Genomic DNA, 72,089 nt, shown 5'->3' on the forward strand with positions numbered 1-72,089 from the left:
ATGAACCCAGGCCCAATCCATTAGAAGCTGCGCTGAAAATGGCAACTCCTCTACGAAAACAGAGAAATACTCACATATACAAAAACCAGCCATTTTTAACACAAAACACAGTCCAACACTGCAGAGCTGGTTGATAGCTCAAAATATCAGGCCAGCACAAACAGGAAATAGAAGAAAACTTAATGAGGCGGACAATTTTAAACGTGGGGGTCAGTAAATGGAGCAGACTGCTTCTTTCCGGCTTAATAAAAAAAGTCATCAGTCACACTGACTCTGGTAACTCAGTAACTAACTCTTAAGTCTCTGCTACTTCTGCACTCTGAGCGAAATGCTGCTAAACTGTTGGCGGTTACAGTACACACCATCACTGAGCACACATGAACAAATAATACCCACAATTCATTGTTCTGAGAGAAGCTCAGACAAACATGCATCGACTGTACAGACAGATTAGGCACGGCAAACATCCAATATGTCACTGCAGGCCAGGGGCAATCAGGTCACAGTCTGGGGGAAAAGGTCATAAGTCCTACCTGAGCAGGTGAGTGCTTGCCGCCGAATGCAGATGTTTCCCCTGCAGGAAAAACACATCAATATGTAAACAATCGGTCTGATATGGATCAGTGTAAATTAGCCAGCTATTAGTAATCAGTTATCTGCTGCAAGCTACTGGTGGAAAAAACAAGTAAGCACCCAATATAGCAATGCATAATAGCACAGTATGGCAGATACTTTAAAGTGTTAGCGAACAAGAACCACATAAAGCAATGACTATGACAGCAGCGTATGAGCCCAGCTCTTAAATAAAAAAAATCATACATTAAAATATGAATCGTCCATGTCCATCTTACCATCAGTGAGTAATGGCAACAGCATTTTCCGTTCCCAGACTGTGCAGCACATCTTGACTGGCTGTGATTTTCATTCAACGTTCTCCCATTCGTGCCTCCAGCAGGTCAGACACCGAGTCAGACATGTCACGTATGGCTTCAGTCGGGCAGAGGCGGTTCTTCAAACGCAGCACGACAACGCTCTGCCATGTTGCTCGCTCCTCCTCTGTGAATGGGAAAAACATATATTAACCTTATTGATCAGGGATTTGAAAAAAATGAAGCAATACTCAAGTACAGAATTTGTGTCTGATAACATTCAATATGAAAAATGACTGAAAGAGTCTGTATGTCACACACGTTACTTAGGTAATAAAGTTTTGGCCACAGTGGCGCTAAATTTAATGGTCTAATTCAGACCAGAATTTACCAACAACATATATTGATAAAAACCACAGTCTGATTTCCCACCACTGCACCGTGAGAAGGAAGCAGCTGTTCATACACACAGACCAGGGTAGGCCTGCGAATGTGTCGCCATCTAGAGGAAAGCACACAGTCTTTCACTTCAGTAATATGTACTGTTAATATACTGTAGTTTTGTACTGGATATACAGCTCCAGTGTTAGCTTGTGTTTACTGCTTTCATGAAGCATGTAAAAGCCATTACAGCTTAATGATTTATCACTTAAACAAATGTCTATATGGGACACAAACAAAGAGTAATAGGTCTGTTGGTATTAAAGGCCATGAGATGTGGATGGGGGGCAGGAGACAGTAACTGGACATGTATTTGGGAGTATACAAACAGTACATATTATATACACTGCTCACAAAAATTAAAGGAACACTTTTTTTATTGGGCCTGGCATGAAATCAGTTAAACCTGTCTGATAATTTTCTGGTTGGTTAAGCAGCTGAGGGCATCGTTAATCACTTTCAGCTGTATTGGTGTTCATGGAATTAACAACAGGTGCACCACAGTGGCAACAATCAGAAAACCCTCAAAACAGGACTGGTTTTACATGTGGAGATTTCAAGTTTCTCTCTCTTGATCTTTTTTGGCTGATTTTTCACTCGTGCTGGTTTTGGCTTGAGTAATTACCTCTACTGGCAGTATGAGGCGATTCCTTAACCCTACAGAAGTTGCACAGGTTGTCCAACTTCTCCAGGATGGCACATCCACACGTGCTGCAGCAAGAAGGTTTAATGTGTCTCCCAGCACAATCTCCAGAACATGGAGGAGATTTCAGGAGACTGGTGGTTATTCTCGGAGAGCTGGACAGGGCCGTAGAAGGTCCTCAAGCCATCAGCAAGACCGATACCTGCTCCTTTGTGCAAGGCGGAACAGGCTGAGCACTGCTCGTGCCCTACAGAATGACCTCCAGAGGGCCACTGGTGTGAATGTCTCTACACAAACAATCAGGAACAGACTTCATGAAGGTGGCCTGAGGGCCCGACATCCTGTAGTGGGCCCTGTGCTCACCAGAATTGGCAAGTCCGCCACTGGCGCCCTGTACTTTTCACAGACGAGAGCAGGTTCACCCTGAGCACCTGTGATAGACGTGAAAGAGTCTGGAGAAGACAAGGAGAACGTTATGCTGCCTGCAACGTCGTTCAACATGACAGGTTTGGTGGTGGGTCAGTGATAGTCTGGGGGGGCATATCCATGGAGGGACGCACAGACCTCTACTGCCTAGGAAATGGTTCTCTGACTGCCATAAGGTATCGAGATGAAATCCTTCAACCCATTGTCAGACCCTACGCTGGTGCAGTAGGTCCTGGTTTCCTCCTAATGTACGACAATGCACGGCCTCATGTGGCAAGAGTATGCAGGCAGTACCTGGAGGATGAAGGAATTGAAACAATTGAATGGCCTTCACGATCCCCTGACTTAAACCCAATAGAACATGTGTGGGACATTATGTTTCGGTCCATTAGGCGCCGCCAAGTTGCTCCTCAGACTGTAGAACAGCTCAGGGATGCCCTCACACAGATCTGGGAGGAAATGCCACAAGACACCATCCGTCGTCTCATTAGGAGCATGCCGCGATGTTGTCAAGCATGCATACAAGCTCGTGGGGGCCACACAAGATACTGAAAAGCATTTTGAGTTGCAGAAATTAAGTTTTTGAAAAAATAGACTAGCCTGCCACATCTTTCTTTAAAGTGCTCCTTTAATTTTTGTGAGCAGTGTATATACACATACTGGCACACGCTTTATTTTCATGTAGACATACAGTGAAGTGGTATTTTTATGAGGTCAAGAGAACAACACTGTAAGGGCCATACCACTGTCAGTCCAGTGTCACAGAAACCATGTTCATACTCGACTATAACTGTTAAATCTCATAGTGGGTGTGAGAGGAAACTGTTTCGTTCAAGAAAAACCCAAACATTTTGAACATATTGCGGGTAACTGTAGCGTTTACAGCCGTGTACACCGTCTCAGTCGCGGCAACGCAATGTTTACAAACTTTAACCTGTAACACCGACTATGTTTAAACTTTTATCCGTAAATTTACATATGCGTGGTTTAAACCAAACACAGCGGTTCCATTACAAACATTACACCTGCAACCACCACACCTTTAATTAAACCGTTTGGCGCGTATTAGACGCCATATTTACCTGGGCAGAAGCATTGCTGCTGCGTATGCTAAAATGTTTGCTGCCCCCGTTATCGTTTACATTTAACGCAAGAAACAAATGCAGCCACTTTACCGTGTTTACCTAACAGATACAAGAGATGCGAAGAAGATAAAGAACTATAAAGCGAAATATTTATCAAAAGAAAGCCTATTGTTTTTGTTTCGTCTTCCGCTTGCCGCCACTGCCGCCAATTGGTGTAAATGTTTTGTAAATGTTTTTAGCGAGCAGCACTTCCGAGTTGCAATGCATTGTGGGACAGTAGTCCTTCAACGGCACGCTCAAAAATTGATTTATTTTTAATACTGACATGTTTAAGTTTATTTCATTCTGTCACCTTTTAATGTGGGCGCACACACAACAAACTCAAACCCTTCTTTAAAAATAATTTAAATAACTTTGGGATTTGGACCCTCCCACGTGGTGCTGACGGTACGTACGCGCGCGTGACCAGCAGGTAACAATAGCGCGACGTCGCACGCACTTTTCGCAGGTAGTTTAGATTCACCAAATTAAAGCCCAGAATTTCTACCTGCTCCAGGGTCAATGGTAGTGAAGCTGACCCCGAACTAAGTGGACTATTATGTGGACAGGCCACCAAAAGAGGGTGGCCTGTCCAGTTGATGTCAGTGTGTAATTTTATTCCAGTATCTAAAGAGTTAAAGTATAACTTTTGAATTAGGAGTGGTACTAGTGGTACTTAGGTGCTACTGAGCAAAACTGCATCCCATACAAGTCCTGAAGTATCTGCAGTTTAAACAGTCCACTGTCCTGCGACGCCATCCTGTGGCACAATGTCCCAAGTGCTACAGGAACAGCAAGGAGAGGGGTGGAGACAGAAAATAAATCCAAGGGAAGAAAATTCAAACGCTCTTCCTGGAAATAGTAGAGAACCCGCCACAACTTCACCACATGACATTTCTGAAAGAAAATGCGACACTCCTTTCTCCAACAGCAGCGAGCCCGCATTTCATTCAGTTGGGCGCTGATCACCCCCCCATGATCGGCAAAACACCACAATAACACGCTGTATATCACACCCACGGACACGATCCATCGCCTTTTCTGTGCGTTCTGTGCGCAACCGAGATCAACGGAAGGCGATTGCGACATCACCAACTCCGGACCTACCTTCCCGTAAACTATTCCTTCCTTTACCGTAAAAAAACATGACATCACCGACACCAGTTTCACTATGAATTTGGGGAGAATGGGCGAAAACAGGCGCCAGCAGCACACTGAAATGAAAGTGCTGCAGTGTGCAAACTTATCGGCCCTATTCGTGTAAAGTTAGAGATGTGGAGCAGGTTTCACTGTATTAGAAAATTATATAACACCATCACCATCCCCTTATGAAAAAAAATCGCCCCAGTGTTATAGACATATGTTTTCATATACATGCATGTGTTTGTATCATGCACAATCCTGAGTTTACAGGACTTACATTTGTCTCCTACAAATTGTCTTGTGGTGGCTCGTATTTTTTTTTTTATTTATTTGTTTTTTTTTTCTGTAAGGCTGATCGCGTCCTTTAAGATTGATCACAGGATGAGGACACTGTAGTTCAGGTTGTTTTCAATGGAGTCTCATTGGTTCCCCTGTTACAATTAGGTAATACAGGCTGTACAGCCTCACATGTCAGCGTGTATGGCTGGATAGAGTCAAACTGTGCATCATGCTTACCTTTTATGAGCAATCCCCAAATCTGCTGGGGAGGTGCCGCGCTCACTGTCGCTGTTAAAACTGTGTAATAGTGGAAAATCTGCAAAGCAGTCCATCTCCTTTCCCGGCCACGGATGACGCAGCCCCCTAAAAGCCCTCTCCCAAAAAAAAAAACAAAAAAAAAAAAAAAACATGAAACCCCATTCAACATCCATAACGCGTTTAGGTGCAAACGTCGACACGGGGAGCACTGTATACGCAGATAGATCACAGCCCGGGCTGAGAAAATGTGGATGTGTTCGCCCATAGGGCAAGACATGACGGATAGACTCATCACTGATCTGGCATCTCTGCACAGTCATATCGCCTTTCTGAACGATTGCACAGCTCTTTTTTTCCTCTTCTGAAGACCATCTGGTAAAAAATCGCCAGCTTCCGTAGCCTCAAAGGCAGCAAGGGTTGCAATGGGCACGGATCCCTTAATCATCCAAAAACACAACTGATATCTATTGCACAGAGAGGAAGGGTCCACCGCGATCCGAGCAGGCAGTCCTTAAAGAAATTGCGCAGTTTTTATTCCATTGAAACGGAGACTCTTTCCCTTCTGTCCCCGTTGAAAGGCTCTTTCCCTTCCTCCTCCTCCCTCCCTCCTCTCCCTTTCTCTCTCCTTCTCTCTCTTCCCTCATGCAGGTTTATTTTCGGTGGAAGAGTCTTGGACATTAACTGCCCCGCCTCCATAGTCACTGGCAAACACACTGTACAACTTGCCCAAATTCCATTATTAACTACTATTCAATGGAGAACAACTGGACCCCAGGTTTTCCCCCTATAACTGTTTGATTTGACAGTCAGGCTCTCGGTTGGAAGTAGTAACTGCACTAAAGGGGCCAAGAGCCACTTGAGGAATCAAAAGTTGTTATGAGATGTCTGGTAATCTTGTCTTTTCCCAAGAACTTAAAACTAGGGCAGGGGCTTACAGGGAAATCAAATTAAAGCACAAGGCAAAGCCATCAAGGCCAGTAGCTCTGAAACAGAGATTCATCTGGCTGACAGGGGAGCTCGAGGTGCTGTCAGAGGGATCCCCACCTACAGACTGGTTTAACTTAAATACTGTCTTCTTTAGGAGTCAATAAAATGGGATTTGACATTTCCATTTGTGTGTTTTCTAAAGTGACAGATAACATCCAGACCCTTTACATGATAAATGCCGGATTCCCTCATCGCAGACATATTCAATAAACATCCACCACATTTCTTCAAAACGTAGGAATTTTTTTTTTTTTTTTGAAGAGGCTGTTTCTGAGTGGATAAGCAGATGGAAGAAGCTGGCTTCCAATGCCCTCAAGAAATGAATATTTCTGCGGACTGGGAGCTTTTGAAAACCTTGGCTCTTAACTGAGACATTTTCTGTTTGAACACAGTCACCACCTCCTAGAAAAATGATAAACACTGCAAATTTGTATGATTACAGCACTTTTTTTTTTTCAGGCAACTACAAAACTTTGGATGCTGTATTTCAGGCCTGGAATACACCAATCCAACAGGAGGGTTGATTAATATCGCATAACAAATACATCTAAAATGCGTCCACACCACATTTACATTCTAGTTCAATTCAGCTGAAGCTTTAATCCACAAAAAACACCTCCCCAGTCTGATATTTTTGTAACAACCAGGCCTGAGAATAAACCAATTTGAATTTGAATTCAACATGTTGTTGTGAGTGCCCCCCCCCCCCCCCCCCCTCTCCCACCCAACCAGAGACCACCAGAGATACACACACACAGACCTGGGTCTGATAAAGAGGCTCTTAAACCCTGAGGAAGTCTGTGTTCGGTCTTTCAGGGGGACAATCCTTAAGTCTGAATACAACCTTGAACTCAGCCCCCCTCTCTCTGGTTCCCCTCTCTCATTACTGGACCATTCTTCCTCCCGGCTCACTTTCTCCAGGGTCGTTCTCTTGTTTTTCTCTCCCTCCCTTTCAGGACTTTGGGCTGAGTCTTTCCAGTGGGGAAGTCCGGGCCTTCTCCCTCACAACGCTGACCGACTCCAAACGTCTTGTCTGTGAAGCTTCATTAGAATTCATTTGTTTGAATAGCTTCATTTCTCCTTCAGTCGCTGCCTCCCTCTGTCCTCTTTTTCAGCTTGGGGAAATACATATTAGCATAAAAATAACCTTTACCTCACCTTGATTAACTGCATTGTTTGCATGCACATGTGCCTGCATGTGTGTGTTCCTACTGTGTGAAAACGTGTGTATCAGAGTGAGGCAAACCAAGTATAAATCTGATTTTGACAAAATGAAAAAACATTGTTTGTTTTTTTTAAAAAGTAAAAGTACCAGTTACAGACTGTTACAGTGCACAAAACCAGGAAGTGAAATATTATGAGCTTCGTAAAAATAAAGGAAATGCGTCTGAAAATTTAGTGCGCTCCAAAACCTAAGCGCTAATTTTTGATGACGTTATTTAGCATGTTTTGCATGTATTTTATTTTTTTATAGCCCTGGGCTGCCCACACACAGGTGCTTTGTCAATTGTGTTATGTTAACAGAAAATAGATGACAATGGATAACAGCACATCAGATTACCAAGGAATGTAATGAGCACAACAGACACTTACATGACCAGACAGTCACTTGATCCAGATGTTACGAAGAAAGTTTTGACAGTAGGAAACTATTTCCAGTCTATGTTTGAGCAGATTAAAAGAGGGTCAACATGGAAAGACTGATGCAGGTCTGTGGAGAGGAGTGAATAATCGGACAGCGGAAAACAGAGACAAAAAAGAACGAGAAGAGAAAAAAAAAATGAGCAGAACTGTTGTCAGACCAACTTCAAAGTGTCAAAGAGTGACTCAGACCATTTACTGCCAAACCCCAGGTGTGCAAACCAGCTTTACAATACATTTGAGAGGTAACACAATGCTGACATTGTGCAGTCTGTTGTGGCCTTTACAACGTGAGCATTACAAATAAGGGTAAAATCAAATTTTGTAAACTTCATATAGAGTAATAAACAGCTAAAACCATGTGTGAGTGTGTGTGCTGAGGCCTTTAGTTGTCCAGGCTCATGAGAAGAGCAGTCCCTCTCTTGATCCAGTGGTCTGGGGTCACAGCTCCGGATTTGAGCTCAACACCGACCACAAAAGATGCTCGGCCTGCCCCGCCCGAACGCACTGGGAAGTAGTAACAGGGACACAGGTACATACCTACACACAAACAAGAGACAGAGGGACAGAGCTGAGACAGTGAAACCACAGTGACCTCGCAAACTGCAAACAAAGAGATGGAGAAAAGCAGGAGCCAAAAATGAGTCATTTCAAATAAAATGAAGCAAAACAAGAGAAGATGGTCAGACAAAAACTCTAAACAACTCACTCTTGCTCATCTTCTTGCGGTTCTCCACAGGTTTGAAGTGGATGGTAGGGATGGGACAGACCATCTGCATGGGTTCAGCCTCCACCAGACAAGAGTTCTTCTTGTCCCAACCAGCCCCCTCCAGGTACAGACCCCAGACGTATACTCCATCCTAGAGTTGTGGGAGAGGCAGGAGGTAAAAGAGGATAAGCGGAGAAACAAGTAAGAGGAGGGAAGAGGTGAGAGACATAAACACTTGTTTGAAGGTGACATTTTGCATACAGCTTTGAAAAAGTGTTGATGACAAACAGCCAATTAGGTAATGCAACTGAGAGAGGAAAGAAGAGGGAGGGGTGAAAACAAGGGAAAGGGAGGGCTGCAGGAGAAAAGAAGCAGGGAGGAGAGAGGAAAGAGGCAAAGAGGAAGAGAGGGTAAAGGGAAGGAAAGGGAAGAGGAAAATCAGTGGCACAGAATGGGAAGCAGTAGGTCACGAGGCAGAGTGTAAGTGAAGACAAGGGGCAAAAACTGCCAAATGGAAAGATGGTAGGGAGGAGAGAAAGGACATCAGAAGAAAGAGGGTGGGATGAAGAAGTACAGCAGAGAAGAGAGGAAGGAGAGGAAAGATAAGGACAGAAGGAAAGAGAGTCAGAGAGCAGAAAAAAAGAGGGAAGGAACACAAAAGACAGGAAAAGCTGGAAGTGTGCATTGGTTTCGGAGTAGCACAGGGAGGTAAGATTGAGAAAAGGGGAGGGGGGGGAAGAGGAAGCACAGAGGAGCTGATACAGAGAAGAAGGAAATAATATGATGTGAGTGAGAAGTTAAGAGTAACAATGACAGAAATTCTGTGGGAGCAACAAGACAAATTTTACCCCACTGTCACAATTTGAATTGTAAAGCTGCTCTGTAAAAAAAAAAAAAGAAATGTGAGAGCAGACATGTGGAATAAGGAAAGGGAGGCATAAAGTGGTGTGCTGCTTTAAATGAAAAAAAACATTTTTCAAGGAAAAAAACAGTTTGTGTAGAGGTGAAAAATGTGATGGAAAGCAGCGAGGACAGCTGAAAGCTGAAAGTCTAAGAAAAAGGGGTCTGATGGCACATTTATGGAAATCTTTATGGAAATAGAGACGTGTGTACAGCGAGTCACCTTGGGTGGGTGAAGGAGGTTGCTGTCATCTACAGTGGATACTATAAACTCCCAGGACAGAGTGTCCACTGATATCTGTAAGAACAGTTTCACACAATGTTAACTGTTGTATGGACAAGATATTACTACTATCACTGGTCCAAAAGTCAAACAAGGACATTTCCATTCATTTGCAGCAGAGCCATATTATTTCACATTTTTTTTTCAGGTATGAAAAAAAACACACACGTGTGTTAGATAAACTGCCTGTTTCTTAATGTACAACATGAAGTGTGATGGTTGTTTGGACTCAAAAGAAACAAGGAGAAGAGTGTTCAGCCGGCTGCGTTTGTCAAACCAGCACAGGGAATATCTGAAAACAACTGTCTGCATCAGCAGGTGTTGTTTTTAATTGTGTATTATATTATATGTCCTGTGAAGATCGAACAGGACATTCATTAAATGACAAACATTAAAAACTGAAAACATGTTGTAGTTTAGATTTTGTTCATTTTTCATCTTCATCTTCTGAAGCCCTTTTAAAAAAAACCCACTGGATAAGGTCAGAAATATGCGGCCATCAATCACAAGAAAGACAACACATGCAGCGTATCGCAGTGTGGTGTTTCACTGCATAACTGTCTTTCTGCTTATGTGAATGCGGTTGTGTGAAATCTCACATTATGCTGTCGAGCGGAAGACTGCAGAACAGCAGTAAGGAAACCATTGGGAAAGGTGAAGCCGGAGAGCCAGAACAAGTGGGGGGGCTGGGCCGTCTCTGCCCAGTGTGCAAACTGATCGACTCGCTGGCAAAGATCCCTGGTCCACGCTGCCAGGGGCTTCAGTGAGGGGTATGCCTAGTGGACAGAGAGAGTGAAAGTGAGAGAGAGACAGCGAGAGAGACATGGTAAATCTACAGTCATTTCATGCTTCCAGCTGTTGGCAGCTACTCATAATGGGAAAAAGTTCAGTACAATGCAGTAGCACTGAGCACTGATGGCCTCCAAGTCTTACCGACACACATAAACGGATGCAGAAATGGCATGGAAGGACTGTGTAAAATTTCACGAGTAAGCTGTGAACATAGTAATGTTAACATTTTAATATGAAACTGTTACTTCCTTAGGTTGACTTCATATGTAGGATCAAACATGATTCGAAGAGAGCGGCAGAAGATTCGCAGGAATCTACGGATACTCTACCATAACACATTTTCTGTCAGTCAGCTAACTGATCCACAAACATCCTTGTCAAAAACAGCAGTAAACACTGACACATTAATCTAAACAGCCCAAAACAGAAGACCTTTATTTTGCTTTGCATTATGTTACATGCCCTGTCGGCCCATCTTTCCGTCTCCCTCAGGTATTGCTTTCCTTTAAGACTTGAAGGAAACAACTGCACATTCTTTCGTTCCTCACCAGTGATCAAGCTGCCATAAATGTGCCAGCAGGTCCACACTGGTCTTCTGTCACAGAGGGACCTAACTTTTGCAGGGGAAGGTTTTCAGTTTATCATTACCATTTGATTATTTGTGCCTTGTTTCCATCCCATCTGAATTACTGGTTATCACACTCTAGCCTTTTAAAAAAAATCTTCAAAGTGCAAAATGATGCTGTTATAGACTAATTCAAAGAAAACAAATGTGTGTGTGTGTGGGGGGGGACATATTAGTGTTATATTACTTTTATTGAAATACAATTTAATTTTTCATTTATTTTGTCTGACTAATACACACGTCTCTTCCAAATTTCTTAAATACACAAACGCTACATAGCCGCTAAACCCTCACGCAGACCGCAGAGCCTTGTGAAGAAACCAAATACAAAATGGCCGGAGACAGAGAGGCAGGCAGGCCAAAATTAAAGCCATGAGTCTGTGAGCTCAGAACTAATGACAGGCTGCCATGCCAAGGAGGGGCGGAGAAGAGAGGGATGCAGGGATGGAGGGATAAATAAGGAGGACAGAGAATCTATGAGGGGCTGTTATTGCTGCTTGGACCAGACGAGGCATGAAGAGATAGAGAGAAAGAAGAGAGAAGAATGGAGGGAACACTAGATGGGAGATGTACAAGGGGCGAGAATGATGAGAATGAGGAACCAAAGTACACAAAAAGAGAAACAGAGCAAGACATAGTGAATGAGAAAAGACAGAAAGATGGATGAGAGCCAGAAATAGAAAGAAAAAAGAGAAAGACAGAGTTGTCTAGTTTACAAGTGGTCAGTAGAAGAGAGAAGCTCAGCTGGAGGCAGCAGCCCTAATAGCTGTCCAATACTCCTATAAAAGGAATTAGATACACACACAAACACACACACACACAAATGCACATACAGTTCATCCAGCAGGAATAAGCCATTGGCCACAGCACAATGAGCTCAGGGTCTTTTTAGGAAAGTGGAGCAGGAAGGTTTACTTTGCTTATTACACTATGATTAGTCCACAGACGCAGGCTTTGTTCAGCCACCGAGGGCCAAGGTATGCTCCACCTGATGAACAGCTACTCACAAATACACACACAAACACATGAACACATGAACAGGAATACAAGCTTTCATGCACTGCCCATAGTGAGGACAGCATTATGTATGCACTTGAAGGTAAACACAAAATGCCCTGAATGACTCCTGCTCAGTGGACAGACACACACACACACACACACACACTTGAACAGTAGCCAGAATCTTTTCTGACCCAAGCTGACAGCACCCTGTGTTCTCTCCCCACTGTAAAGAGAGGTCCAGTGATAATGAAGCCAGAATGGAGCATTCGGACAGAATTACAGCTGGAACGATGCCAGAGCCCCATCACTGTGTGTGTGTGTGTGTGTGTGTGTGTGTGTGTGTGTGTGTGTGTGTGTGTGTGTGTGTGTGTGTGTGTGTGTGTGTGTGTGTGTGTCTGTGTGTCTGTGGTTGGACAGAGGAGAACAATAAGTGTGTGTCTGTGCAGCCAGGCAGAGTGATGGATAAATACACCTTTAATAACAGACCAGTGAGTCAGTACAGAGAGGGGCCTGCAGCTGTCAGACTGGCTGAAGAGAGCAGAAAAGATTAGTGCTGATCAGATCACAATCATCAAGATCAATACACAAGTCTCCTGAATGAAAGTATGAATTTTCTGTTAAATGGCAGCACACCATAGAAATCTGTCATAGTTCATTCTATGTTGTAGAGATAAAGGCTTAGATGCAAATGAAGTCAGAATAAGTAATGGAAAAATAAACATAGCTGTACTGAAACATTATCTGTGACCCTCACAAAGAAATGCTCGGTCAATACTTGATTATACTGTACAGTTCAGCCAAACCAATAAAGGCCACATTTGTTTCACTGTTCATTGTTTACCTTGGATGTTGTCATGCTTTACTGCATCTTTCAAAGCATTCTTTTTTAAATTTTTAATCCTGGCTCAGCGTCTTCTGTTATGGAAGTGCACTCAATTTTCCACAGAGGGGGCAGTCTCAGTATCACTGATCCCAGCAGAACTCCTTCATCCTAGTCTATGTCTTCCAATTTTAGCAAGTGATACAAAAGGAAAGTAGCAGGTGTGGTCTCACCTCTCATACTGCATCACATGTACAGTATGTGTATGTGCATCATTTATACATTATAAGACGTGAGAAGTTGAGAACACATCAACCAGCAGAGGAAAGACAGTCAGAGAATAACTGCATGCAATAAAGTATATTTGTGTTCATTTATTGTCTGTAGCCTCAAAAGAACTTGTGTTGGAGAAGAACTGAAGAAGATTGCATGGCTTATTATGGATGATATGTGTGTGTGTGTGTATCACCTTCTCCCACAGTGGTGGTACACGGGCGTCATGAATGCAGTGAAAGGTCTCCTCCAAGCTGGGTGACATCACCACTAAGCCTTTGATCCCTTTCTCCAGCTCCACCAGGGACGAACTAACACACAGACATACACAGTTGCAGCAACAAATCAGTTATTTTTATCCACTCTATTGTAGATGTTTTGTAGTCACTTCGTCCTAGTCTGGATCTACTGGAATAACTCTGCACTCAGACATAGAAATACAAACAAGCGGGCTGGGTAACTGGGCAATTGTTCTCTGCAGCATGTTCATTTTATGTGGGATCCAACTCAAGAACTATCATTTTGCCTGAGTCAAGGCTGCCAGGACATTTGTAAGCTAAACTTTTCTCCACTCCCTGCTGCTGCGCCGCTTGTTGTTGATTTGCATCCCGGATGCTAGTGCCCCCTTGCGTAGCAGGTTTCTCTTCAAAATAACTGAACTGAACACTCAAAGTAAGAAAGAAAGAAGAGAGTGCTTGTGTAACCCTAAACCTGACTAAGTGTGTAACTGCTAATTATTCACTGATGATAAATTACAAATAATATTCTGATTCATATTTTTGAAATAAAGGAAGGGTTTCAGATTAACAACCACACCCAACTGATCTGCCGCCACTCTACAAAATGTTTGCCTACTACAATGTGTGTTCCTCCCTCTATTCTACATTATTCCCCATTTAATCACGTTGTATACATTTATCTTTGAAAACCATTCATCAGTAATCGATTAATTACAGCCCTCATCCCTAAATAGTTGCATCATTTCTACTTTATGGCATATGAGGCACGCATCCCTATCCCATTTCAAACTGCATTTATACACTGAGAGGTACAGTACATACAATATATATGAGATTCTGACTAACAAACTCAGAAACACACACACACACACACTGTTCATACATGATGGTGTCCAGCAGAGAGTTGTATCTTTGGATCTCTTGCAGCAGGACGACATTAAGAGGCGAAGGGTTGTCCTGGAGGAAGGACCTGGTGCCCTCGTAGTCAATCAACGCTGGAATCTTCGCACGAACGTCTGCCAGCAGCTCTAATACCTAGAAGCACGGATGAAATGTTGTGCATAAGCAGATGTGATAGGTTAACTGACAGAGGCTATTCACAGATGTATTTGCAGTGAAGAAACTGCAGAGACATTCAGATTATGGAGCTGCATAAAATTAGAGGACTTACAATAGCTCAGGCTGAGGCTCTAGAGAGCGATTCTTTCCAAAACACACACATACTCTAACATAAGCCAACAACCACAAGAAACTCTAAAAAAGGAGCTAGATAATGAGATTATATCACCATTTGTTCACCATTTATCATTTGATATTGTCATCATCACGACACTATCAAACCACTATGTACTACCAACACATTAAAGCACATTGTTAAACAACAGCCAGCTTGTTTAACTTGCATTTCTGGCTTAACCTCAGTGGTTAAAAGCTCAAAGACATATCTAAATCTGAATGCAAAACATTCCCCTCACAGGAGATAAGAAATATTTTAAAATGGCACCTGAGTGGCACCAGCATGTGGTAGTCCTGTCTAATACAATATGAAGTTTGTGGTATATAAATAAATGTTCTTTGTCTTGAATTAACAAAGCACTTGTATTATATATCTAAGACAAAGAGTCAGGATGAAATTCTGGAAACAACAAAAAGATTCAGTTCTAAAGTTTTCAGAGGTTCCCTTTGAGACCTTTTCTAAAACCTGAGACCTCAGTGTTCTCCATAAAGGAACACAGATTCCTAGATCTGTATCTTATTACACTCATGACTGTCTGCCAGTGCAGACAGAATTGCCGGGAAAAATCTGTCAAATATGGACACTGGCTTCATGACGAGAACCTTTTAAGGCTCCAACTATTAATTGTTTTGACTAGCTATTGCTTTCATATCTCTGGGTGTAACACGCCATTGTTGCCAGTGCTAGAAATAAAATAAGTTTGGGTTTCCATAAATATTTTTTTATTGATTTTCCAGAAAATCCACTTTATCATAACATTTATTTTGTGACATTTTATTCATAACCTCCAGCTCTAACATGGAACTTTGGCCAGAGAGAATATTCATCCATGTACTAGGCCAAACACTCCTCTGCCATGTAGCAGCTGAACCTGACCTGATGGATATATAAGGACTCTTAATATCTGATGTGGTGAACATGATGGAAACAACCACAAAAGCCACAAAACTAATGGATGAAAAAAGAACCAGTGTCAGGAACACTATAGGTGATAAAACAAGCCACCTTGTAACTGTAGAGCAATCAGGGTAATGTTGCATATTAAACCTGGCTGTTATTAACATTTGTCTGCACTCCACTTTAATGTAAGGCAGTAGTATTTACTGTTGCTGATTTAACTGAGGGCGTTCTAATTGCATACAACAAATGTCTTAGGGAGTTAAATGCTTGCAAAATAGGTGAGATTTTCAATAATCTCATAATCAGATGTATCTGAATGCAGTATTTGCATGTATATGTATTTCATTGTAGTAGAAGTGCTGATATTCAACAGTTGTGCTCATATGCTCCCAACAGTGCACTGAGTGTGACCTCAAATTGAATGCCACAGAGAGTAAGGATAATTAACTTTAAAGAGGACCGAAAGTTAAAATTCTACTTAAATGGAGATGCTTAAATTAATCTCTGTAATACTCTACAACAGAGATGATACTTACTGTAGCCAATATAATGCTCAACTCTCGAAGATATAAAAATGATGATCTCACCTTAAGTATGTTATACTCAACCAGTCATCTCTGCCCTCCCCTTATCTCACCTTCATTCCCCCCTCACCTTATCTTCTCTGCTCGGCCTAGTCCCTCCAGTAGTGGGGCTGGTGACCTGGGGCTGCAGGGACAGCAGGGTGTCAAACAGCGTTCTGGTCTCAGCGATCTGACTAGCAATATCGGCATTAGGGTGCTGACCGAACACCTCGGGGTGCTCTGTGGATGGCAGCATGTTGATATATTCCTTGTATGAGGACTGGGGACCATCCTGGGGGATGTAGTAGGAGGTTAAGGGGGACAACCTGACACAGAAAGGGGGTTAACAGAGAACAAAGTCAGTCATATAAAATGTTTTTTTATAAACAATGGCACAGCAAAGGAAAAAAAGGTCATTTGAATGTTCTGGACTTTATTTGCATATGTAAATTTCACAACGTGAATCGATGACAGTGTGCATGGGCACATTTTGAATTAACTTCTGAACTGTGCTTTCTCCCATCTGTATACTTATTAATATAAACAGCTAGTGATGTAGCATCAAACCTGTGGTGCATTTTATTTGTTTCAGTACCATCAATACACTGTTTTAATGGAAACACCTTCAAGAGTTTGGGAACACAGTATTAGAGCTAGTATTCTATCAATTTTATTTCCTGCCCATGCAATGACCCATGACCCAGTTTCCCTGTAGAGATTATTTTCATCTCCTCCAGTGTAATTCAGTGCAATAATTCAAGTGCAGCAATACAAAACCCTTCAGAATATAAATGACTAAAACGTACCCAAGTTTTAATGTATTGAAGATATCTAAATAAATGTTCCAGCGGGGGCAGCTGCAGGAAGTGGTATCAGTGTTTCCCATTAATTATCCAGACTGTGGCGGCTTGCCACAGTCTACTTTGTCCAACCACAGTTTCATAATGAACCAAAAATATTTTTCCACTTCTCAGTGTTTCCCATACATTGATTTATTTGTGTTGGCCTGCCACAATATCAACACTGACCACCACATATTTATTTTCGTTTCTTTTTTTTTTTTTAACTATTTCAATTAAGTAACATCTTATTTCATTGTAGAGCAGTGCACAGTGCATTGACTCACTCAGACCTTCTTTATCTCTCCCCCCAACAAACACACTGACGACAGTTCCATCTGTCACAGTCAGCCTGGCCATTGGGAGCACCGGGAGAAATCCCGGCGCACTGGTAGACCAGGTCGTCAAAGCGTTCAAGTTCCACAATCTGTCTATATTTCACAGGTTGTAATAAACTGATTGTCCACTTGGTAGTGCTGGCACTCTGCAGCTTGCGAGGAGATTTAACAGGGAGTTGAGGTGGCCTCTGCCACCTCTACTGAGGAAGATGCTTTTACAGTGGGACTGCATCCATTTGAAGACTAAATTATCAAAATCTTTTAGCATGTGAGCATCTGCAATACGTATGTTTGTTTACTGAAAAGTGGTGTGTTTTCTCATGCAATAACATGGCAAAATAAATATGTGTGTACTGCTGTGTCTTACTTGAAGAAGGGCTGGTTGATAGCAGCATCACAGAAGTAGTCATTGATGTATGTGGTTAGAAGACGTCTGTCCCAGTCATCTGTGACATGACCTCCATAGTTGACCCCAGCAATGAGGTACTTCAGTGCATCCCAGGGAATCTCCTCATACTCATCCAGGTACAGACTCAGCAGACTCTCACTCACCTAGGGGTGCATCAAAAAGACGATTTCAGCAGACTGACTTTGAAATGCAAGACAACACACTGAGGGCAAGTCAAATGGTTCTTCTGCAGACAGTAGACTGAAATAGCAAGGACAGAATGGAGAGACATACATTTTTACACCAGAAGTACTGTTCGGTCTCATGCATTTGAACTAGATTGTCATTATCCATTAGCCTAATCAGCCTTTACTCTGACAGGGCATTAAAATGGCCTTTCTGCTTCGCTTAAGCCTGTATTTGTGGTTTAGTGCAAATTACTGACAAGGAAACATCGGCCCTGCACAAATTCCACTCAGCTACCATCATAATAATATATATAATCACAACCACATCATGACCATCTCCACTGTATCATACATCTTCAAGAGACTGAGCGATAGACTGATCTTTCTGTTTTGTTCTTTCCAATACTGTCACTGTTTCCCTGAGTACCAGATGAGGCACTGACCTCAAAGTCTGAATCGTTGAAGCCATAAACAATGTTCCAGCCCAGCTGCAGGAACTTCTTCCTTTCCAGCAGGATGCTGTGAAAAAAGCAGAGAGAGAAGAGCAGCTTCCTGTAGAATACGAGTCTTGAGCAGCGGTTGAATTGAGCCTCCGTCACCAGCTGGTACAGACGCTTCATGTTAGCTTTCACACCCTGAGGACAGAGAACTCTGTTAATACTAGCAAGGGTGTTACCAAGTGTATTTTGTATATGTGCTGTATAAAAAATAACCCAAGTCTGGAAATCTGGAAAATATGTGAGGCCATGCACCTTTGGTGGTTCAGTTGTCATCTTTATGCCAGCCTGCAGGATGGTAATGGGAAATTCGGGGTGTGGCGAAGAGCTGAGCCAGAGTCTGAAGTTTGAGTGGGGCTTCTGCACTTGTACCTGCTCCACCAGCTTGTCCAGCTCAGGCATCCATGACAGAGAGAGGTGGCAGTTGGCAAGGAATACCCAGTGGCCTGGGCAGAGAAAAAGAGGGCTTGATAGAAGCTGATATAACTTGTTTAGATTTTTATATGTCATGTTTAGCTGTATTTGTGTGTTCAGGTAATTTTGTTACACTTTGTCAAGCACAATCGACTTTTAAAAACTAAAAATACGGTTGTTGGACAAAAGACAACACTACTGAGAAACAGAGTAAATTTGAGACAGAAGAGCAGGAAGAAGAACAGAGCAGGAAGAAGAACAGAGCAGTCGGCGTTGTACCATTTTTGACGCCCTCTTCGATCATGCTCTTGGCAATGGGAGCCTGTCCCTGACCCAGAGAGAGAGCATGGAAGTGCTCCCTCATACCAGAGGCCTCAGCCAGCTGCAGCAAGGCTCCTGTGGGGTCCACCCCAGGAGACAGAACAAAGATCAGAGGAGTCCAGCTGGTGGATTCCTCTACAACCTGGGAAGAGGAGGAGAGAGAAAGTGAGAATGAATGAGCCAACACGGTGTAACTCACTAGACACCTAAACTAACACTCTGATTGACTTTCTAAGTTGTAAAATGAGCTACAATTGAATTGAATGTCATAAATGAGATTTATGAAGGACAAAATTTATTCATTCGAACTGAAAGCCTCAAAACGGTTCAATGGACAAGAGCTGACACTCACAGTCTTCATGTCAAGAACAGGAGGCTCCACAAAGAGAGGGCCAAGGTTGTTAACAATGAAGGAGGTGACACAGAAGGAGACACGGTCCTGACGCAGAGAGCGCACTACCAACATCTTCTGGAGCTCATTACACTTACTCTCCCAATCACCTAGAAAAAACAGAGAGGAAGGGATGAGAGAGAGAATTCAGGGGTGAAGGAAAGCAGTGAAATGGGTTATGAACAAAGTATGCAATGAGGGGAAAAGCAGAAAGAAAGACAGAGCAGGGGCCCTGAGCAGAGGCTTTGGTAAAAATTTCCAGTTCCTACTGAGTCGAACTTTGTCAAATCATATTTCTAATGATGAAACCTGTCAATGAACGGCAGCATGGACAAGTTGTGTGTCTAACGCACCAACACACCCACTCTCTCAGTCGAATAGGCTTCAACTTCATTGTTCCTCACGGGAAGAATTTTATTGAGCAATAAATCACCAAAGAAGAAGAAAAATCTCCCCCAGCATACACAGACCTGGTAATGTGGCATTCTCTGGTTCAGAACTGGTGAACCAAAGGTTCCAGTCTCGGGGGTACTGTTCAAAAGAAGCCATGATGCCGTGGAAGTTGGACAGCTTATCCAGCTCTGTGATGTTGTCCCAGCTGGAGTCTGCCAGCCAACTGGTACAGGGGTTGTCCATCTGATCCTCCTTACCAAGTACCTAAAAGCACACCCAGCCGTTTATCAGTAGTTAAACTACCTTGCCATCAAACATGTTGTGAATGAAGAGGCTATTTTTGAGGGGAAGCATAACTCCTACATGGTTCAACATTTAAATACACAGTGGAATGTCTTTTAGGAGATTACGTGTGTTTGATCATGTTAAATCAGGTAAGACAAAGACAAAATGTTTGTGTGTGCTTTGTGTTTTCTTACGAGTCCTCTGCGGAGGAAGAAATTGTACTCGTCCATGTTGAGTTTGCCAGCCACCTCCAGGATTTTGACACACATGTGGAAGCTGAAGAGTAACTTATGGACCTCAAACAGGCCACGACATGCGTATCTGCAGAGGACAACACACTGCTTTAGCTAGAGTGACCACTTTAGACACAAATCAATCCTTCTTTTGATGGGCCCTTGCTTACCTGTATACTGAATATGTGTGGTAGTCGTTAAGGTGGGCGATCCTTTCCTCCAGCTTGTTGCTGCGTTTGCTCTTTTCTATGCTCAGGTTGAAGAGATTAATGTAGGCGTCCAGTGAGAACTGGTACATGGGGTCAATGCGGCCCATGTCATTTAAGATGAAGAAGAGAATGGAGGCTCGCTGGGCACATGGACGGTAGGCCTGTTAAGAGACGGAACTTAAAGCTATATAGACATACTCTGTGCACAAACTGACATCCAAATGCACAGAAAGAACTTATTATAGTTTTAAGCATATAAAGATTAGATTGTCATCCCTTTATCCTTACACCTGACCTCTCTAGCGGAGTCGATCTTGATCTCGGTCTGTTCGCTGATCTCCAACTGCTCTGAAACCTCATTGGCTGTCACTTTGGAAGTCTGCAGGGTGTTCACCAGCTGCACATCGTCCAGCAGCGAGCCAGTCGCCTCATTCAGCAGCCTGGTAGAGTAGACACACATGCAAATACAACATTAAAAAAACTGACTATAAAGTTGGTAGGTGGGACTTAATTGTAAAGTATTTATTGCTAAGGTAAGTAAGCGACCAACAGTAGTTGATATGGTAAAGCTACCTGGTTGCTAATTTCTACAAGTAGTAGACTATTTAGTTACTTAGACTAGTAAAATAATTTTCTATGCTTTTGGGACTTTAAGAAACCTGGACTTAAAGTCCTTTAATCACATGTTCTGGGTCTTGCAGCTATCACTACTGATACTCAAAATGCACTTACAACAGATGCTACCACTATTACTGTTACAGCTGGTATTAATACTACTAATAACACTGATAATAGTTTGAATATTTCAAACTGCATTTTGGCCACTTTGTAAAGACATATGTATAAAAAAGCCACAGTGTCCAAAACAGTCAGCTAAACAACCTGAGGATCTCATCCTCCAGTTCCTGCAAGCTTCTTTTGCCAGAAGCAATGCTGATCACCAAAGAGTCCTTCTGTTCTTCTAGCTCTGGACGCTCCTTTCGCACCACAATTCCAAGTAGTTGGGCTTCCAGTCCCTGAATGCACACATAAAAAATCACACATAAAAAATCCCATACATAGGAATTTTAAAGCAGAATCACATACTTTCAATCTATATGTACACACAAATGAGGACACACACAGGTAGAGAAGTACACAATAGTGAATTACAGCCAAAACATACAAAAGACACATATTCATTCACAGATATACATGCACACACTCTCAGACCTGCTCCTTGACAGCGAAGTTGACTATGGTGGACTTTGTAGAAATCTCTGGTGTGTAGTGGGGGTTGGACAGTTTGGTGGTGATGTAGAAGCGAAACTCTGGACTGTACTCAATCTCCTTATCCCCCAGCTTCAACAGCAGCCTCCCACCTGGTAAACGCACATATTAAATGCATGTCCACGGATTCAAGCATCCCCTCATATTTAGCTGAAGATTTTCTTCAGAAAACTTTAACAGATGGTATTTTAATTGGTCAGTGTCTGCCTGTGTGTGCCTGACCTATCCGTGTCAGGGACTTGTTGAGAATTGGATTGAGGGATGGGTCTAACTCCTCCTGGACATTCTGCAGCAAAACAGGATTCCCAAACTGGATGGCATTCTCCAGCACCCGCAGGTAGTCTGGCATTTGAAAGTCTATTACTTTCAGACCCTGCACGCGTGGACATGCATACAAGCAGGAGGACAGAGAGAGCAATTAATTATATATACATTTTAGAGAGAGGCAGATAGAGAAAGGCTTTACCAGATAACAGCTCAAGACAATCTGGCATCAGTTTCTCTTCTTTTTCAACTATTTTTCTACTGAGGTGTAAATCTGGAATACACCGAATACACACATTTCCAGTTTCATCTATTATCAGTGGCAATTAATGGGAAACAAAATAATGTAAAATACAGAGTAATATTTGCTATAAATACACTGAATAATATCTAGTTTGACTGCATTCCTTGTCTGTGTTTCCTATGTAGACACTTAGATGTCCATGATTGTTCCAGAAAATGGACTCTCCACAGTAAAAGACCAAATAAGATTGAAAAAGGAAAAAATCAGAATAATGACTTACTCTTTTCATCTCCATATTCTTGATCCACTTCAGAGCTTGGCCTTGAGGGTCCACCATCAGTGGCCATCTTGAGAGAAGGGAAAGATGTAAAAGAAGTCAACTTGGATATACAGTATGAAATACATGTTTCATTCAGTGAACACAAACAAATCCAAACGGGACAAATTTAACTTAGTATTCTTACTGGATTACAGTTGAAGTTATTTGAAGTTATTAAACTATTTAATAACACATTGGGTCTAGATATACTGACCGGTTTCCGCGGGTGACGATAACCCCATTCTCAGTGGAGAATGCGTCAGAGGGGAGGCCCTGAATGTTCCAGTCCCTCACTGCTGTAGGTTTGGACAGAAAAACTGCAAAACTGAACCCTGGTGTGCATGGGATCTCTAAGTCCCGCACCTGAACAGAGGGAAAACAGCAAGAGGGAAAGAAAGACAAAATGGGGTAAAACATGGGGTTTGTTGGAAACACAACCATAAATTGTTTCAGTTTAACATTTATTTTCAGACTACTTCTCGTTCATGACTAGCTAGTAACAGTAGAGGGAGCACAAGTACATGGTAAGCTTTGTTTTTATGTGGTGTGTTTGTGTTTGTGTCTCACCTCCTTCATCCAGATGGAAAGCAGCTCATCTCTATAGTTGGAAAGGAAGGGTCCCATGTAAGACAGAAAAGATGCTGCGAGCAAACAGTCTCCTACAAGGTATCCCATGTTCTCTTCAAGACCCTGAGGCATACACACACACACACACAGATTGTATAGGTACAAGTCTGTGAGCTATATACTGTTTTTCCTTAAATTTCCCATAGCAAACTGGTCAAAGGACCAGTTTTCAGGCCTGAGTAAACGAAGGATTATTGTGTGTGTGTGTGTGTGTGTGTGTGTGTGTGTGTGTGTGTGTGTGTGTGTGTGTGTGTGTGTGTGTGTGTGTGTGTGTGTGTGTGTGTGTGTGTGTGTGTGTGTGTGTGTGTGTGTGTGTGTGTGTGTGTGCGTGTGCGTGGCCTACAGCAACTCTCTCCTCCCAGCGGATCCTCTCTCCAGCTAGTCCAGTCACCAGTTTGTCAGCTCGATCCAGTTTCACCTCCATCTCTTCTGATTTCTTCCTCAAACTCTCCTTCATGGCCAGCTTCTCACCATGCTGCTTTTTCAGCTCATCTAGCTTCTCTGCTACCTGCTCACACACACACACACACACAATTATATTGGTCTTGTCATTTGTAAAAATATAAACTTGACTTCTAAGCATCTATCAGGCTGGTTGCTAGATGTACTGAGCTCCGTACCTCTCGTAGTTTGTTCTGGGCCTCAGCCAGTGCAGCCTGTTTCTCTGCTAGCTGGGCCATGGCAGCGTTAAGTTGGGCCCGCTTTGGCTCCACCACCCTGTAGATACGACCATAAACCTGGAGGAACATTGTGCACACCCATGGATTTAGTTTGCTTCCCATTTCCCTGTTCACAAATTCATTTAACAGTTGCATTGTTTTGTGATTGCTCCTTTGCTGTGTTTGTTTTGGAAAACACTTTCCGCTGTGGCTATGCAGCAGTGAAGCTAATGCATAAAGTTCTGTGGATCTGTGAGAGTGTGTACACTGTGTCAGAGCCAGCACCAGAGTCTGCATGCATTAAATAACTAGCTACATAAAAATAATTAACTACTTTTGGGTTCATCATGTTAACTTATACCCACAAACATCCGTTTGATTGAGTGTGTGTGTGAGATTGTGTCACCCTCTTACCTCCATTGCTCTGACCCACATGCAGAGGGACTTGGCAGCAAGTGACACTTTGCCGATGATGTCTGGCTGGAAGTCCACCTGTCTGCAATACTGACCGATCTTCTTCAACACACGGTCCGATATATTGTCCTTGTCAAAGTTAACTAATGTTTTGATGAAGTTGGCCTCGCCTGCCAGAAACATTTCAAAGTCATATAGGTCAGAACACCATAAAAATCAAGTTTTGCCTATTTCTGTTTGCCCCAGTGCATGATGCAATTCTGTCTTTATAGAGTGAGAGCTCTATAGTGAATTTTAATGGTCTCTCACCTAGCTGTCTCTTGGCCTCTGCCCAGGTAGGCTCCTTGCCCTGAAGGGTCATAACAGCCTGCATCACTGTCTCCACCAGTGCTGGGGGACGGCCATATGACTTGATCTCTGTCATATCCTTCTTATTCAGAGACTCCAGAGCCTATGAGCAAAAAGAAGTAGAAATAAGAAGAGATAGAGAATGTGTGGATGTAAAAAGGCAAGGTGTACTGCTCACTGAGTCATGTTTAATTCAAATTTAGACAGGCACACACTCAAACGACAAAATGCTTACATTAGGGCAGATGAGAAGTGAACCAGTCAAATATACTGAAAGGTTGAGGATCATTACTCATCAAATTTCAACGAAGTGAATCGACATAATGAACGAGGTGAGAACATACAGACAGAAGGACTGGCTGGATTAAAACAGTCAAGAGGACAGAGATCTACCTTCATAGCTTCTTCCAGGGCAGGCAGGGCCTCGTCCAGGTCCCTTTGTGCATTCTCAGCCATGGCTTTACAGTGTAACTCTTCAGCCCCAATTTTCTCACTGTTAGCACTCACCGCCTCAACACAAATACACAAAATAAACCATTGTTACTATTATTTGCCTCTATCTTACTGGCCAACTACCACAAAATCAAAAATAAACCCCTAATTGCAACTTTTTCTAATCCAATATGATGACTGAGCATGTCAGATGGAAGTGAACCATGTGAGCACCTTAATCAAACTATTACTTTAATCTATTTAGTCATTTGTGCGAATGTGAACATTTTTGCAGTGCTTACCTTCTGCTGCTTGTCAGCCTCTATCTTCTGCTGCACAATGACAGACAGATACTCCTCACACTGTTTCTGGAACTCTGCCACCTGCTTCTTGGCCTCCTCCAGCTCCACAGACATGGCCTCCACCTTCTCCCGGGTGTCGCTGATCTTGAAAAGGCCGTTACGCAGCTTGCTCACCTGCTCCCCCAATTCACAACGTTTCTCTGCTAACAGCCTGAGTAGACATGCAGACAAAGACACAGAAACACACACACACACACACACACAATCAGATGGCTGATGTGCACACACACAGAGCCTACAACAGGACCAACTAAATGCGTATTTACTAACCATCTGTGTGGCCCTCCAGCATAAATTAAGAGTTAGAAAGAGTTATGAAAAGAGAGGAGGAGATAGAGTAAGGAGAAAGTTAGAGGGTGCCTACTTCTTGTATCCAGACACCAGCTCCAGGTAGTTGGTGGGTGTCACATAATTATGTCTCCTCAGCTCCAACTTCATCCTTTGGGAGACCTCTGCTACTGACTGGTGTGTGGTCACAAAGATACTGGCAACCTTTGTCTGGATCTGCAACATCATGGGCAACTTCAGGGGTAAATTATTTAATATTTAGGCGCTGACATGGGGACTGATATACTCTAACCGTCAGAGCAGTTCACAGTTCAAGTTATAGATTTTTCAACTCATAACTTTTTCACAAGTTTTTATTCTGTACTACTACACTTTTAGGAAAGACTTGCTCAACAATAATATGGATAATATGCTTTAATTCACATTTTAAAAGAAACTGAAATGATATCAACTGATATCAATCCTCTAGAAAGGATTTGAGGTGGTGAGGTGACTGCCTTCATTCCAAACAGCCATCATCTCCCCTCTATCTTTCCAATTTAAATGCTGACATCATAGCCACATAAAGCTAACCGTTGGGAGAGTAGATTAATGTGTGAGAACACATCACAGTGTAAAATGGGCACCAGTTTAACCACGCGAAATCAAGTAGCCACATAAAAATGTGTGTTTATGTGTACATGCATGTATGCATGCCTCACCCCATCCAAGGATCCCAGCTCCAGTCCATCCAAGTATCTCTCTGCTACCTCCAGCAGAGCATCTCTGGGCCACTCACAGAACCAGTCAATGGTGGTACAGTTGACGAGTGCTGGGTACTGGAGAATTCGATTCCTGTTGGCAAACAGCTATTAATGAATTTTATTAATATGATAGAGCTGATAGAGTGATCCCCATTGCAGCCCTGTGGACACAGGGTCTGTAAACTAGTGCAGGTACATTTCGCAGGAGACCACTGAAGAGAACAATGAATCATCATCATCACAGTAAAGTATAGCAGAGTATCCTCCAGCCCTACGGAGTGAGTCAGTAAGTTTAGCTGGTTAATTGGTGTAACAGGGCTCCCTGAGCTCTGGCAATGTGACATGGATCCTGCTAGCAGCTAGTGGTCAGAGGGCCAGGACGCCTCGTCACACAGAGAATGGTAATTAGCTCTGGGTAATGGTGCCTGCCAGCCCAATTAACAGCATTATGTGTGACCACTGCCCTGTGCCACTAATTACAACCACGCCATCAACGTTTGAGGAGGAAGACGTGTTTTTGTGAGAAGAAATGTGTGAGACAAGGGAAACAGAGAATGAAAAACAGAAAATGTGTGTCCATCTGTGTTCATACTACGTCTGCATGTGTGAAGACAGCTGGCCCTCTCTCTCTCACAGCATCCACACTGTTTGGAATAACAGCAAGTCTCAAGTCTTTGTTACAGAATTATCAAAGTTACTAAACCTCATTTGCTCAAGACCAAGTGTCAATCAGCCATTATCACACTGTTTCATGGTAGGGCATGTCTCACTGTCCCCAATTTTGAGCCGCTTCTGAGAGGCACTGTAGGGAATAGTTACCCTGTAGGAGACCACCAGTATATTTAAACTACTACTGGACACTGGACTTTATATTGACACTACTGTGAAGACTAGTATTTAATTATGTGTAAAATAAAATGACAGTAAAAGGAAACGAAAATTCCTTGTTTCATTTAATTCTGTGTTGTTAGGGCAACAATGAGCACATAAAATGCTAGAGAGAAGCTGCTGAAGCAGCTGGGGGCTTTTCAGCCTATAAGGACTGCAATGTGATTCATACTGTGTGAATTTCAATAAAACTGTGTTGGACACCACAGCAGAAAGCAAAAAGGATTCTCAAAGAAAGGAAATGACAAAAAAGAGGAGGGAGGAACATATTATAGGACACAGTGTGCTATAATATCAGAATCTACCTGAAGGCCTCTCCCACTGGGCTCATACAGAGCACGATGTGCAGGTTGTTCCTGACTCGCTCTATCAGGTAGCTGAACAAGGAGTCAGGAGTTTCCACCACCTTGTCTTTCCTGGCAGATTCTGACAGAGCATTGCATACCTACAGGTAGAGTTACATGTTATGAGAATTGGAATAAAGTTATAACTGACTTCAGTCATGTTTTATCATAAACCACCCATGTGTTACCTGTTGACTTCATGAGATAAATAAAATAAATATACAAATATGCAAACACATGTGAAAATAGGCCAAAACTAAAGACAAATTATTGAGTTCGATAGATGGACAGAAAGGAGGACAAAAAGATTTGAGGACAACACAGACCTCAACAAACTCATCCTGCTTGTAGAGGTTAGGCACCTCTCCAGAGCTCAGGATGTTATTGATGTCCTCTAGGAACGAGTCATCTACGATCTGTGTGTCATTGAAGAGGAAGACAGTGGGCTTGTTGTCCACACCAGTCAAACGGTACAGTTTCTTGATGTCTGAAAGCAAGGACAGAAAAATCACCAGTGGAAAAAGTTTTATTCAGGTGAGTCAGCCAGGAGTATGCTTTACATTAAATATTACAAACACATGTGAGTCCATTGTTCTAATTCTTCTAGTTGGATACAGAAATGTATTGTGAATGTAATAGTAGTGTGATTAATCTCACCTTCTCTAAACTCCTGTTTGCGGTACTGCTTGGTGACTTCCACCTGGAATACCTGGTACTCACAGATGAAGGCGGCCATCTTAGACAGGCTCTGTCTGCCAGAGCCCCCGACACCAACCAGCAGCATGTTGCCTCTGAGCTGACTGATCACACGTACTACACGGGTTACTGTGGAGGGAACACAAAAACATTACCTATGTCATAAATTCAACGTGAAATTCTTTATTTATAGTATTCTTACAACTGCTATCTACAACTGTCACAACATCCACAAAAAGTAATAGTGTGCAAACTGTTCTAACATTGACATAATGGAGCTTTATGTGTGCCTGGAAATCCCTGCACTCATGTTCAAACCAAAAATACATACAAGCTAGGGTCAATCTATGTCGTTTCTATAGTAATGTACTGCTATTGATTTGCAATGGCATGTGGTAAAGTGGTACATTGACAGAAGCTTAGAGAGCAGAGCCTGGTACTGAGAGGCCTTTTCTCTTTCAGAGCTTTTAGCTGCACTCCATGCTGTGTTTTTCAAAGCTTCATCAAACTGGGCCTGAATCATAAAACACTGAACACAGCAAAGACCGAGTGTAGCAGATAAATAACTCGTAAACTGATTGTGGTAATGTACTGGATTGACTGGACAGAATGTGATGAGTGGACACCGTGGGTTGATTCATGAGGGGGACTTTATGCATGTTACATTGTACATCTGAATGTGTGTGTGTGTTGTGTACTGAGACGCACTGTGTTCAATGGCGTCTCGGAAGAGCACCAGGCTCATGGGCACTACGCCAGATGTCAGGTTGTAGTCTTCCAGCTGAGTTTCCATAAACTTCTTGAGACTGTTCATGTCCAGCAGGTCCTCATACACGTGAGACTCATTTAGGAAGTCACCTGACACACAAAGAGAAATAAAGACACATTAACACATTCATATCCACTGCTGTACTCATTAGCTTATCAGTTTCATAATGACCAGTCCATTTTTTTTATCTGTAAGAGTATTTTTAGACTCTGTACTCTGTGTGCACAGAAATAAATGTACCAAATATTGGTGGCTGCTTATTGGGGCAGATGCTATGGAACGTGAGGTCAAAGAGTGAGCCCAGTTTCTCCCCCATCAGAGCAACAAAGGCCTCCATGTCACTGTGATCTACGAGCCGATCTGAGAAAACCCTGCAATCAACAAAAGAACATAGACATCAAATATTATCCAGTGTATACACAACAAAAGCATCCGTACATTTTGACTAATGAAAAATAAAGCAGACAACCATTTCACAACCGGATATATTCTAGGGTTCAGATAAGGGATAATGATACATCATGACACTGTCACAATGAGACCAGAGTTGAGGTCAATATGCTATATGACTGAGAGAATAAAGATTTAGTGGTAAAAAAGGTTACCTGAAGCACTCATGGATCCACAGTCTAGTGATGTTGTTTTTGGTATCATGGAAGTCTGGGTGAGCTCTAAGCAGGCCCTGAAACACCTAGAATATCATATTTAACATAACATTTCAGTTAATTTCAAGAAAATCTTTTCCATGGCCAGTGATACTGGTCAACCTGAATTACAAATGTGAGGTTAAGTGCACAGAGCTTTCAGCTTTAAACTTTAAGCTGAACTCTCTTTCTAAAACAGGCTCCTGTTTCATTGAAAACATATTTTAGGTGGTATGTATTTGTTTGTGGGTTATCCGTATTAATCTAACCCATCTACAGTATATATATTCTTGTGTACCTTGGATATATCCCTGAGGTTGAAGAGGTAGTGTATCTTGGCTGGAGTGGGAAGAAAACGAGCTGTAACAGCATAATACAGTTCTAAGGTGGCCTGAGTCAGAACCTCTCCAATGGGCTTCACCTCCTCCTTAAATCCCTGTAGTTTTTGGTTGATCATGGTACTGTAGATCCGCCGGATCTGGGATTCCTGCATGCAAAGGGGATGTGCTTGTTGAAGTTTGGAAAATCTTGTAAATGATATAGCCATACCAATCAAGAGAAGGAAAGGCAGAATAGGAATTTTCTACAGCATCTAATAATTCCATTTCATGCTGTCCACTTCAAATATTCAAGAAGCAGGGCAACTGAAGTGTCAAGTGTTTATTTCCTGAATACAATATGGCACCAGCCAGTTTCAAAAGCAAATTTATTTTGCTCTTTTGTGTAGAAAAAGTAGAGTGGGGAAGAGAAGAGCAGAGGGAGGGACAACAAATAAAACTGCCAGATGTAATATAGAGCAAGACAGGTTGAAAAGGAGCACAACAACAGAGATGAAAAACTGCCGGATAATTGAAAAGGACTGAAAAGAGACAAGAGGTGAGCTGGAGAGGGAGTGAGCAATGAGTGGAGAGAGCAAGGAAAGCACAAAAATACAAAATAAAGCAAAACAAGAAAACAAAAGAGGGAACAAATAAATAGGAGGCAGATGGGAGGGGGTGAGTTAGCAGGGGGAAAACATTTGTAGAAAGCCTTTCAGGCTCCTGGGTTGATATGAGTGAGTGCAATTTTGCAGTGATTATCATTATCATTATGACTATAATCATAAGTAGGGTATCTCCTGTATATTGAGAGAAAAAAGTGGTTGTCAAAAGGTGACAGAAGATGAAAAAAAAAAAACATCTGCCACGTGGAACATTACCAAGATCAACCTCACTGAAATGTACAGTTACAGTTGGATGACAGAAGAAGGAAAGATACAGATGAAAGAGGAGAGGACTTACATGAGGAAAGGTCATATTAATGAGGTTGAATCGACTCTGTAAGCGGTCAGAGATGTGAGTCCTCCCTCCACCAGGGGGCCCCATGGATGCCAGCAAGAACATGTCCTATCAAAGCAGACACACACACATACACACAGTCAGAACAGAAAAGGGTAGAATTTAATCACACACCTATGGCGTGAAATATATTTCATATATAAAGGTCTTGTCCCACATATTGAAAAATAAAGTTAATTAAGAGTTAATTCATGGGAAGGCCTTCACCCTCAACTGAATGCCCTTTCTCACCTTGACAAACTTTAGGGTCTGTTTCTGGCGATCATACCAGAAGCTGTAGTCAATCCAGAGGCGCAGCAGCTCCAGTGGTGGCTGGGAGCCAAAAAGGTCATGAGCTGGCATGTTGAGGTCATCCAGGAAGCATAGCAGGCGCTTCCCACCTGCTGGCACAAACACGCTTTTGGTTCTCTTTTCTATTCGGCTTTCCACGATGGCCTGGATGTTATTGGAGGTGGTCTGAACAGTGGTGGAAACACAGAGAAACGGAGAAATACAGAAAAACAAAGATGAACTGTAGAACTGTATCTTCAGATGCAGGAGCCATACATTAACAAGTTTATTAATACATAACTAGTAAATACTACATAACTGTAGTCAATAAGTTAAATTAAAATTTAAATCCTGTGTTAATCATAAACTGAAATCTTGAAAAAACTAAGCACGAGCCAAAAATGTTTTTGTAACAGTGCTTTCATTCCTAAGCCAAACTGGTTTCTACAAGGAGAGAGGAACAAGAACACACGCCTGACATGCACAGACCATGCAAAGGCACCAACCTGTGAAGACATGTTGACAGTGAGAGCAGTCCACTTGTCATCTAAGCCCTGCAGGACGCTCTGGGCCACCGAGGTTTTACCAGTGCCCACTGGCCCAGTGAGCAGCACTGGGTACCGACCCAACACCAGAGCTTTAACAAGGAAATTGTAGCGAACTGTGTCCACTGTAGGAACCATAATCTTGTAGAATGGAGCACTGCAGAAGAGGAGAGAGGGAGAGATACAGATGTACTGCAGATGTTACGTAGGTTATTTCATTTAATAAATCAGCTAATGTCAGATACATAAAACCACCTGGTTGCCTACCTGGCATTGTAACGCCAGTCCTTTGGCAGCTTATCTTCAAAGGAAGCCCAGGTTTTGTTCTTTGTGTCCACAAAGTACTCATACACTGTGTCCTGAAAGAGATTACATAAAAAGGTTCAGAGCATGTTGGTACCTGCTAAGACAGATTCATTCAGTTTACTAATGGAAAGTGAGGTTGTACGGTATCATCTATTATCAGCATCATGCCTGTGGTGCATTTAAAATGTTTACATCAATCCAACCAAGGCTTGCCACTCTAAAACCATGTATACATCATACTGATATAGTGTTATGTTTTAATTACAATTCACAGTACATTTAACACTGGTCAAGAAAGCAACCTAGAGAACAAAGAGAGTGCCATCTGACTGATTGTGTACATCATGAGTATCTAAACAAAAATTTCGCTCTATGGAGGACCTTGACAGGGAAGGTGCCCTCCAACTCTCGTAGGAAGTTGTCCATCTTCTTGCGTCCATCTTCGTCAACAGAGGCACAGACGGACCAGATAAGGCTGAAGATGAACCACAGCTCCACAATCCTGCCCAGGTTTTCTGTGTCTGACGTATTCACCTAGAGAGAGGGAGAGAAAGAAAATGACATTGTTTTGCTTAAGTGACAATATCAGCCTTTGGTTTGAGATTTACTTTTTAATGTAATGGGGTGGAGTTGGATAAATTATTGCTTAGTTTCAGTCTCAAGACAGTTACACCAAAGGAAAGATCAACATTTAAGAACAGCTGGAAAATGACTGTCCATAGGAGGGACTATGGAGTGGAGGTCACAGGTTGCACTTTTATTTGACATACCCCATTGCTGGATGTGGCCAGGGAGTCATAGAGGCGGCAGAGAGAGGTTACTCCATTGAGCTCAGTGATGGGGATCAGCTCCTTACAGTTACTCTTCATAAAGTTCAGCGTGCTGTCCACATATTTCTCAAACAAACGCTTCAAATGTTCCACTTCAGCCTGTGGAGAAATGGACAGAGTGATGGAGGGAGATGGAAGAGAGAGAGAGAGGTACCAGAAAATAAGGAAATGAAGTAGAATCTGAAGTAAATGAGAGAAAGCGTAGCAAGCAGAAAGAGGCCACACTCCACCTGTGTGTATGCGTGTGCCTCTGTCGAGTAAAGCCACAAAACCTGCCTTGCCTTTGCGTTTGTCATAAGCAGGTTTTTAAAGCAAATGCAATTTTGTGCTGCGGCGTAATCAGCATAAACACAGGCCCAGTTGTGCCTCTCCTCCCACACTGACCCAAACATGTTGATTTGGTGTGAGGAAGTCACAGGTGTACATGCAAAGAAATAGACCTGTGTCTGAGGAAAACTGCATAAAAACTGTATTTGCCCAACCACTGCCATTGCACCTGCAGGAAAATTGAGCCCTGAGTCTACTGGTTATTATGAGTGAGCACATAGTACCTTGTGTCGCTTGTCCAGCCAGGACTGAACAAAAGGCTTCCATCCCAGATCAGTGTAATCATTGTAGACCATCCCACAGCGAGACACTGTAGCTGGTGAGGCCATTGCCAGGTTCTCCACTTCAAACAGCAGAGACACCTATGACGAAAGAATTTATGAATAGTTTTTTTAATGTTGTGATTGTTTTAATGGATATGGTTCAATACCATTAAGCAATGTATGGTAATTCCTCTTTTTATTTATCTGGGACCATAAACACTATTGCATCATACCAGACTACTGCTATTATAAAAGGTAAAGTTAAATGTCCCTGTGTTGTAGAGACAAGAGCAGTTGTTTGCTGACAGAATGTTGCCATCAGTTTCAAAGAAAGAAACTTAAAATAATTTATGATCATGTACATTAATGGTTATTGTCACTATGTCTAGAGAGGGCATTTGTGTTTCTCAGCTTATCAGTTTTTATGGTAAATTTTAATTAAAGCCCTTTCCCCATTTTAATCAGGTAAAGCACACAAACATGAGCCAGACTGAACGAAATGGATCAAGCCAGTTGACTGTGCTGGCTCCTAATCAGGTTTGAGCTATTAATCAATATAAAATGTCCTTGTGCTTTTACCCTTACTGAATGAAACCAAAACACCCCAGTGTGTGTGTTTTATTTGGAGAACTTTTAGTTGCTGCCCAGAACAAAATTGTTCATTGCATATTCCCTCTGGCAATCTACTTTCCATTTGGACACTGGTGAAACTTGGCAATGTCTAGTTGTCTTTTGTTTGAAAACACATATATTCCACTGTAATACTTTCACAATGTGTAAATGTTCCTCTATTAAAAAGGCTTTTTAATGGAAGACATGCAACAGTAGGAAAAGCACATGTAACTAATAAAATTAAATTCAATTTCAGGGTCCTGGCATTGTGCATGCTGCCTGATGCAGATATTGTTAATGTTATTAGCAACACATGTGCCTTTCCTGCTGTCTATTCAAAATGTCTTCGTTGTAAATGGCCCATCAGTTAGGTTTTTAGTTCTGTCCTCACCTGCTCAGGCATGGAGATTCTCTCTCCATTGATGAGTGTCAGCACCTTGTTGTCATCCATAACAGAGTTCATACTCTCTATCCACAGCGTGTCAACAGGCCCGTCAAACACAATCCACTTCTCATCTGGTTTCTCATCTAAAGAATGGAGAGGAGGTCAAATATGTGACAGAAATATAAGTAAGAATAACTTGCCTCTGTTATGACTTTACCTTTTCATTAAAACATTCTAATAAAAACTGACCTGACCCTCAACCTTTGGATTTTCAGTTTGAGAACCAGTTACATATTGATCACAAAAAGACCAGAGTGTAAACACAAAGAGTTTGTGTGGTCTGTGTTTACTGATGTGCCTGTGAAGATTCTCAGTCATCCAGGTCATGGTGTTTCTAAAAGAAGGGAAGAAAGCCTTCCCTAAACTTATACTACATATTGCGTTAACAGCAACGTGTGTTTTAGTGTCAGCACCTGCGCAGGCTGATCTCATGAGAGAAGACAGCACTCCATCAGTCCACTCATTGGTGGAGAGGTCATTTTCTCCATACAGTTCTCCCAGAGTCATTGCCTTGGGGTTCAGAGGATACTCCTGTTGTGCCATAAGGACCAAGGAATGAAAGAAAAGATAAAAACATGACACAAAGTGAATAACAGTGGCAGATCATAATTTCTGAAGACTGTCAGCTACAAAAATTATGATAACACATGAGAACAGTAGTTTTTCACAAAATATGCGCATGGTTTTGCTGATTGTATAAATTCTTATGGCAACAGAGAAGCACAGAGAGACAGATAATGGGAACCAGTTCCTTCTGATTAAAACAGCAGTATTGGCCAATAAATTACAGTTTTTTTCTTTTCCATCCACACCCACCTGGACCAGCTGGAAGTCAGGCACTCCTTTTTGGTGCAGGGCAGTGAGGGCACCCTGCAGGGTCCTCCAGGTAACACTCTTAGCACTGCCCGTCTTGCCTACCAGCATGGAGGAGTGTCGAGAGTTTTTGGTCTCATAAAGTTGGATGACTTTGGTCATGGTAAAAGGAGTCACCTGCAAACCGCTCTGACGAAGCTCCACCTCTATGGCCTCCTTCAACTGCAACAAAGCGACAGAAAAAGATACACAGGTCTTCAGTGATGCTGATTCTCTAACACAGACACATGGCAAATATGTATTTAGAAAGACTTATGCACACATAAACATGCAGGTGTAAAAATACATTTGGACATGATCACAAAGAAACACCTGAAAACTCTAAACACACTCAGGCACATACTCATGGACATTCAGACACATGTACGCAAACACAACCCTCCACCACAGTTAAAAACAACAGCCCTATAGAAAGACAGAGATAATGATGAGTTACACAGCAGATGCAGTGACAGCAGTGGTGTCTAAATGTTGTCTAACTCTGCTGAGTTACAGTTTCAGTGTTGGTAGGAGCTGTTTATGTATGTATTTTGGAGCTACAGTGACTATTAACTGAAGCTGACAGCTCTCAGGAGAACCTCAGGGGGCAAATGAACTGCAGCTGAGCTGTACATTGTTGTGCATCTACTTGCTGAGATAAGGAATAACCTTCTTGGTATTTTGAAGTCTAAGAAAAAGGAACACTGTCACACAGTCAGAGCGAACCTAACAAAACACTAGTTCTCTGCTGACCTGCATCAACTTACCTTGCCATAATCTATAACGGGTGTTTCCACAGCAGGGAACAAGTCCTGGGTGATCCCATTGAACAGTGGAAGGTCAGTTGAGGACAACTTAGCAATGTTCATGTCCTTCATAGCCATTAACAGGATCTGAGGACAGAGAGAGAAGGGCAGAGTCACCAATGATACCACTTAGTTTAGCTTAGTTCTTAGAGCTTCTTAGACCTCATTTGAAATGGAAATACTGTTAGTTAATTCAACAAAAAAAATCACCAGGTCCTGGTTCTCCTATGGTTTAACTTTGTAGATAGACAGCAGGCCAAAACAGAGGAGTCTTTTTAGTCTTAAATTCCCTCTTTGTGTTTCTACAGACGGTATTTCCTTGCTGAGCTGCAGTGGAGGGACAGTAACACAAAGACGGAATTTAAGACTGAAAAGACATAACTTTTGGAGAGACCCACTTGGCTACCTCAGACTGTTGAAGCCTCATATTAGCTTCATATAAACTTTTGAAACTAGGATGCTTTTATAGTTAGAATGAACAGGCAGAATGATTACAGCAAGAAACCCTGTTTCAGTGTTCATGTAAGACAGAGTTAAGTATATCATACTGGTTTTACCACTTTGTGTGTGAGACAGTAAGAGAGAGAGAGAGAGAGAGAGAGAGAGAGAGAAAGACAGATAGAAAGACCTACTTCTTCATCAGGAACGTTGGGGCAAGAGCGGCGCTTCTTTCCAGCATAACGAAGCAAGGAGGTGAGAGCACGCAGGCCAAAGTCATAGTGGTCCTGTTTAGACAGCTGCTGCACTGCCAGGGAGTACAGGGTGAACACCTTCTTCGCCAGGAGCTTTGAGAACAAAGATGGAGACAGAGGTAATGTAACACACAGACAGAGACAGAAAAGGAAAAAACAAAGGAGGAGGATGAATGTCAGCTTAAATAGGATTAAAATTTTGCAGTATAAACCAGAGATGAGCCACGATGAGGAAAGTGTGCCTGTAAAATATGTTGTTGAATATATCATCACTTCCCATTCCCTGCCTCAGTGGACTTTAAAGACATGTCTCAAATCATACATCTGTTCAACCTTTTGCATTGCAGATGAAGAGACTAATGTGAACTGAGCATGTGAAGTTTGTGTTTCACATTCATCTGTCTGTGCAGTCTTCATGCTGCAGGGAGACAAGGAAAAAAAAGGAGATAAAGGCGATTAGATTCAGAGCTTAACAAATACAGACATTTTACCCGCTTTGAGCCAGATTTTAAAAATTACTTATTTAGTTTTGATTTCCTTTGTGTCTTTGCTACTCTTTTAAGCATAACATTTTGTTTTGCTGATGTTATATTTGTGAAATTCTATAATAATAAAAAAACAGTTTATGAATAAATACAACAATGAAAGGTCATTATAAAACTGAAAACATACATAAATTAATGTGATAAAAATAATGTGTTTGAATCTATATAAGATATGTTGGTGCCCCTGTTCAAGAGCGAGAGATGAACTAGGATCTTCTTCAGCACACAGCTGAAGCACACATACCACCATCACCTCTTCCTATCATTCTGTAGTAAGTAAATACATCAATAAACACTCATAGACTGGACATCCTGTCATGGAGTGAAGCTGCAAGAGCTCCCTTGGGTTTTCAGGCCCAGCTCTGGTCCCAGGGAATCATATGACTGTTGGTAATAATCACACTTAAATGCATACATACATACATACATACATACATATACACAATAATGATCTGACACCTGGGCCCTGCCTAAGCTCTTCACATAAAAAAGTGAGGATGTCTCCTCAAGCCTGTGATAATTCAACAAGCTATACTTCAGACATCAGTATGTATTCATAAGTGATACATCCACTGCACAGACAAGGCCTTGTTAGTGAGTGAAGTTTCCTTTTAGTTACACAGAGTGATACAATATTGACACGTTCACTGGCCTCCAACTAGTAGATCAATCCTGGCTACAGAATATTGATGCTGTTCAGGGTTTTGCTGCATCACACTTGTGTTTGGCAAACTACGGATGAATAGTACATAATCATCCTGGAATTTTAAGAACAGATCCCAGTTTATTACAGAGCAGCAAACAAATACCATAGATGTACCTAAATCAACAGTGCCATTCATTTAGAACAGGACAATTCTGTGTCTCCTTTCCTCGAGTGGTAGTACCTTGCAGTTGTTGAAGCCCTCTCCAAACAGTATGATTTCAGCAATTAGAGTAGAGTCCGGCACCACCATGGAGATTGGCCTGAACATGGACTTGAGGTTGTCTGGAAGCTCCGTACGACCAGCGTACCCTAAGGAAAAATACCAATGGAGAGAAAGTATTATCATTACAAACAGAAAGAGCCAAAATGAAAAAAACTAGTCTCAAACTATTACAGCAGCATCCACTTGTCTTCTGTCTTTTAATATTCTGAGTATGATTCAAATGTTATCATATCTTGGTTGAAGATAAATGGATGACGCATTTTACGCATCTGCACAATTGTGATGACCTACCAGGATTCATGGTGATAAAGATGCCACATGACCAGACCAGACGTATGTGCTGTCCATCAAAATGGAATTTGGACTGTCCAGCTGACAGGGCAGATAGGATGGAGAGGATCTGCTGGGCCACTACTGACAACACTTCGATGTTGATCCGGTTGAACTCATCGAAACATCCCCATGCTCCTGTCTGTTTAGGGTGAACATAATAAAATACAAACAAAACTGATTGTTGAATTACACCGAGAAAAAAAAAAATCCAATCAAAAAGTTTTGTGAAGCTTGTCTTTCCCTAGACAAACAAATCATTTTACCATGTCTTAAACACACAGATTTGTTGAGTATCTTTAAAATGTGCACATGGTCAATAAACAAAAATAGAGAAAGAGAGAGTAAGCTACTATTTACCGTTTAAGTGTTTTTGATCTTGACTTGCATGACAGTTATGTTTCAATAACTACTTGGTAAAATCTGCAGTCCCTAACATACACACACTGACTTTTCATTAAGGTCGACACCATCATCATCCCACTCTCCCTCCTCCCTACCTGTGCCAGGCCAGAGTACATGCGTCCCATGGATTTGTAGTCTAGTCCTTCAGAACAGTTGACTACAATGACATACATGCCTAAGGCTTTGCCTAAGTCTTTTACTGTCTCTGTCTTTCCAGTACCAGCTGGGCCTTTAGGGGAGCCCCCCCGGTGGAGATGGAGCGCTGTGGTCAGGGTCATGTAACACCTGGACAGAGTCAAACAGCGAGAAGTATGTGTATAAAAGAAAATTCTTATATTAACTACACATTAATCAATTAACTTGATTGATTAATATTGATTATGTGTTGATGCATGCATTTCATTGGTGCACTAATTGACTGAGTGATGACAGTGACCTGTCAGTAAGTGGAGTAATGACGAGCCGTCCAGAGTTGCCCAGGTATTCATAGCCATACTTGAAATGTGTGTTAGTCTGTCGGATTATGCAGTCATTCGCATCCTGTCGGGAGAAAAAAACAAAACAGGAAATGGACAAGTTGGTCGATATTTTCTTGGGCTCCTTCCAACTCACCTCAGCTCAGCAAAATTGATCTCTTGCTATCATTAGACAGGGCAACAAACTGAGTGATGGAGAGTGAGAAAGTCTGCTAATAAGGAAAACGTGAAAAACAGGGAGAGTATATGAACTGCAGAAGTATTTAAGTGTTCCCTTAAGTGTTCCCTTAAGTGTTCCACAGCTAAAAAAAAATGACGCTGACATGATGGCGTGACAAAAGTGCTGTCTTTCTCTTCAAACTGCCTCCTGTCTGTTGTTCTTACTTGCCTCTATCAGAACATACCTTATCCCAGTATAGTCGCAGCTGGCAGAGCCACTCAAAGGCACTGACGTCATTGCAGCCTGCCTTCGCTAGCTTGTCAATGACATCCCGAGCATGAACCTCCACTGTGACCAGTGCCACAATCTTCAGACGTAGGACTTTTGACAGGTTGCCACGGATGGTCTCTGAATAGCACTGAAGCATGGAGACCTGAGAAACAAAGACAGTTATAGCAAAGGCTCAAGAGTGTGTTGCAAGCCTGTCAACTCTGTTACCTTGATTCTAACAGGCTACTTTAAAAACAGCCAGTATCCATAATATTAAGCTTGACGTGCAGTGAGTTTACTCAAAATTTTATTTCATTTTCACACACATTCTAGAAAAGATTAGTTTAAAAGAACAAAAAGTGAATCAAACCTGCTTCTTCTTTATGGACTTAAGGGAGGACTTGTCAGCTCTCTCCTTGCTGGTAATGAGAGCTTTCGTGACATCAGTGGTCCACTGGATCTGACTGGCAGTGATCAGCATCTAAAGCAGGAGGGATACATATTTAAGAAAAACTGAATCCTTCAGTTTAATTAAAGAACCTCGGAGCTTTGACTAAATTCTATTCAAACATTAATGCATTACTGTTTCAATGTTCAATATATATTAACTCAACAAGCAGGACAATTTTCTGAAATTGATGTTAGGGAATATATGACTAACAGAGACAGTAGGTCAAGAGCATGTCAGAGCCTCATTGTCAGCCTGTTGATCAGAATACCAGATGGGTGAATATACAAAAGCAGGACAGACAATTAAAGAGATAAAAAGCAAAGATAAACGCACCTGTCCTGGCCAGTCTCTGACCCATTTGTCTCTCTGTCCTGTCATCTTTTTCAGAGCTGCAAGGCAGTCGCTCAGACAGTCCTTCAGCTTGGTACGCATGGTCTTCTCAAGATCACACAGCCAAACCTACACACACACAACAAAATGGTGCTCACATTCCACTATTCTCCACCATAGAGCTCTTACCTGTATTCATTACCACCAGTGTTAACATGAATTCACTCTTATTTATCATCATCAACAATATCTATGATCTGATCATAATCATTATCTTCATCACTGCTATACCTCCACAGGTTTGTCCAATGGCATTGGCTGGATGAACTCAATATACTCCCCATCAGCAGAGAACATCCCGAAGGCTTCTGATTTGATGCCCACCTATAGAAGACATACATACACAGTTGCAGCTTTCTGTACAGTCACTCAGCGCAAGATTCAGTCTAAAAAAATTTTCATATTCTTGAATCAACATACAGGTGTGTAAAAACGTCTCGTTTAGTCATATAACCAGTTAGTTTTTCACACAAGAAGTGCCTCTGATTATCCATTTTCCCTGCCTTTTTAATGTGCAGGCTCTTGATGTTGTCGAAACATTTTTTCAGGTGGGGCTGCATGGCCTCTGGGTTCTGTGACTGCCCCAGAATCTCCAGCACATCATCGTTGGACAGGAAGTAGAATCTTGGGAATATCTGCCTCTTGGTCTCCAGGTACATGTCCAAGGCCTTCTGGATCTCCTCCAGCTTGGCACTCATCTCTGACAGCTTCTCCAGCAAGCCTGAAAGACAGCAGACTGCAGGCTTCACTAAATTCATCATCACAATTTTGTTTCTTAACATGCAAAATCCACATTAATAACAGCCATATCCTTTATTCTCAAAGGGTGATATTCTTGTTATTGTGTTATTGTTTAAAGCAAATATGTTCTACAATATGTCTGTGATATCCTGTGATATTCAGAGTGCAGATTGTCTGTCATCTTTTTGCCACAAGGTGGCACCTATTCATTGAAGCAATACCTTCAAGCTTGCTCTTGAAGGTATTGCTGTTCTCTCACACTTCAGCTTCCTATCTACACCTATTAACCCTTACACATAGGCCTTGAATTCAAGACGTTCTTTTAGTTTCAGTATCATGAGGACACAGAGGAAAATCTGATGGTTTGACTTCATCTGCAGTTCTGATAATATTATTTTCATTAAAGAAGCATGAAGCATGTCATACCAGGGTGGTGTGTTCCCTTCAAGGCATTGTTATCCTCATGAAGTCGACCCATGATGATTTTCCAACTGGAACTAACATCTTCAAACTCTTTGCACTCCTGAGGCAGCTGCTCCCTGATATCTTTTCCCTGGAAAATGTTCTAGAGGGATGAAAACAAACAAAAATGGAGAGTGACAGAGAACGACTGAGGAAGGGCCAAGGGGAGAGGTTAATTGTATAAGAGACACACAAAAAGAAAGCAATGGTATAATGTATTGATAACAGGAATAAAACAGAGGCAACAAAACCAAGTTCAGAGAGCCGTGAAAGAGGTGAGCAAAAATCATCAGCAGTACTGCAAGAATCCAAAAATGAATCACGTCTAATAAACCCAACTCAAACTCTCCAATAAGCTAAGACCACAGCAGATGATAAATGTGTACTCCATCAAATAATGGCTTCTCACAGACAATAACGAAAAACCAACTATAAAATAATGATTATCCATGCATATTAATAAATCCTCTGACACAGTATGTAAGTGTTTCTTGTACCTCCAGATAAATCCATTGACGCTGCACAGTGAGGATCATCTCAATGACTTCCAGCACCTGGGACAGCTGGCGTTCCCAGCAGTCCACCTCCCTCTCAAAGGCTTTGACAAACCGAGAAGCCTTCATTGTGGACAGAATTACTTGGTTGTCCTCCAGGGCCTGGAAAACCTCCTCTGTGCCCCTGTGAGAGACAGGTAGGAAGAATTAAACATGACTGCTAACGATTGCTTGTAATGGATTCCAACAGTAACACATTTTCACCGTGGAAAAAGCCAGTGAAGTACACAGTGCACTGACTGTTTAGCTATAAACAGAGTAGGTCCAATTCACAGACAAAACAAAAAAAAATCTGGTGAGCTTGTTCACAGGTTGATACATTTCTGATTAAATTTCTCATTTGTCCTCAGGCACATAGCCAGCAGTCATTTATATTTCTTTTTCTGACATTTCTGTTTATTGTTTAGCTCTTTTCATTTGCGGTTAAAGTCTCAAAAGAATTCATTTACTTGTTTCGTGTTCTGTACCTTTCACACATCCTTACTGTAGTTTATGCTTGAATTACAGTCTCACTGTGTCTCTCTTCCTCCCCGCCTCTCTCCATCATGTTCACTGTAGGCCAGTGGCTGACTAAAGCCTTGGCCCATCTGCCAAATCAGTGGCAATGACTTGAGCTTCTAATTAGACTGGGCGTGAGGCCTGTCTCTATTCATTTTATATGCAGCAGATGGCCTTGGCATGCCTGCTGTCATCAGTCAGGCTAACATTCGTTTAGCTTAGTCCTGCTCATTCATCGCTGACGACATACAAACAAACACACACACACACACACACGTCCTAATTCTGACTTCCAACAAGGCTGTTAACATATAGATAATTCTGGCATCAACACCATATATGCTTAGGACTATACAGCCATGGCATTACACTCACCTGTATCCAAAGGAGCTGTACTAAGCTATGGGATTTGGCAATACAGGTAAATAAGACATAACGAAGACACAAATCTGTTAGCTCTCGTTGGAGAGAGCTCCAGCCTGGGTTAGAGTTAGAACTTCTTTAACCCTCCATACAGCCCTGCCTTCAAGGCTCACTTTCTCACCTGAGCCGAAAGTGGCCTTCGTCTTTGTAAGGTGCTATGTCCAAGAATATTTCCTCCCATGTCTTGGTAATGCTCTCCAAACCCTTGAATATCAAACATAAAGAGCAATATTAACAGACAGAACACATCACCGACAGGTGGCTTAATATGAGGGGGCAACATTCTATTAATGATACATTTTTATGACTAGGGGATCAATGACAGGGAACCATGAATGTTAGATTTTGAGAAGATTAGTCTACTTGCAATTATACAGATTTTTTTTAATGATGGTTTTATCAGTAATATTGAAAGTAATTTTCTAAAAGGCCTGGCTAGACGCCACTTAGGAGGAAACCCTCTGAAACCTCGTGGAGTATTTCAATTAAGAAACTGACAGGTTAGTCATTTTACTAAGCTAACCAATATCAAATAAATCCCATTACATGACTGCACCTTTCAGGCTCTCCTTCACTCACAGAATGTATGAATGCAGTCCCAGTTACTAACTGTACAATTACCTGCCGTTTAAGTAAATCTGCTGCTAATTACATGCAGATTGAGAGTGTAAAGCACAAATTTGCACTGTGGTGCCATGTGCCTAAGTGTGGCCATAAAACTGCACTGATATAACCCCTCTGGAGAGGGACAAGAGGCAGACAAGACTGCTCCATGAGCTGGCTGTGCTGTCCGATAACAGCAGCGATGAAGGCAGGGCGGAAGGGAGCTAATTTGCTGCCTACTTTGCTTACCAACTTCCTGGGTGATATCCTGGTTGGAATGATGGCATGAGAAGCTACAAAAGTGCCCACTAAGTGACAGAAAAGACCAGAGGAAGAAATTGGACCTGTTCTATGGAGAGTTCCTTGCTGGAGGCTCCAGCGATCTCAGAGATCTTGTCAGCATACTTGTCGAGGCCAAGAGATATAATCTTCTCCAGGGTGAATTCAGAACTGGTTTGGTCAAAAGAGCACTGCAGCTCTTCGTAGATCTGCTTCCAGTGCCTTAAAGAAAATTGAGATTGAAAGTATGGTTAGACTTAGTAATCGCCCTCTCAGGTGACTGTTACCAAGCCATGTCAATTACTAGTTACAAAATCAATGAGTCACAAATCTGCTTCAAAGGGATTTACAAGCAGAATTCAAGTAAAACTTTCACATTACAACTGTGTCAATTTTTAACTGTGTTCAGCTGAAGGAACGAGGGACATAAATGTCTCTCTTCATGACGATGGCACCGTGGCAGCAGTGCTGTACTACAGCCAATACCTAGTGTGTGCTTAAAATAGTATACAAAACTAGGACATTTGTGGAATGCAGTGCAGGAGCATCGTGCGCACAGTGACTGACATAACTGACAGCTGGCGCTGAGAGGAAAGAGACAGACGAATCTGTGCCAACTCACACTTCCTGGCTGTACTTCTCCTTTTCAATCACAGCAACAGGGGGTCTCATTTGAGACCCAGGTAACTCGGCCATGCTTGATATTAACCATGAAATAAATACACCATTTTCATTCCTTGCCATATTTTTCAACATGTTCTTTGTTCATTACCCTCACCAACTACCATAACAACCAGCGTGCTCAGCACAGGATGTGTTGTGCTTCTTTCTTTTTGTTTTCTCTCTGGCGATTTTCTGGTGCAAAATGTGCCTTAATTATGTGTTGATTTATATTTACTACCCACGCACAGTGAGCAAATGAAAGCACTTTTAGAAAGTTACATCAGTAAGGATAAAACCCATTAATGTCACCCACTCATCCTTGCACTCATCCAAATCAAGTTGTGCTCTGCCTTGTCCAATGCATTTTGGTGGTGCAACTTTGACAAAAGATGGGATGCTGGTTCTTTAAAGGAGGTTTTTCTTTATAGGGAGTGTGTACGCATTCAAATGTGGTACCACTATCTCAGAGTGGGGAGGGAACGCAGCCAAAGGATGGTCCTCTGGGAATGGAGCTACAGACACTGATGGAGGACTGTGAGGAAAACCTTGGACAGAAGTCAGCAGCACAAACTTCAGGAAAAGCAGACTGGACTAAACACTGTAATATGCTTATTCTGTGGGAACATTCTCAATGACCATCCTTTTAGTCAAAGCTGTAAAACACTCCCCTGTACAACAAACTAAGCATGGAGATCACTCATCCCAGTATCAGTCAATATCTTTAAAGCTTTAACTGCTATTTAACTATCAGTCAGTACCTGTCTCTCATGGCTGGGTTCCTCATGTCAGCAATGAGAGGGATGATCCGCTTGAACTGGTCAATCTTGTTCTTTGAGAAATCTACAATGTCCCACTCCTTATCCTGCAATCAGACAAAGAACATGTCCTCACTACTGTGTAAAGTAGACATGAGAGTGGCTGAGGGATTTGTTTAAGGGGTGCATCCTGTAATATTAGCAGCAAGATTTGTGTATGCCGAGGGAAGGCCATAAATTTAGCTGTCACTTAAATTTACATTTAAGTTTGTGGGTCTAAAGTAAAAATACAGAGTCCCCTAAGAGGCTGCTAACGTTATATCCATTATAAACACAAAGTGTCATTCTGTGTTCTTTCTCCAGAGATCATGACCAAAATACAGCTCCCAGATTGTAAAGTACTCATTAAAGGTACTGCTTTGGCTTTCATGTACCATTTTTTTTCTAAGAAACAAAACCTAAACTGACACAGGTAATATATTATAGCTAAACTATGGCTGTCACACTGTAGCGGGAAGCCAACCTGATTGCGGCAGAACTGACCTTTAGTTCTCTCTTGAGTTTGTGGAGTTTTTTGTACATGTCCTGCGCCGTGCTTTCCATGTTCTCCGTCCGCAGTGTAGCAAACTGACCGACCTTCCAGATGGTCCAATTGGCATTCCATTCCTGTGTGATCTCCCAGACCTGCTGCAGGTGGTCTATGTCCTGTACAGCACATACAGACACATGCAAATGTGCACAAACACAAGCTCAATAATTAAATGCTCCTGTTTCATTTTTAAAATTTAATCCTATAGTCCATTGTTAAATTCATGTAGGGAAGCCCGGAAGAAAGAACTGGATACTGAAATTACAAAGTGTGAAAATCCTGTATTGAAAACATTCACAGTAAATCTATCAATGCTAGGCGTACTGTGAGACAGTTCAAAGTGGTGCTTAGATTGAATTTCTCTCCCAATAGATCACAAAAAAAAGATGCTTCATCCTTTTGTGTGAAATGTTCAATAGATCAAGGAACTCTGTCTCACCGAGTTTTCAGTGTCACAAGTCACAAACTTTTTGGGGTCATTTATTTGATTTCCCAGTACACTGGCTCCTCATTTGAGCCAGTGTATGACAACCATAGTTAGGACTATGAGTGTTGCACCGTGTCTGACCTTCTCCAGTGTTCGGATGCATTTGGATGGGGGCTGTTCTATTTTGAAAAAGCCCAGGCCATGAAGGATGGTGCTCTCTTCCTGTTTTAGAGCCTCCAGTTGGCTGCGATGTCCTTCTATTTGCTTTAAAGCCAGATCAGTGCTCAGCGCACTGCTAAAAGGACCTGTAGATGCACATGTAAAAAGATAAGAAAGCTTACACATGAAAAAGCATTAAAACAAACATTCACATTCTTATGTCCACACAACACAATCACAAAAACAAAGGGCAGGCATATTACATAAATGTATAAAATTACATATAACATGACAGAAGGTTTGATCCATATCAGCCACCCCAGTATCACACTAAGGAAAGGAGGGAAAAAGGAAAGGGAAAGATGGTAGCACTCAAAAACAGAAGGGAAAAGGCACGAGCCAAAAGGGATGAGGAAGAGGAGGCAGGGAGAAGTGAAGGATGCTGATGGGGCAGGAAATCAGTCAGGTGATGCCTTACAGTCAGGGACATCCCTATTGCTGTGACAGCAAAACAATGACAGCCACATACTCAGAAATCATCAGGGGCAAGAACAGATTAGACACAAGCGATAGGTTCTACAGAGATCTCGTACAGGTCAGTGAGGGCCCAGTAGGGACAGATGGAACAGTAAGGTGCACACACCATGATGATGAAACACTTGCTGATAATGTATCTGAGTGTGTGTGAAAGAGAAATTAACCTGTGCTGCTGAACTCCTGCACAACGATCTGGATCTTGTTCTTAAACTCCTCCGAGGATTGGATGAGGCTGTTCTTAAATTTCTCCTTGTGCTTCTGCAGCATGATATCACTGTCGATCAACACCTGCTGGAACCACACCCATTCGCCGTTCAGCGCTTCGAGCATATCCTGCACCTGTGGGTAAACCAAGTGGCATAATGATGAGAAATAATATTTTTCTGAAAAACTTAAAGTGTGCAGAAGTCCTACAGAGTTCATCATTTCTTTTTAGGGAGGCTGAAACATCAACAAGCTGGTCTTGATTAGATGAGAATGTGTACGTACAGTCCTATAGTGTAAATGTGTATTTAAAATTTTAGTTTATTAAGGAGCGAGGTACTTACAGCCTGTTCCACAGGGAGCTCATATTTGTCCAGGATAGCAAACTGTTCATGGATGAGAGGAATCTGAGCTTCTGTCTTGGCCAAATCACCTTGAAGAGTCTCCAAGAGCTTCAGGCTGTCACCAAGCTCAACCAGTGATTGGGGCGGTTTTCTCAGCCTAAACACACACATACAAATAATGACAAAAAAAGATTCACACCACCTTTAGCACAATACATGTCTCAGATATTTACAGGGTCAAAAGCTTTTCCTTTTCCTTTCCTTGACTTAATAGATCAGGATAAGTTACATTTTAATCTGAATTCATCGTGTCCTCGGGTCAAGGCCAGCCAGGGACCTTTGTTAGGTCTCTCTCTTCTTCATTGCCTGTCATCTCTACTGTATATAATAAACAAATAAAAGACCTTTCACTTGTCTCCCTACCTGTTGGCATTGGCTTGCAGGGAGGCATGAAGTTTTTTTAGGCGGGTGCTGCCCATGTGGCTGAGCAGGTGAGTTAACTTAGTTTGCAACTCACTGAAGTGCTGCACCAAGGAGGACTTGAGTGGAGAACAGTCCAGCATGACAAACTGGATGTTCAATACTGTCTCTTTCTGTTGAACACTGTTGGCCTCTTCTGTGTACCTGGGGAAAAAATAAAAAGTTTACAGTAACTTCTTAAACAGGTCAACTAAGGAATGATGTTTAGAAATGAGTTTCTATTGCACAGTACCTGTGTATATCTGCATCAAAAGTAGTGACGGGTAGGTTTCGTCTCTCATAGTCTTGTATGAAGGAGTCCTTGTTGATCCCCCAGATGTCCCTGTATTTGTCCCAAGTCTTCAGATAGGCCTGCAGGTGGCTGGCATTGGCTGTCATCCCTGTGGCAACTGTAGCCTGAAATTTTCTTATCTCCTCGTCTTGCTCTGAAGGATCAAAGTGGACCAAGGTGACAGTGGGGACAAGAGCAGAAGCACAGACAGACAAGGTCACAACTATAAGGTCTAACTATAATTGGAGGCATCTCTGTCTGTCTGTCTGATTTTTTTTTGTTGACAACAGCTCATCCAATCAAAGTCAAACTTCAAGGGTGTAATGCTGAGGAAAATTTCCAAATAAAATCAATGAACACATTTTAAGAAATAGCTCTAACCTATGTTGATGTGTATAGGATTCCCCTGTGGCTGTTTGCAGCAGAGAAGTTCAGGCAGTCGTTTAAATTCTGAGATTGTGCTGATGAGCTGAGGCATAATGTTCACGATCTGAGCAAGTTTTCCGAGCGTTGGGGAGAACTCGACCTGTCAAAACACAGACAGAAAAACACACGCTGCTGTCAAGACAATTTACAGTACCTGTGTGTGGGTGTCATACCATAACCATGCAGCATCTTTACTGTAGTAAAGAGGGGAAGAAGGGGCAAGGAGAGGAGTAGAAAGGACACACAGATTCAGGAAGGACATTGTTGTCATCGTCTGGTCGCACACCAGTTCCCCCTGGTCTTGCAAAACTGTCTAGTTGCCTGGTTAATCCCCCAAACCCCCCCCTGCCTGCAGATCACGGTTGCTAGTCACTCCTGTTGAACTGGCATAAGGTCGCAATGCTCCCCGGGCTATCACCACTTCCTCATCCCCTATGCCTTCACCCTACATCCCTGATCCCATGCCTTCTTAGTAAACATCCATATGCTCAAAATGTTATCTTTCATGTTGGCACGAACAACACAACCAAGCAGCAGGCCAAAGTTTTAAAACATGATTTTAACCACCTTTTTAACCAACTTAAGAACTGTGGAAAGTCTGTTTTCATCCCGGGCTCAATCCCCACACTTGGCTGAGGCAAAGGAACTTGTAGCTGACTGCTCCTTACATGGTTGCAATCAGCCGTAGCACACATGCATGTACTACAGATTCACGTCAGTGATTGACCACTACTTGCTCCAAATACAGATACAATTTTTACTTGTGTGAAATTCAGGATATGTCATACGTATCTAGACATAGTGTAAAAAAAGCCATGATCATTTGACCTAATTGGATTACAAGTGGTAGCTGATACCTTTGGTGTGGTTTGAGGAGTTGATTGCTGTAGTGTGACCAGGACCTTGAATAAGGGATTGGGTGATGTCTTGTTGTCTCCGTTGATGGCCCTGGAGAGCTTCTTCATGGAGCACTTGATGTTGCTTCTAAAAGCTTCCTCCACCATGTGGTCCACCTTCTCTATGTAGGTCTGCCAGTGCTCCTGGACCTTTAACACAAATGTTAAACAAATGTTTAACAAAATTGTTCACACATAACATGGCAGTGCAAATGTGGGCAGGATCCTGCCTAACAGACAACTTTAGATTTTTACTAGTTTAATTGCTAGATAAACAACTTATGTGTGTCAATACAAACACAGAGGCAAGTAAAGAATCTTGCTTCTCTATCTTCTAACCTTCTGAAACCATGTCGAAAACAATAATCTTATGAATTTAACAAATTACAATTTTCTAAAATGCAGGAACATCTTTCTGAAGTTATTTTTGGCCTTATATGCCTTTATTGGATAGTTGCAGCGAAGAGAGACAGGACATTTGGGGAGAGAGTAGTGGAGTGATATAAAGTAAATGGTAAAGCCAGCAGGGAGTTGAATATTGTATGAATGACAGAAAAATATATCACAGACCTCAGGTCCATCGTTTGAGAAGGTGTTGTAAATGCGGGTCATGATATCAACAATATCCTGGTGTGCTGCTCGCAGTATTTGGAGATGTCTCTGCCGGTGATCCTTCTGGTCATCCTCAAACTCCAGATTCCTAAGAGTAAAAACAAGAGCAACAACCAAGATGACAGCATAGAGGAAAGCCACAAATACAAGAATAAATGAATGAACATTATTTTATTCATACAGTGTATTTATTCTCTTAGGCATATCTTGTAGTGAGGAAGAAATCACATAACTGTTTTTACCTGTACACAGTCTTTCCATCCAGTCTAACCAGCAATGTTTCACCGATGTGGCGACAGAGGTTGGAGATCGACAGATTGGATACTTTATAACCATTAACTATCTGCTGGATCTGGAGTGTAACAGAGAGGAGAGGAGCTGCTCAGTGATTACAGTCCAATATGGTTTTCTTACTGGTGTCAAATCAGGTAAACGTGCTTTTGGTAACTGTGTCCTCTTCTCTAGAACATGTGTTACAACCTTGTCAATGTGAAGGAGACTTTCACGGATGAAGACGTTGGAAGCTCCCTTTGACAGCCACAGGAGCTTGGTAAGCCCTGGCTGAATCTTCTTATCCATGAAGTGAATTCGCTCCCGAAACAGACCCAACTCATCAGGAGACAGCATTCCAATGATCCTGGCACATACACACACACAGATCAGAAGGGCATTTAATAAATGTTATTGTGTTTCACTTACTGATTGATTACTACTCGAACAGGCAAGATTATGTAACAGCAAGAACCCTGTGTAGAGTGTGTGGGAGTTTGTCTTTTATGGGTAACAAGTAAAACTTTTAATGCTTGATTGAAACATGTTGGACAGACTTTGCATCATGATGAAACTTATTTATAATTTATATATAATAGGGTTTTCATTTGGTTACAATGCTGCAAAAAAGAGCTTGGTCTGGTCTGTTCTACATGATAGTTCCAGGATCTTCCAAAAATAAATGTTGATGGTTAAGGTATAATAATGCATCCCACCCTGATATCAGAAATCCTTGCTCAATGCTGCATGCATACAAGTTATCTTCTTCTGTGTGTGTGTGTGTGTGTGTGTGTCAGACCTGTTGTAGTTCCTGATCAGCAGCAGTGCTCTCTCCCGCAGGCCTCTGAGGTCCTCCCTGTCCTGGTAAATGTCAGACACACACTGGGGGATCTCAAACTTCAGTCGATCCCAGTAATGGATCTCAGAGAGCAGGTTTAACAGGTTCCTGGACAAGAAAGCACATTAAAAACACAAAATAAATAATGCACACACACAGGCACAATTATATGTGTCTTTGTGTTTTTTGCCAGACTGTTTGGTGCATTTCTCTGTATTCAGCTGATGGTAAGAGTGTATTTATCCCTCCTGTGCAGTCATGGATGCAGAGTTAACACACAAAAGTACAGGTGTAGGCTTATGTGTGTCTCAAGCTTCAGTGTAAGACACTTTGCCAAGTGTACAATGCCAATGTGTTGTGTGTAAATTGAGTTTGTGCAGCTCACTTGTCAAAGTTGATGTCCAGCTTGGCAGGACTATCCTTGCAGCGAACCATAAGTGGCTGCTCAAGTCTCTTGAGGTATTGTCCGTCCAGGTTCTGGTTCCACTCACTGAAGTTCTTCCTCACCAATTCATCCAAAACCTGGACCATCTGACCATAGGTGGAAAGCACTTGCTTCAGGCTGTGTGACTCAGCCATGAAGTGGGCCTTCTGAAGCACCTGGAAGGGAACAAAAGAGAAGAAGGATGATTGTTTTTGAGCACTAACTGTAGAAACTGGTGTGTGCCACACAAAAAAGAAACAGATTATTATGTAATCTCATGGCTTTACCTCAATGGGTCTGTCTAAGCGACGTCTGAGGGCCCTTAACCAGTGGGCCCGGCCTGCTATCTGGGGCATATGGTCAGGAGGAGACCATGTCCTCTGGTTCAGCTCCTTGTTGACCATTTTGAGCTCCCTGTTAAATATGTTGTACACTTCCTCCACCTTCTCTTCGGTGGTGCGCTTAATGGCCTTGGATGAAGAAGATTGGATGGGAGAGAATGAGTACACAATTTGTGTGTGGGGGGGTAAGAGGCAAGTGAAAGATGAAAGTTGAGCGGCAAAGAAAATAGAGAATGAGAGTCTGAGAATGAACCTTGTACTGAATGAACACTTAGACTGAAAACTACAGAGACCATAGGAATCCAACCATGAACCTACATAGCTAAATAAACTGTAAAGATTTAATAAATATGAGGTGAGAAGATGTGCTTGATTGTGTTGAGTATTTCACGTTTCATATGTGTTGTAAAAGCTAATGGAAGACACCTATCTGTGTGTGTGTGTGTGTGTTTGTGAGAGACACCTCTCTAGTGGACATAGGCCTAAAAATGTCCAGAAGCCAAACTCCTTCCTCCACTGTGTTCACCGTCTTAAACACTGAATTGATCAGGTTCTGCAACATCATATCCAGATCCTTTACCAATGCACGGAACCTGTGCATACACACAAATACATATACACACATGAAGCTGATAAATGCACCAAAGCACACTAGGACAGGAAAGCTAATATCCAGGGTAGCAGAGAGAGATCAGCTTAGGTAGAGTAACTAAAAATCTTACTTACTTTGGTTAATGAAACTAGAAGTCAATCTAGGTTGTAGCAGCATCATGAAAATTCATTTCAATATTTCATTTTCTCACACCAAACAACTAATTTTTGGCTTTTTTAAATACTTCTATGTTATTTTATTTGGTCTTAGTTTGTGTTAAAATGTTAATAAATGTTAATGTACTAAAGAGCAATAGACCTACTTGTTGAATTCATTGCACCATTTGACGTTCATGACATCAAAGATGATCTTGTCAACAGAGCGCAGGTTCTGTAGGCCACAGTGGAAGTTGCTCTCTATCTCCAGGAGGGAACGAGTGAACTCTGGTCCCTGGCAACTGCTGAAGCATGGCAGGGCCCTCTGCTGACCATCCTCCCAACGGGCAAACTGATGCTGGCAGTCACAGACCTCAGAGAAGGCAAGGGAAAATAATAAATCTCCAAATGCAATCAAATTCTATTTCAACACGTGAAAAATAACTGTGAAAGCTTTTGTGTGCACGTGTTAATGCCTATGAATGTGTGAGTAAGAGAAAATTCACCTCAAGCAGGTCCCTGAATCTCTGAATGAAAGCATCAATCATCACAAAAAAGCTGGTGTGGTCCAGGACCCAGCCTTTTGAAGAACACCTGAAAATAGAGGGGGGAATAGAAAAGAGAAAAAAGGACAGAGCTCAAGAGACTTTTATACTGACAGCAATCTAATCACAGAGGACATCTCTCATAGGCTTCTTTGTTCAAAATCCCCCAGATCTCGCAGGTTGTCTGGGATTGATTTGGTTACCGTTCCAAGTTTGAATCATGAAGAGACATTCTTAAGTTATACATTACATATGTGGAGCAAACGTCCAGAAGATCAGAGGACATACCAGATCTAAACTCTTTCAAATCAAGGCTATTATGTCTGTCCACTATGAAAATTTGCCTATCTTAACAAGTTTGCCTCAACTAAATATCAATTCAACACCAAACCAATATAAAACAGATATGTTAAAAACTTTCATAGTCACATATCAGTGTGCCAAGTCTCTAAACAGCTGAGGCTTCTCCTACTTGTGATGAATCTGCATGGCTTGCAAGTATATTTCCTTCCAGGACAGGCAACACTGGATACTATCGCTGAGGTTTTGCTTGCTGGATAACACATAGCCCTCAAAGATCCTGTCTAGTGAGATGTTTTGGAGGCACAGGTGGATGATCTCATTAGTCATCTGCAACACAGCACAAAACAAACACTTGTCACAAAAATAACTGGGAGACCAAGTCACAGGCACTAACATTCACATTTATTATATGCCAAAATTACGAACAGTGAGTTACTTTCACAAAAAATCCACAAAGCTGTGTTGTAAATTTTGGTTTTGAGCCTGCATACTGATTGTTATGACCTTGTCTGAAGGGAGCAGTGCTTGTGCTTTCAGATCACTGCAACCACATCCACACACACTCATAAAATAATCAGACCCAATGTTTGGTCTGAGCCAAGACAGAGTGTGTGTGTGTGGGTGGGGGGGTGTGAGAGAGTGAGAGAGAGCAAAAATGAAGAAGATAAAGGCAATATCAAAAGGTAGGCACACGTAAAAGAGTGAGAAAAACAAAAGTAATAAGACAGGGCACTAGACGATGGTGGGTCACAACATAAGCACACAGTTTATTTGAGGTTAAACATTTTTCCCTTGGTCTGTGGAGATGTCAAATGACATGAAAAGAGCTGGGGTAATGAAAACAGCGATGGGGCCTTTTATTAAGTGAATCCAGTCTCAGGGTATTGTAACTCTGATGTCTGAACCGCCAGGATGAGAGGGAGTGGGCTTCACTGGTGATGATGCCTTTTCAAAACAAGACAAAAATCTAATCCAACTGGAGAGCTGAACTACAAGTGAAGGGACATTCTCACAGCGAAAGGTCATCTGTTAATGTTGCTCCACAGACTTATCTCTAGAATACATTATTGCGTTTGTAAAAGACCTTGAAGTGGCACATCTATTAATTTTCTACAAACAGCTGTTAGAAATATCAAGGGTGGATTGCAGTGTGTGTCTGTGCATGTACCGTGTATTCAAATAGTGTATATGTGTGAGAGTAGTGGAAGTAACAGAGAGAGAACACAAATTGGCTCAATAAAAGACACTGAGTGTGAGTACACGACTTCCGATTACTCTGATGTTTTAAAATGCAGGTACCTTGCGGAAGAGACCACTGATCCTCTCACTTGTGTTGTAGTATTTGGAGTTGACCCAGATGATGCGAATGAGACTGACGATGTGTCGCAGTTTAGGAGCAACTTGGCTGGGCTTGAGCTGGGCAAACTCTTCACAGGGGTCCTTCAGTATGGACAGGAAGGACTGGTTTGACTGGGCCTGCAGAGAGCAATCCTAGGGAACACATATATGAAGGAAATATGGTTCTTGTGATACTTCAGTCTTCAAAAGATTTCATGTCAGCATTTTCCAACTTTGTAGCGAAGAAGCTAGTGGGCAGCACAGATGCAGTAATGCTGCAATGAGCAACACCACTGAGCAGCAATACAGTCCAGTGAGTTAATCCAATTCTACTATTCTCCAACATAGTATGCATATGTTTGCTGGCCTGGAACCACAACATCTTGCAACACTGCAACAGCAGTTGTTATCTAGTCTAAATAGTTAAGAGAGGATTTTGGACTTAAGACTTGCAGACTTCCTGTACCTGTATTTCCTTGGCCAGTTTGCAGAAGCGCTGTACATACAGAGACTTGGAAATCTGCAGGATGTTCTGGATGTGCTTGACCCCTGGCTTTTGCAGCTGCTGGCTGATGTCCAACAGCTTGGCAGAGCGACTCTTCCAGAAGGCTATCTCCTGCAGCGGACCACAGTCGTCCCTTACCATCATTATGTCTTGGGCATTCAGTAGCTCCTTGATCTGATCTGTCCAGTAGATGATGACAGCTAAAACAGAAAGAATAAGTGAGTGGAAGATAGAAAGATATACAGCAAAGAAGTGAAAAGGTTGGAATGATGTGAAAACCTAAGCATGATTAAGGAAATGTTGGAATAAATACATGGATCTGAGGAGAGAAAGGAGCTGTGGGGAGAAAATGAAAAGCCAAAACGATCAGTGGACAAAAAGTAGAAAACAAAAAACAATAAGAAATTTGGACTGATGCAGGTGAGAGGTTATGAGCCCCGTGCCTCATTAAATAAAATTTCTAAAGAGTCCAAAAAGCAAAACTGAGACTAGTAGTTTCAATCTTGTTTTGAACAGAAACTCACAGACCAGAAGTCTGTACGTGGGACACAGACCCCACAGAGACAGATGGGAGAGGGAAGGCACCCCCACCCACACAGAGCTCCTCAGGCTTACTCTCCATTCTCTGTACCAGCTTCTTGTCCTTGCAGGCCTCTTCAGGACTGCACTGTAGGCCTTCCATTGGGATGTACAGGACTGTGTTGCCCACCTTCTTATACACATAATCTGTACAAAAATAGAAATACATTAAAATATTACACTGAAGCATGTGTGCATATGGCTCTGTGAAAAAAATCTGATGGCCAATCCCGTGCATATTGCACCAACTGAAGCCAAATGCCATGCATGTCTTGAGCTTTTCATGAGTTTTACCTTGTAATAAAGGCACAGAGTGTAACCTGTATACCAGGGCCTATAAAATACCTCTGTCTCCATTTACATACACATGCTGTAAACCCACAGGGGTTTCACTGTTCTCTGGCTACACCATGTGGAAGGAAGTCAATATTTTTTTTAAAAGCCTTTGATGCTTGGGAGCCTGACTAACAATTTGTGTTGTAAAATGAGAATAAACAGGATTTCTGTCAGGAATATCTTATCTTTGCCTTATCATCTTGGAAACAGTAAGTCTCCTTCTGTGGAGGTACAGTGTTTGCTAATTACCTCTAAACACAAATCAGGAAAGCACATTCCACACCAGGGGCAAAAGCCCTGTATTTTTAAAGTCATTTTCCTCAGAACCAGCTGTCCTTTCAGCAGCACAGATGGTGGCAAACCACACGTCTGGCTCCAGGCTGACTAATTTCAGAAAATACTAAATCAATTGGTTTATTCACTGGACAGAAGTGGTCTAGTTTCAACTAGGCTTCAGGAAAAAACCCCGAAAAGACTGCCACTGCTTTTATTTACTGATTCATTTATTTCTGTTTTGTAGAACCAGTGCTGTATAATAATTCTCTCTTCTCCTCTGAGGTACCCACCTGTGAGCTCTGCAAGGTAGCACTGCATGTTGTTGGTATAGTTGTCCTTGATGCTCTTCTCTCTGTAAGTGCTGAGGGCAACTGGGGGAGCATGCAAACAGGTCATGTCATGAAGCAGTCTTTGGGTGGGGTCACCCCGCACTGTGCCAAACTGTACGACCGTGTCAAACAGCTCTGCTGTGATTATGGCTCCTGGCATGCGACTAAAACAGCACAGCTGCTCTACCACCTGTCAAAAAAAGACATTTTTAGGTGTGATGGTGAACAGAAACAGAGGAAGAATACAGAGAAGGAGTTAAATTAAAAAAATGAAACACAAAGGAGGAGAGGGGAGCAAAGGGATTCAAACATCTCTCTCTGATAAAGCATATTACCTATAGGCAGCTCTTGAAAATCACACAATTTTCCTACTTTCTTTATTTTGTGCACTTAATCTACAATTACAAGTATCTTCAAGTTACAGGTCCCTGGATGCAAGTGCTTGGATATTAAACCAACTAATTAAAATTTTTAAAGGATTGAAAGTGGAAAGGGAAGTGTGCTATACCAGTAGGGGCACAGAGTACTCCACCCGCAGCCCGGCATCAGTGTCCCTGTAGACCACCATGGTTGTGATAGAGGTGTCCTCAATAAATTGATCCAAAGCCCTCTCATTCTCCTTTGTCCACAGCTCTTCTGTTACACCAGAAATAGCCACACAACGAATAAACAGCTTCCAGTGGATGGAGAAAGGAAAAATGGGAAAAGAAAAGAGAGAAAGGTGGTTATTTAGTGGGATAATGTGTGCAAATGAGGTGGCGATGAAATTAAAAGTAGAAATTTACCAGACGAATGGTCTTCAAGTATTCCTCTTCCATTTCTTTTCAAAGCTTCCACCTCAAAGATTTCCTTTCTCCCTATAAAGCACATACAAACACACTTAAAAAAGGACTGAACTACAACATTAGTGGCAACAATTATTTTCAGATTCTAGCCCAATACTTAACCATACCTATTTTTCACCATTTTTTAATTGCAGCTTGCTAATCTAAATTAGCGAATACATTTTTTAATGTGGACAGGGTGCTGTTAACAAACAGTTCTAAAAATACACACAAGGAACCGAATTACATCAGTATTTTCTGCGCCAAACAAAAAATATATACAAAGTGTTTCAAAATATCCAAACGCCCCTGTACCAACAAGAGGAACTACTTCAACACAGGGCACAATTAAAGGCGATATCCATAATAAATGTTAATAATCAACTCGTGTGCCGGATAACTTTGTAAACACACACCTGTGACCACCTTTACCTGCTAGCAAACTTTCAGCACTTCGCGTTAGGGTACTTACCTCGCAGGCGACAAGCCCAGCTCTCAAAAGCTAACAAAAGCTTAAGAATTACTCTTAAGACATTAAGAGCATCCTGTGCACGGATAAAATACTTTAGGAAAAATCATTTTTGCGATAGAAACCTTACTTTTCTTCTACCGTTATTCCTTCAGCCAGACTCGTGTCTGAGTGTTCATGTCTCCATGGAAACGTTTGGTTGCCTGGGGTAACACCGGATGGGGTCAGGGCCTGACAGAAGCTCGCTCACATTCATTGAGTTTATAAGGACATTTACAACAATGTCCGGGTTACACTGTGGTTTTTTGGGAGTAAATGCTATTATACAAAAACCGATAGTTGTCCTTCATGGCAAGGCACACATTCATTCTGCTGACAGTCATAAAAATGGTAAATAAAATAAACAATAAATAATTTCTTTTTTTAAACAATGCACACTCTTTAAGTGAAAATCCACTTGATTGAGTGAAAAACCTTCGGCTTAGTTTGCTGTATTTATTTCCTTCATAGTTCTTTAATTAATCAGGAAGACTGCTCTGACATCTTTCAGCTGAACTTTGCCAAACAATAGCAGTCCTGGGTCGCCACCCAGTGGCATAGTGACGAAAGTGCCATAGGAACAATAGGAAAAGAAGTCTGGAGTTACAAACAAAACAAAACAAAGTAAAGCAAAGCAAAGCAAAGCAAAGCAAAGCAAAGCAAAACAAAACAAAAAACAAAAAAACATTGCGGGGGGGGGGGGGGGGGGGGGGCGGGGTCAAAATGAACAGGAGGATTTTGGTATAGATTTGCAGCAATTTATACTGTACTTATTTATGATAATTATTATAATTATTTGGAATAACCTACTGTAAAGTGCTGAAAAGAATTCTTTTATACTCTAATATGTCTTCATGTCTTCATCTTACCTTGTATGAGCAACCCTGGGGAGGTGCTGTGCTCTCTCTCGCTCTTAAAACTGTGTAATAGTGGAAAATCTGCAAAGCAGTCCATCTCCTTTCCCAGGCACAGATGATGCTGCCCCCTAAAAGCCCTCTCCCAAAAAAACATGAAACCCCATTCAACATCTATAATCTGTTTAGGTGCAAACATTAACACGGGGAGCACTGTATACGCAGATAGCTCACAGCCCAGAGTGAGAACATGTGGATGTGTTCACCCATAGGGCAAGACATGACGGATAGACTCATCACTGATCTGGCATTTCTGCACAGTCATATCATCTTTCTGTACGACTGCACAGCTCTTTTTCTTCATCTTAAGTACACATCTAATAAAAAGAACAATGTTGCCTATAAGTGTCCTAAACAACAGATCCACTTGGTATAACGTTTTACCCAAATATTAGCAGTAATAAACATTTTTCATCAACTAATAGTCCACCACAATTAGAGCTAGTGTCCATTAAAACTGCACTTTGTCTGTTGTCTGACTCTTTCCCTTTCTTCTCCCTAACTAATATCCATGCAACCTTCTCAAATTCCACCATTAACAACTATTCAATGGAGAGCAACTGGACCCTGGTTTTCCATATTAGGTTCAAGAGTAAAGAAGATGGTAACTGAGAGCCATGAGTCACGTAAGGAATCAAAAAGTTGTTCCCTCAAGCTGGATGTTAATCTTGTGAAGTAAATGTCATTTTCCTAGAAAATGAAATCTGGGGCAAGAGCATGTTGGTTAAATTGGGTTGGTTCAAAAATCACAGCACATGGCAAACCCATCAACTAGCTCTGAGACAGAGATTCATTTGGCACCCAGGGGTGCCTGAGTCGACAGTGCCTGTGCTTTCAGAGGTCTCTTGAATTGAAAAAAAGTTTACAACCATTTACTAAATGTTCACACATTCTTTTAAAAATTATGAACTCTCAGTTATTCATTGTTACTATTTCTACTGAAAGTATAAATCATGGATCATTAGGACACTAAAGCATCTCTCTCTGGTTCCCCTCTCTCATTACTGGTCCACACATGCATACATGTGTGGACTACAGGGATGAAAGCACCTATGCATGCAATACAGCCTGAATCTCTAGTGGTTATACCATATAGCCATTAAATATAGAAGACACTAGAAAAAAGAAACTAGATACAAAATGGCTGGAGACAGAGATGCAGGCAGACCAAAATTAAAGCCATGAGTCTGTGAGCTCAGAACTAATGACAGGCTGCCATGCCAAGGAGGGGCGGAGAAGAGAGGGATGCAGGGATGGAGGGATAAATAAGGAGGACAGAGAATCTATGAGGGGCTGTTATTGCTGCTTGGACCAGATGAGGCCAAAGATACACAGCATCACTTAGTAAAATGAGAAAACATGGAAGGATGGATGGGAGCCACAAATAGAAAGACATTTTTAAAAGGATACAAAGGAAAGAGAGAGTTGCCTAGTTTACAAGTGGCCAGTAGAACAGGGAAGCTCAGCTGGAGGCAGCAGCACTAATAGCTGTTCAATACTCCTATAAAAGGAAATAGATACACACAAACACACAAATGCACATACAGTTCATCCAGCAGGAATAAGCCATTGGCCACAGCACAATGAGCTCAGGATCTTTTTAGGAAAGTGGAGCAGGCCTTGGAAGGTTTACTTTGCTTATTACACTATGATTAGTCCACAGACGCAGGCTTTGTTCAGCCACCGAGGGCCATGGTATGCTCCACCTGATGAACAGCTACTCACAAATACACACACAAACACATGAACACATGAACAGGAATACAAGCTTTCATGCACTGCCCATAGTGAGGACAGAATCAGACACTTGAAGATAAACACACAAAATACCCCAAATGACCCCTGCTCAGTGGACACTCACACAAAGACAAAGACACACACACACACACACTCGTAGCCAGAATCTTTTCTAGCCCCCTGACCCAAGCTGACAGTGTTCTCTCCCCACTGTAAAGAGAGGTCCAGCGATAATGAAGCCAGAATGGAGCATTCGGACAGAATTACAGCTGGAACGCTGCCAGAGCCCCATCACTCTGTGTGTGTGTGTGTATGTGTGTGTGTGTGTGTGTGTCTGTGGTTGGACAGAGGAGAACAATAAGTGTGTGTGTGTCCAGCCAGGCAGAGTGATGGATAAATACACCTTTAATAACAGACCAGTGAGTCAGTACAGAGACGGGCCTGCAGCTGTCAGACTGGCTGAAGAGAGCAGAAAAGATTAGTGCTGATCATGTGTGTGTTTGTTTTGCTTCCTCTATAAGACCACTGTCTTCTTAATACTATTATTCCTGACTCAGCATATGCTTTTTGTCTTGCTTTATCCATGACTACTGATTCTCCAAACAGCATCTGTCTCAATATCATTGATCTAAGCGGCTCTTTTCTATCTTAGTCTGTCTACCCACTTAATGAAGTGGAGCAAGTAAAGAAATGCACCGGTATCGATAAGTGAGAAGTTTAGAATTGCATGTTGTGACTTGGAAAAGAATTAATAAAGACACAAAAGTAGTAATAGCCTTGAAAGAACTTTCAGAAAATGATGTTAGAGAAATGTGTCCTTGCTCTGTTTGTGTGTGTGTGGCACCTTCTTCCATAGTGGTGGTACATGGGTGTCATAGATACAGTCAAAGGTCTCCTCCAAGCTGGATGGTATCACCACTAAGCCTTTGACCACTTTCTCCAGCTCCTCCAGGGACACACTAATAAACACACAAACACACAGTTTTAGCTGGCAATCTGTAACCTTTACCCGCACACATAGTAGAAATTTGGTTGTCACTCTAATCTTATCTGAGTTTACTCAGATTTGATAGTGTTTCATTCATATTTTTGAAAAAAAGTAGGGACAGGGAATTTGGTACATGCCACTCTGGTACCTGTTGGCAGTTCTCATTCACATATCCAACTTTATTCCACATTTCCTGGATCATTAAAGTTTACGTTTATTAATGATCACTGGATTATTAATGTTTACTTTTATTTATGTGAGCATTTTGAACTTCCTATTTATCTGAATACACAAATACATGTTTGAAAAGTTCTAATTTGTTATTGACTACAGCAAAAAAAAAGTTCAGGCTTTAACACACAAATGCAAGAGATTATGATCCCTACCAGAATCCAGCCATCCATGAAGAAGCAGATTCAGTCATTTGCAGACACACACCCTCTTTTTTCAGCTAAAAAAAAAAAAAAGATAGTAAAAAGAAGACAGTATGCAGCTGTGCATGTGTATCGCTCTCCTGGTAAAGAACCCCTGCAGGTGGAAAAAAGCCACAGGCAATTCCTGGAGGCACACAGTCGCCTACATCCTCCTCAGCCAATAGAACAAGTTAGGAGCAAAAAAAAAAACTAGTTTACATGAACAATTTGTGTATATGACAGTAATGCATTTTTGGATATTTTTCCACTTTCAATAAAGATCTTTTATTTTATTATTTATTATTTTAATAAAATAGAAAAATATGTAGAATGAGAAATAATAGCAATTAAGTCAAATTAGTATCTTGATGTCATGATTCCCTCTCAATATTATGATGTGCATTGTACGACTTTTTAGTAGTTCAGTTATTCATATGGCTTCACATTACAGCTGGATCAAATGACAACAAAAATGCTTAAGACTTCAATTCATCTTACTTTTTGTAAATAAGAAATTGTATATTATCTACTCTACCAACAGCGTGCCCCAACCCTAAATCTTTGGAGAGTGGTTGGTTAGAAACGAAGTGAGTGGACACGAGTGCCTGTGTGGATTCGTGTAAGTGATTAAATGAAAAAAAGCAAGGACTAAGTGTTCCTGTCAGTGTTCATCACGGTGCCACTATGTCTGTATTTCCCAGGATGAAATAATGTGATTGTCCACATGGTGGTGCTAGCACTCTGCAACCATGAGGAGCTTCAGCAGGGAATTGGAGTGGCCTCTGTCGGCTGAGTGCAGCCGCAGTGCGATTTCTCAGGGAAAAGAAAAATGTGTTTTTATGTCTGAGGACTGTATGCATTTGGACACAAATACATACATTCAATCATTTTAAGTAAAGCAGTGTACAGTTTGAATATTTTACCTTTATGGTGAGTTTTGTATTGCAGCATACAGTAGTTTGAGTTGACCTGAGGAGGGACTGACTGTAGTATCACATAAATGTACAAACTACATTATGCACATATACAACAAGCATATGCAGAAAAAACTGTCTGAGTGTGTGTGTTACTGTGTCTTACTTGCAGAAAGGCTGGTTGATAGCAGCATCACAGAAGTAGTCATTGATGTATGTGGTTAGAAGACGTCTGTCCCAGTCATCTGTGACATGACCTCCATAGTTGACCCCAGCAATGAGGTACTTCAGTGCATCCCAGGGAATCTCCTCATACTCATCCAGGTACAGACTCAGCAGACTCTCACTCACCTAGGGGTGCATCAAAAAGACGATTTCAGCAGACTGACTTTGAAATGCAAGACAACACACTGAGGGTTCTTCTGCAGAGACAGACAGAAACAGTATCAATAGAATGGAGACAGACGTTTTAACAAAGGCCACAAAGTACTGTTCAGTCTCATGCATTTGAACTAGATTGTCATTATCCATTAGCCTAATCAGCCTTTACTCTGACAGGGCATTAAAATGGTCTTTCTGCTTGACCTAAGCTTGTATTTGTTATTTAGAGCAGATTACTCAGAAGGAAACATCAGCCATGCATAAATTCCACTCAGTCACCACCACCATAATCACAACCACATCATGATCACCTCCGCTGTTTCATTCACCAGTTTTAACTGCCAAAGTGCTCGCTTCAATGATAGCAGTCCACCTGATGGCAGATATGTCAATGGCTGTCACTGTTTAACAGTATACCTTTAGCATCAGATGGGGGCCAGACCTCAGAGTCATACATGTTAAAGTGATCAACAATTTTCCAGCCCAGCTGCAGAAATGTTTTCCTTTCCAGCAGGAAGCTGTGAAAAGAAAGAATAAGGAGTTCATGTTCATGTTCACACCCTGAGGGCGAGAGGGGGCAGTGTTACCACTATGGGGGGAGTCATGTTTGGGATTGTGTTACTGTCGTCTCTAAATATATGTGTCAACTTATATTTTCAATTGTTCATATGGGCTTTTATTTTGGGCCTCAAGACAAGCATGTAATTTTAATGGTTTCTGGCGAAGAGCTGCAGGTTGAGTCTAAAGTTTGGGTGAGATGTCTGTACCTAGCTGATCCACCACCTTGTCCAACTCAGGCATCCTGGAGACAGAGAGAGTGGACTGGTCTTAGTACATGCAGCTCCTGCTGAAATTATGTTTAATATACACATACAAGATGAATAACAGATAAAAGACCTAACGAATCATTCAGATGTATAATGTACAGTGTATTACAGAATGTGGAAGTCTAAGCAGGGTTACTCCACACGCAAGGACTTGTTCTATAAATCTAGCCATTTTATTTCAAGCAATTTGAAAGAATTCAAAGACAGTATGGAACTGGAACTTCCAGGCTCTTGCCTGTTAGACAGAAATTAAAAAGTGAGAAAGAGTAAGAAATAGATATATGCAGTGTGTGCTGGGTTTTAGTGGGATGACCAAACTCCAACTAGGTTGCCATTGTATGCTGCCTTTCAGCAGAGGCGTGCTTTATTAAATCAATATAAAACGATTTACGTAGAATCATTGCTCTGTTAAAATACAGCACGGTCAGAGAAAGGGAGGATTTGATCTTTATATGCCATGAAGTCAGCAGTTGGTTATGTGCCACTTGTACCCAAGGCATTTAAACTGCTGTGCATCTAAGGCATAGAAGAGGGAGGACATGGAACGGTGAAAATGAATGAAAGGAAAGACAATAAAATCGACTTTCCCAAGCAAACAAATTGCTTGATGTATAACAGTGACATTTCCCTAGTTACAGAGAGGCGTGTCTGAAAGGCAACAAACCATAGAAACTGACAGTCAGGCCTCTACTAGTATAATAAACAGCTGCAAATCATGCTGATGAGCATGAGAGAGCTGGGAAGCAGCAGGTCGATACGGGGAGTGAAAGATTCATATGAATAAACCAAATCAATCAAATATTCATCGAGTATTTTGTGCACTTTGTCAACCACAAATGACACTTGAGCCTAAAAGAAACACTTGTGGGAGCAAAAAAAAAATAACAAAACACAACACTGCTAAGGAGCAGAACAAATCAGAGAGAGAAGAGCAGGAAGAAGGATAGGGAAATTGGTGTTGTACCATTTTTGACGCCCTCTTCGATCATGCTTTTGGCAATGGGAGCCTGTCCCTGACCCAGAGAGAGATCATGGCAGTGCTCCCTCATACCAGAGGCCTCAGCCAGCTGCAGCAAGGCTCCTCTGGGGCCCAACCAAGGAGACAGACCAAAGATCACAGGAGTCCTTCCGGTGGATTCTTCTACAATGTGAGGAGACAACAGAGAGAGAAGAGTCAGCAAAGAAGGAGAAAGAAAGTGAGAATGGATGAGCCAACACGGTGTAACTCCCTTGACACCTAATAGTAAACCTGTGATGGGATTTTGAGAGATTCAGAGTTTTCAAGTGAGCTACAGTCAAACAGAATTACACAAATGAGATATATGAAACATTTGTTTAATTTAAAGTTCTCAACTACTGAGTATTACAGCAGCACAGTGGCATCACCTCAGCCTCTGGTGGCCATTTTAGCCATCAGAGTCAATCAAATAAGGGCTTATGGTGGAATGTGTGTGGGCGGGAAGGCTCAGTCAGAAAGCCAGACATACAGAGAGAGAGAGAGAAAGAGAGACAGCCACATGGAGGAGAAGAACAAGACAGAAGAAGCAACAGGGGATTGATGGGATAACAGCTGACACTCACAGCTTGTAGAGAGGCAGAGAGCGGGTGGCTTCACAAAGCAAGAGCTGAGGTTGTTAACAATGAAGGAGGTGACGCACAAGGAGATGTGGTTCTGACGCAGAGAGTACGCCATCAACAGCTCCTGCAGCTCATTACAGCGACTCTTCAAATTACCTACAAAAGAGGCGCAACAGGGAGGAAGTGTAACGGCAGGGAGCTCAGGGGGCAGGTGAGAGATGACTGAGAAGAAACTAAGTGGAAAGAGCTGAGAATACGTAATGTAAGGAGTGTAAGGAGAAAGAGAAACAGGACGGAAGGAAGGGTTTAATGTATGTTTTCATTAAGGACATGTCACAGTGAAACTTTCGTCAAACTCGCCCAAGTTAACACAAGTCAGGAATCATGGCCCTACATCATTAACTGAGCTAGATAAACATTCGACTCTACTCTAAGATGAGGGGAGAAGAAATCTTGGCAGCAGTAAAATCCTCCTGTGATCACATTAATATTGAGCTCAACTTTGTCAAATCTAATTCCCACTGATGGAATAAAGCAACAGAAGTGAATGACAGATATCCACAAACCCACACACTCCCTTGCTCTCTGCTCTTTTCAGTGAGTCAGCCATGAATAGATCCTCAGTTGTCAGAAAAAGCAGAAGAGAAGACACATATTCATCATCACCGGGGAATAATATACACACACTGCAGGGGACTGTTTTCTTAATCAAATACAGAAAGCATACAGTTCTCCTCAATTGTCAGTGTCATACTTGAGCAAAACCTTGAAACTTTTCAGTACACAGCAGGAAAAGCATGATGAAGACTCACATCGCATCACATCACATCACATCACATCACATCACATCACATCACACACCCACCCTCACACCTGAGTTCACTTCAGCTTTATTGTTACTAGTGGGAAGAATATTCTCGCTTCAGCAGTAAAACAATAAAAACCTCCAAACAACACACACATCCCTGGTGGCAAAGCAAAGGTTCCAGTCTCAGAGGGAAGTGGATAGAATGTGCGGGAGCTGGACGGCTTATCCAGCTCTGTGAGGTTGTCCCAGCTAATTGCTATGACACAAAAAAGAACAGTGTGAATGAAGAGGTTGCGTTTAAGGGTAACAGCATAACTTCCACACAGTTCTACATTTGAATTCACAGCGGAATGTGTTTTTAGGGCATTAAGTGTTGTTCCAAGCCTTTGAAAATAAAAAGCTGCTGGATTAAATCAAATCAAATAGGATGCAAACACATTATTTGTGTGTGTTTTGTATCTTTTTACGAGTCCTCCTTGGAGGAAGAAGCTGGACTCGTCCATGCTGGCTTGGCACACATCTGGAAGCTGAGCAGCAGCTTGTGGGACTCAAACAGACCATGGCAAGTGTACCTGCAGCAGATTAATACTCTCACTGTGTTATCTACAGTTACTCCCAAGTTTGTCTCAGTTCATAGTGCATTTTGAAACATCTTTTAAAAGTAAATGTATGTAAATGTTTAAAAGTATGTTAATTTTTTTTATTAGTCTGCTTTTATCATATCTGGTTTCCATAACTCCCTCAAGACAGAGCAAACCCAAACTGACCAAGCCAGAACCAGAAAGTAACTGACTCATTCAGACCAAACCAAAGCAAATCCAACCCAGGAACTATGTCACAAAACTGAATTATTAAGTTTTAAGCCTGATGCTGTAATTGCCTGCAGATAAGTAGCAACTAATTGGGCAGGTATGAGGAAGTACTTCCACATGTGTGCATGTTAGTACTGTCCAGGGTTTAATAGTGCGGACGCAGGTTCATGCTGGAGGTGCCAAAGCCTTTGCTGTAATTTTGAGAACAAGCTGACTAAGAACAAAGTCAGAGCTATTCTAAAAGTTTGATCCCAGCAGAGAGCTTAGGAGAGGTTGAGTGAGGGGAAAGAAAGAAAGGTGGAGAGGAAAAGGAAAGGAACAAAGGGGAAGCAGCTAATAGTTTGGAGGATCGAGGAATAAAAAATTTATAGGGTAAAATAAGGTTCCTTCAGTCCATCCGTCAGCATTGCTGCAGTGGAAATTAGTCTCTGCTCTAGTCTACTCTGCACCTCCACAGTGCACTTCTGCAATACCCAGTTGTGTCAAATAGCCACTCTCCTCTGAATATTTGGTCTGTATTCTTGGGTTGAACAGCCTAAAATAAAAAAAGAGTGCACTGTGCCACTCTGTAACAGAGTATCGTGTGAGTAAAGAGTCTTCATTTTTCTCCAGATTTACATTTATGTCATCCAAATTTATTAGCAAATGTTAAATAATGCTCCCTCAGTTCTCCTCTTCCTTTGTCTTTAAATGAATTTCCTGTTGACCTCAGCACTTGTTTTCGTCTTCAATCAGTCCCAATTTCACCAATTTTTTTCCCCCTCATCGCTCTTCCTTCCACCTGTGTCCTCTTGCTATGGTTCCTAACTATTCCTCACCCTCTGTCCTCTGCTTATTATATGTTTTATTTGTCTGCTTCCCCTCTTTCCTCTATTTCTTACATGCTCTGTCTTATTGCCCTATTTATTCTTTATTCTTGCTGCTTTCCCTCCCTTCATTCCGCCCTCTCAACCCTGTCTTCCTTGTCCTCTTCCCCTCAGTCCTTTCATCATTACACCTGACCCCTGCGGCAGCAGGTTAATCTTGGCTATAGTGTTTTTCCAGTGACTCTGATTCTCAGTGTGAGCCAGAGCTTCTTTTAGCATAGTTAGATGTCAAACTGCAAGCTTTGAATATATCAAGTTGAGTTTTAAATGTGGTAAACAGTGGTAAAAAAGATTGATTAGATAATTGTTAGTTACTGATGACTTTAGTTTGAAAATTAAATAGTTAATAGATTTAACAGAAAGCGCTGACGTGAGAGAGAATCCACAATGAGAAGAGTGTTTTTTGACAAATAACACACAAACTGATACGAAGCACAGCAGAGTTTGCCTCTGTGGAGTGGATTAATTATTAGAATTTTGGGTAAACACCCTCTTTAAATAAACTTTGCTGTATTTTATGAGAACTGTAGTAATAGTTCTACTACTACTCCTAACACAATGGATGGGTGAATGGACGGACAAAGAAACAGAGAGGGTCATTGATTATTGGAAAGTCAGAAGAAACAGACGACTGGGTTATTAGACAAATACGTCACTCTGAAACACCGCAGTTGCAATCTATAACTGCCACAACTCAATTGTCCCTAAATGTCACGCTGTGGCTACATTGTGAGCTGGCAGCTGAATGAAGTGGGGGCAACGAAGCAGAGCAAAGACCTAGAGAGAGAGAGAGAGCGACAAAGACAGAGAGAGGGCGAGAGAGAACGAAAGGTCAGAAAGACCAGAGAGGAAGAAACTGTCTGAATGGCACACACTGGGAAGAAATTGGCCAGAGAAAAGAGAAAGAGAGAGGAGAGGGCCTGTGGAGACGAAGGACATTCTGAAAAGAGGGAGGAGGATGAGAATGATTGTGACCTAAAGATCGAGATGGACAAGTAGCGAGGTGACTTACACACTCACTCTATTTTACCCAACCCCCCCACTCTCCCTGTTTGATAGTACATAAATCTTTGCCGGCTTCTCTGTCGACACATTCGGGACATTAAGGAACACACAGTATTTTGAAGTCACTTTGTTGATAAAATATAACACAGACCTGCAGCTACACAAGCGATTTTTATCCTTCCTTAATGAAATTACTCTAAATGTCCTTTTCCTAAAATGTGTGGAGGTGATCACTACATAAAATAATTATTTATCCCTTAATTAGGGAGATGGCCCCTTTAATTACATCTGGATCACAGCTTGTGCCTTACAATGTCCTATTTATCTGCTCCACAGACGGTAATCTGTCATGCACGGGGCAAACATATTCAGCAATGTGACTAACAACAAAGACACTGAGCACTTCACACATTGTTTTACTGCTTTGGTGTCTACAATCTTATTAGTTGTGGACACATCAAATAAACCAAGCACAGGCCATAATATGGAATATTCAGAAAAGTGTCGAGAGTATTTGGGAAAATAAAACTAATTCTTTGTTATACGTGGTGGGAAATCTTTAACCTTTTAATTCATCATTTCAAAATGAACTAATTTGATTCGATGAAGCGTTTTTACTTTGACTGAGCTCTTGTTAAGAACATTACTAATATAAACTGCAAAAATGAATGCAGCTGCAGACTAGAGGAGAGCAGACAAAATGCCACACAGGCCACAAACACACATGAAAAGAGTTAAGTTTAGAAAGAGTTTAGAAAGCAAAGAAAAACAGAAGTCACAGTAGTTTTGGGAAAACAGGAAGGATATATTAACTCCTGTAAACTTTCTTTGTAGCTTTGCCTGGCTTTCCACTACTGAAGTCTTATCTGATATCCAGTCAAAGCAAATCCTTTCACATTTCAAGAACCTTCCTCAAATGTGACCATAATGCACTTCACTGCAATGCCTCAGCTGGTGGTAGTTCAAGGCAATCTGGTTTCCATTATAGTATAAAGGTCTGAGCATGGGCTCATGATCTCTTGTTAAGGCAACATGTTTTCAATGCACTGATCAGTTTCCTCAACCTGTTAATGTTTGGGCCTGAACTAAAGAGACATAGGGGAAAGATGGCGAAAGAACATGGGAGGTAATCAGATCAGTGACACAGGCAACGTGGGTGATAGCCTTGGGTGTCAAATGGAGGTAGGGTAGGCTGATGATGATGTTTGCCTACCCCCTGTGCAAGCAGGCAAACACATCATCTTCTGTGTGTAAATTCCACACACAGTCAGTGTGCGCCCATCTACACCAGTGTCAACAGGAAGACTTCTTTTTTTTTTTTAAATTCAGACTTAATGGGAAGGACTGATGTCAAGACAGAAACACAGAGGTTCTGATTTTCAAAACACTGCTTGCACTGCACACTGCTCATACACACTATATCTTTTACAGCAATTGTAGAACCCATTCATAACTGTCTAGTAATTCATTCACTTATCAGTCTATTCAGTCTCAAATGTTATGTTAAAATTTTAACTTGACGTGGCACACCTTACCTGTTCTGATGATACAAAACAGCT

The 72,089-nt window shown here is 41.8% G+C and overlaps 1 protein-coding gene across 1 annotated transcript; it reads right to left on the minus strand.

Moving 5' to 3' along the window:
* Positions 1-7,847: 7,847 nt before the first annotated feature.
* On the minus strand, positions 7,848-58,773 carry dnah2 (dynein, axonemal, heavy chain 2). Its single transcript, XM_041031824.1, has 85 exons — positions 58,741-58,773; positions 58,464-58,628; positions 57,917-58,145; positions 57,051-57,161; positions 56,397-56,635; positions 55,892-56,083; positions 53,912-54,117; positions 53,461-53,590; positions 52,944-53,126; positions 52,618-52,832; positions 52,194-52,340; positions 51,605-51,761; positions 51,367-51,476; positions 51,083-51,212; positions 50,474-50,662; positions 49,572-49,716; positions 49,152-49,344; positions 48,863-49,063; positions 48,440-48,596; positions 48,056-48,230; positions 47,337-47,500; positions 46,723-46,884; positions 46,183-46,286; positions 44,827-44,983; positions 44,001-44,083; positions 42,902-43,082; positions 42,369-42,507; positions 41,705-41,922; positions 41,433-41,525; positions 41,145-41,270; positions 40,731-40,841; positions 40,335-40,523; positions 39,891-39,994; positions 39,550-39,739; positions 39,011-39,191; positions 38,678-38,805; positions 37,186-37,338; positions 36,515-36,640; positions 35,712-35,930; positions 35,309-35,426; positions 34,842-34,978; positions 33,800-33,937; positions 33,189-33,347; positions 32,800-32,952; positions 32,380-32,471; positions 32,074-32,269; positions 31,529-31,753; positions 31,241-31,345; positions 30,259-30,447; positions 29,922-30,007; positions 29,557-29,687; positions 29,256-29,405; positions 28,509-28,676; positions 28,178-28,338; positions 27,813-27,952; positions 26,578-26,710; positions 25,953-26,092; positions 25,529-25,739; positions 25,188-25,304; positions 24,756-24,897; positions 24,447-24,616; positions 23,994-24,110; positions 23,717-23,881; positions 23,314-23,436; positions 22,961-23,109; positions 22,708-22,774; positions 22,142-22,292; positions 21,863-22,011; positions 21,533-21,666; positions 20,946-21,090; positions 20,612-20,811; positions 20,403-20,529; positions 20,001-20,187; positions 19,492-19,640; positions 19,098-19,281; positions 18,660-18,850; positions 18,351-18,542; positions 17,699-17,883; positions 16,246-16,480; positions 14,338-14,489; positions 13,412-13,526; positions 10,303-10,479; positions 9,644-9,718; positions 8,521-8,671; positions 7,848-8,351 (listed from the first exon to the last, which is right to left on the minus strand). Exons 1-85 carry the CDS (start codon positions 58,771-58,773, stop codon positions 8,197-8,199), a joined length of 13,071 nt encoding a protein of 4,356 aa, XP_040887758.1. The 3' UTR covers positions 7,848-8,196.
* Positions 58,774-72,089: the final 13,316 nt, after the last annotated feature.

The sequence above is a fragment of the Toxotes jaculatrix genome, chromosome 23 (assembly GCF_017976425.1).
Source record: "Toxotes jaculatrix isolate fToxJac2 chromosome 23, fToxJac2.pri, whole genome shotgun sequence".
Taxonomy (NCBI): Eukaryota; Metazoa; Chordata; class Actinopteri; family Toxotidae; genus Toxotes; species Toxotes jaculatrix.

Bases quoted from the DNA above. Each gene is read 5' to 3' on its own strand.
- dnah2 (XM_041031824.1), bottom strand. From the start codon at position 58,773: ATGGAAGAGGAATACTTGAAGACCATTCGTCTG. The intron at 41,271-41,432 runs GTATAGCAGTGA...GTGTGTGTGTAG, and splicing joins CATTGGACAAACCTGTGGAG to GTTTGGCTGTGTGATCTTGA. The intron at 35,931-36,514 runs GTAAGTTGATGC...GCTTTGTTGCAG, and splicing joins CCGTTATAGATTATGGCAAG to TTGAAGGAGGCCATAGAGGT.